This window comes from Leucoraja erinacea, chromosome 1 (genome assembly GCF_028641065.1).
Source record: "Leucoraja erinacea ecotype New England chromosome 1, Leri_hhj_1, whole genome shotgun sequence".
Taxonomy (NCBI): Eukaryota; Metazoa; Chordata; class Chondrichthyes; order Rajiformes; family Rajidae; genus Leucoraja; species Leucoraja erinaceus.
In genome coordinates, this window is record NC_073377.1 from 96829459 (window position 1) to 96901547 (window position 72089).

The 72089-nt window shown below is 43.9% G+C and overlaps 1 protein-coding gene across 1 annotated transcript; it reads left to right on the forward strand.

Annotated features, from left to right (window-relative positions):
* Positions 1 to 24827: 24827 nt before the first annotated feature.
* On the forward strand, positions 24828 to 39268 carry LOC129699840 (uncharacterized). Its single transcript, XM_055639972.1, has 4 exons — positions 24828 to 25035; positions 27939 to 28019; positions 35144 to 35356; positions 36600 to 39268. The coding sequence occupies exons 1-4, from the start codon at positions 24970 to 24972 to the stop codon at positions 38694 to 38696; spliced, it is 2457 nt and encodes an 818-aa protein (XP_055495947.1). The 5' UTR covers positions 24828 to 24969; the 3' UTR covers positions 38697 to 39268.
* The last annotated feature ends 32821 nt before the right edge of the window (positions 39269 to 72089 follow it).

The window sequence follows — 72089 nt, forward strand, 5'->3', positions numbered from 1 at the left end:
GGATTTGAAGATGGACAGTGAGGGGGCCTGTCTGATGTGCAACGGCAGGGTGTTCCAGAGTGCCGGAGCAGCAACAGAGAAGGCTCTATCCCCTCTGAGCCTCCGACTAGACCTCGGTACCTCCAGGAGCAGCTGACCAGCTGACATGAATGACCGGGCAGGAGCGTATGGGTGGAGCAGCTCAGAGAGGTAAGGCGGGGCAAGCCCATTCAGAGATTTAAAAACAAATAACAGTATCTTAAAATGAACCCGAAAGTGCACCGGGAGCCAGTGTAGGGAGGCAAGAATTGGCGATATGTGCTCCCTCTTTCGAGTCCCTGTTAAAAGGCGAGCAGCAGCATTCTGAACCAACTGGAGACGAGCCAGTGAAGAACGAGCAACACCAAAATAGAGCGCGTTACAGTAATCCAGCCTAGATGTAATAAAGGCATGGATTACTGTCTCAAAATGCTGCCGCTCGAGAATGGGCTTCACCTTCGCCAGCTTCCTTAGGTGAAAGAAGCTGGACTTAACCACCGCGCATAACCATCCATAATATATATCACTAGAATACACACACACACATACAAATACACACATACATACATACATATGTGTGTGTGTGCTCTAGTGATAGATTGCCATGTACAGTATAAAAGATTCAGAAGTGTTTATAAATAAGGTACAAAGAGTTTTGTTAAAAACAAAACTATATTTTCTCCTTACAATATGACACAGTGTAATTCCTAGTCTGATATACAATGTTAAAAGGGTATGAAATAACAAGTAATTATTCAAACAAAAACAACTGGGACAAGGTTTTCCTTCTTTGTATTTGCTGCTAAATAACTGTTAAAAGAGAAACAGATGTATTTACAGTAGAGATAAGTAATAGAGTCTCATCGCTTTATCATTCATTTACAGTAATCCATTACCCAGACTCCCCGATCATTGACTCCATCTACGCTTCCTCTGTCTCAGAAAGGCAGCCATCATTATCAAAGACTTGGCCGACCATTCCATCCTCTCCCTGCTCCCATCCGGTAGAATCAATCAATCAATCAATCAATATCAATATTTATTACATGTCATTTGAACCTCATTGAGGCTCAAACGAAACTGCGTTTCCACAGCCATACAAACAAAGACAATATCATACAGACATGCACACAATTCAATTTACAAAAACATCCATCACAGTGAACCCACTGTGATGGAAGGCAAAGTCTTTTCTCTCCCCTGTTTTCCATTTCTCTCCCGATGTCCAAGCCCCAGGCGGGCGATGATAAGTCCCACGGCCACTTTAGGCCACGTGGGGCGATGTAGGGCCCCGCTCCGGGTCGTTCAAACCCCGTGACTCGGGCTAGAGAAGACGCGTTGCGGGAGCTCCGGAAAGCGGTCTCTCCACCCGGACCCACGCGCTCCCGATGTCCCGTCAGTCCACAGGACCTGCGGCTGCAGCTGGAACCTCTGGGCTACGTGGTCGAGCCGCAGCAGCGAGTCACCACCGCTCCCCACGCTCCGATACCGGCCAGCCCCACGATGGTAAGTCCGCAGCTCCGCAGGCTCCTTGACTGGAGCCTCCAGGTCGTTCAGGCTGGAGACCGCTCCACGGCGCTAGGCCCCAACGACAACGGAGACCCGACAGGAAAAAGGTTGGGTCTCACGTACAGGGAAGAGAGTTTAAAAATGTTCCCCCTTCCCTCCCCCCGTCCCCCGCATATACACAGTTAAAAAAACTATTTAAAAAACACAAACAACTACATTTAACAAGACAAAAAATAAAAAAAGACAGACAGGCTGTAGGGGCCGCTGCAAGACAGAGTCGCGCCGACAAACGCCGATACAGAAGCTTGAACGTATTACCACAGAGGTTCTTCCCCTCCGTTATCAGGCTTTTGAATGGACTATCCATAAGCAAGTTGCTGTCTGATTCAGATCTATCCCACTCAGGACATTGGACTTTGTCTAAGGAATTGATGTGCTACAAAATGCTGCAATGCTGAGAACTATATTCTGCACTCTCTATCTTCCCATTTGCTTTATCCCAAGTACTTGAGTCAGAGTCCATTGTATTTATGTATGGTATATCTAATCTGCTTGAATGGCATTCAAAACAAACCTATTCGCTCTACCTTGGTACATGTAACAATAATAAAAAATCAAATTATTGAGGTTCTACTGGAACAAGCACCTGGCAGAAGGCAATTAAAATGGCGGGGAATGGAGGAGAAATTACGAGGCCACCACAGTGGCACAGCGATAGAGCTGCTGTCTTACAGCATCAGAAATCTGGGTTCAATCCTGACTACGGTTGCTGTCTGTACGGAGTTTGCACATTCTCCCTGTGACCGCATGGGTTTTCGCCAGGAACTCCGGTTTCCTCCCACACTCCAAAGCCATACAGGTTTGTAAGCTAATTGGCTTGGTAAAATTGTAAATTGGCCCTGGAGAGTGTTGGATAGTGTTAGAGTGTGGGGATCGCTGGCTGGTGCAAACTCAGTAGGCCAAAGGGCTTGTTTCCACACTGTATCTCTACAGTCTAATGTAAAAGTCTAATTAAATCTTCAGGCCAACATACATTCTTACCTAGACACAAGGAACTGCAGATGCTGGTTTACAAAAAAGGGCACAATGTGCTGGAAGATCTCAGTGGGTCAGGCAGCATCTCTGGAGGACATGGATGGGCGACATTTCGGGCCGGGACCCTTTTTCATAAATTCTTATGGTTCAATTTAGGATGAATGTAATAATGGAGAAATACAGGTGTTACTTAGACCCACATGAGTTCTCATGGCTGCAGCCTTGATCTGAAGAAAATTAGTTGAATTGAACGAGAAATCATTATTGGATATGAGAATGAGTTCAGCCTGGTGAATGAGTGTGTTGGTGGAGGAGAACTGGTTGAGGAAGACAAGGAGAGTTCTCAGACCATCCTGCAGTGGGTTAGAGGTATACTATGGTGAAGATGACTGGCTGGGAATTGAAAACTGAAAATGGCGGAGAGACATTAGAGGTGTTGTGGATGGAATTGGGAAGCGATTGGACTAAGGACAGAGGATGGAGTCAATGGAGCAAGAAATAGTTTCAATGGGACAGGCTGATACAATGGGTCTGCCCAGACATTTGGTCTCCAGGAGATAGGGGTTAGTTAAAAAAAATCACAGCAGCTCAATGTTCTGTTGTCTTGTTGTAATCATACGATGTTGCTCATGGAGGTCAGAAGCTATTTAGGAGTGGCACAGTGGCTACAGTTGCTGCCTTGCAGTGCCAGGTACCTGCATTTAATCCTGACTACGGGTGCTGTCTGTATGGAATTTGGACGTTCTTCCTGTGACCCTGTGGGTTTTCTCCGGGTGCTCTGGTTTCTTACCACACTCCACAGATGTACAGGTTTGTAGGTTAATTGTCTTCTGTAAATTGTAAATTGTCCCTAGCGTGTGGAGGATAGTGCTAGTGTATGGGGTGGTCATTGGTCGGTGCAGACTCAGTGGGCTGAAGCACCTGTTTCCACGCTGCATCTCTAAAGTCTAAAAGTTTAAATTATCTGATATTAAACTGAAAGGATCATGCAACTTGTGTGTTGAGTGCATGGGCAGGCTGGTGTGGGGAGAAGAGAAACAAGGAAAGGGAGCCATAAGGAACTGCAGATGCTGGAATCTTGAGTGAAACCACAAGGTTCTGGAGGAACTCAGTGGGTCAGGCAGTATCTATGTGTGGGGGAATGGACAGGCCACCTGTCGGGTCGAGATCCTTCCTCAAAATGAAAGGAATGGTTTTGAAGGAGGGGTGTGAAAGTGGAGGCGAGGATGGAGTGAATGGAACTGAAAAGCAGAATGAAGAAGCAAAGGATTGTCCAAGAGCAATTACATTGGGGAGAGGGAGGGGTGTGAGGGCTGGATGGGTGGGGGAGAAGGAGCAGCCAAGTACTGAAGCAGGCATCAGATGAGAAGAACTTTTTTCACACAGAGAGTGGCGAATCTCTGGAACTCTCTGCTACAGAGGGTAGTTGAGGCCAGTTCATTAGCTATATTTAAGAGGGAGTTAGATGTGGCCCTTCTGGCTAAGGGGATCAGGGGGTATGGAGAGAAGGCAGGTACGGGATACTGAGTTGGATGATCAGCCATGATCATATTGAATGGCGGTGCAGGCTCGAAGGGCCGAATGGCCTACTCCTGCACCTAATATGTTTCTATGTTTCTATGATTCTATGGAGAGAGAAGCACTGGTGTGCAGGGGAGCTGGTCACTTTAAAGCAAGGCTGCAGATCTCTAGGGGAAGCACTGAGCAGGCACATAATCATGGAGTCAGCAGCCATATTTGTAGCATAAACACATTGGAAACATAGAAACATAGAAAATAGGTGCAGGAGTAGGTAGGCCATTCGGCCCTTCGAGCCAGCACCGCCATTCAATATGATCATGGCTGATCATGGCTGAAAGTGGGTCAGTATGCTATCCTTATTACAAAATACATTTGTTTCAATTTACAACAGTCACAAAATAGCAGAAAGGCTCCAAGCTAAGTGGAGAACAGTCATGAACCGGGATTGTCAATTCTCCTTCCATCCCCAAGAATCCAAAATTAATCTCACAGACACAAGTGAAGAATCACAGCACTTTAACAAAGAACTCTGTTTCTTTAATTTTCTCTGAGTGTTTCTGTCGATCAGTTATAAATACGCTGGGGACGGGCTGTTTGACTGGGCAAGGCGGATGTAATGAAACCTCTGGGAACACAGCCAGTCAAAGTTGGCAACAGGATGAGCAGTTCAATAAGAAGACTCAGGAAACAAAATCCAACGTTTTACAAACATTAGTAAAGGAGAGGATACGGAAAATATCCATATCTATAACCTATAGATAGGGGAAAAAACACAATGCAAAAAACAACTGATTAAAAATTTGACCTGTAAATTTGGAACAGAAGAGTTGGCTGAAATTTGAGAACAGCCAAAGCTGCTCAGAGTGCCACCCAGTGACCATGTGGTGCAATTACAAGGTAATCTATCCTAAAAGATGGCAGAGGGCCAGATCTTGAAAGGGGAACTTGAAACCCCAGTGCCTTTGCCAGAATTCAAACCAAGACCCTCGCTTCCCCATGGTTGCATGGCTCAGATTGGGAGCTTCAATCTCTCTGGACCAAACCATCCTGAGTCCACAAACATGACCTCAGCACCAACAGAGAGGAACCTTGCCACCTAAAGCTTCTTGAATATGTTCCAGGCAGCAAAGTCATTTAACATGTAGAAAAAAGGAACTGCAGATTCTGGATTACAAAAAAAGACACAAAATGCTGGAGTCACTCAGCTGGACAGGTAGCATCTCTGGATAGAAGGAATGGGTAACATTTCAGGACAAAACCCTTCTTCAGAATCAGACATCGTTAAATACACAGCATTTTGTGTCTATATTCGGTGAAAACCAGCATCTGCAGTTCCTTCCGACACAATTGGAATTTAACAGTTCTTAAGTCTGACGTTCAGGGTCATTTCAAAACTACGAATACAAAGATAATTCAAGAATTGTTTGATAAATCATTGCCTCTGTACTGTACTCTGCACAATGACAATAAAGATTGAATCTGAATCTGAATCTGATAAAATGGATTACGTCTAAAACAGCCTTAAAGTTGTGATTAAGATTTAAAAGTATGCAAGTAAAATAATTAATAACGTTAATATTTTCTCATTTCCTTCCAAATCTACAGACGGCAACCCTTTTGATAACGAAAGGACTTGTCTAACCTGATGCAGGATTGGGAAGAAATTCCTGAATGGAAACAAAAGTCGGCAAGACTGGGCTTCACTGCTCCATGTGGAATCCAAGGGCAGAATGAATCGACAGATCTGGTGTTCCGGAACTGTAGTTTCCGGAGTTTGCACTGGCAATGCTTCTGGAAGTACAGGTTTACTCCTGCTTAAAAGACTGCTTGCAATTGGCAACGCAGAACAGCGAGATCCAGGCCTCAGGAACTGATAATATGAAACATTTAACAGAAGAAATGTAACAAAAATTTGGATAACAGAATTAACGAACATTGACAGTAAGCTTTGCAACACATCATCAGTGTATACATATGCACTCAAATGATCAGAGTAAATACAATGAAAATGTTCACATTTTTAAATTGCAAAAAATATGTTCACTCAAATAATCTGCACTTGTATTTGAAAAACATGAAACAAATTGCGTTCATGTCCCCAGGATGCCCCCAAGTCCCTTAAAGCCAACAAAGTAAATTCTAGATAGGCACAAAATGCGGGAGTAACTCAGTGTGACAGGTAGCATCTCTGGAGAGAAGGAATGGGTGAGACCTCCAGTTGCTCCAGCATTTTGTGTCTATCTTTGGTTTAAACCAGCATCTGCAGTCCCTTCCTACATAAAGTAAATTCTACATAGAGAGATACAGCGTGGCAACAGGCCCTTTGGCCTAACTTGCCCACACTGGCTAACATGTTCCAGCTATACTAGTCCCACCTGTCTATGTTTGGTCCATATCCCTCCAAACCTGTCCAATTCATGTACTTGTCTAACTTGTCTAACCAATGTCCTCTGGTCCTCGATTTACCTATTCAGGGCAAGAGACTTTGTGCATCTACCCGATCTATTCCTCTCACGATTTTATTCACCTCTATAAGAGGTGCAACTCATACAGTTAGATTAGAAATATGGTGACCAATTTGCACACAGGTCCCCATAACATTAGTGACATGGTTCAGGGTTAAATATTGACCAGGACACTAATAGAATTCCTCTGTCTTTTACAAAAGAATGGAATTGTTTAAATGGGAAAGCAGACAGAGCCTCAGTTTAAACCTCACATCCGAAAGACACTTTCAATAATGTACCACTCATTCTGAATACTGCATTCTGTGGCAGCTTGGATTGTATTCGCAAGTGCCTGGAGTTTGACTTGAACCCACTATCTGTCCAAGAGATAAGAGTGTGACGATTAAACCACAGCTTTAATCGTCATTTAAGGTAGAGCCCTCAATTAATTTTTAACCTTTCTGTAAACATCTGTGCATTTCTGAATTTTGATAGATTTGGCTAGTCAGCAAAAAAAAACATATACTTGTAAAATTAATGCTGCCATCATGCTAAAGATCGTGATTATTCATGACAAAATTGCTGAATGGTGTGTTCATTGGACGCAAGACACACTGGAATTCAGAAGATAGAGGGGGGATCTTACAGAAACTTACAACATTCTTAAAGGGTTGGACAGGCTAGATGCAGGAAGATTATTCCTGCTGTTGGGGAAGTCCAGAACTAGGGGTCACAGTTTAAGGATAAGAGGGAAGTCTTTTAGGACCGAGATGAGAAAATCATTTTTTACACAGAGAGTGGTGAATCTGTGGAATTATCGGCCACAGAAGGTAGTTGAGGCCAGTTCATTGGCTATATTTAAGAGGGAGTTAGATGTGGCACTTGTGGCTAAAGGGATCAGGGGGTATGGAGAGAAGGCAGGGATGGGATACCGAGTTGGATGATCAGCCATGATCATATCGAATGGCGGTGCAGGCTTGAAGGGCCGAATGGCCTACTCCTGCACCTATTTTCTATGTTTCTATGTTTCTAAGACCTTTTGGGGTCTTCATAAACATTGAATTAAGAACATAGCACATAGAACAGTACAATACAGGAACAGGCCATTCGGCCCACAGTGTCTGTGCTGACCATGATGCTGAAACCAACTCATCTGCCTGCACATAATTCAAATCCCTCCATTCCCTGCATATCCATATGACCATCCAAAAATCTGTTCAATGCCATTATGGTACCTGACTTAACCACCACCCCAGGCAGTGCATTCCAGGAACTCACCACTCTGTGTAAAAATCTTGTTCCACACATCTCCTTTAAAGTTTTCCCTCCTCACCTTAAAGTTATGCCATCTAGCATTTGATTTTTCAATCCTGGGGGAAGGTTCTAACTGTTTACCCTATCCAAGCTTCTCATAATTTTATATATTCCTGTCAGATCTCCCTGCAATCTCCGGCATTCCAGAGAAAACAATCTTAGTCCATCCAATCCCTCTGTATCCCCCTAATCCAAAGTATAATTCTAGCAAATCTCCTCTACACCCCTTCCAAAACTCCGTTTACATCCTTTCTGCAGTGGGTTGACCAGAACTGCATGCAACACTCCAAATGCGTCCTAACCAAAGTCCTGTAAAGTTACATCATAACTTCCCGACTCTTACACTCAATAGCCTGACCAATGAAGGCAAGCATATCGTATGCCTTTTTTTTAACGAGTCTATCTACTTGTGATGCCACTTTTAGGGACTTGGACTCCGAAATATGTCTGTATATGAATGCTGTTAAGGATCATGCCATTAATTGCATATTTTCCCTTTACATTCCAAAGTGCAACACTTGCCTGGATTAAACACTATCTGCCCATTTCTGTAGCTGATCTATATCATAATGTATACTTTGACAGCATTCCTCACAGTCCGCAACCTCAGCAATCTTGGTGTTATCTGCAAACTTACTAACCAACATATCTACGTTTATGTCCAAGTCATTTATATAAACTGTTTGACGAACAGCAGCGGACCGGCACAGCTCCCTGCAGATCTCCTCGGGTTACAGACCTCTAGCCTGAATATTGTCCTTCCATTAAAACCATCTGTCTTCTATCAGTAAACCAGTTCTGAATCCATACGACCAAGTCACTGTTAATCCCACACATTTCAATCTGCTGGAAGAGCGTATCATGGGGAACTTAATCAAATGCCTTGCTAAAAACCACGTAGACAACATCCACTACGCAACCTCATTGATCACCTTCATCACCTCCTCAAAAAACTTGATCAAGTTAGTAAGACATGACCTGTCACGTACAAAGCCATGCTGACTGTCCCTACATGAGAGTAAATCCGATCTTGAATAATTCTCTCCAATAGTTTCCCTACCACTGACGTTAGGCTCATCGGTCTACAATTCCCTGGATTCTTTCTTAAATAAAGCCACAACATTGGCCATTCACCAGGTCTCTTGGACCTCCCCTGTGGCTAGAGAATACACAAAGCTGTAACCTCATGAGCTCTTGCCTAGTTTCGTTATAATTTGCCTTACTCCAATTTAATACCTTCCTGCAACATCCAGCCTTCTCTCTATTCAAAGCAATCTAAAAATGATGGTGTTGTGATAATTATCCCCTAAAATACTCTTCCACTGTAACACTAGTCACCTGGCAAGCTCATTTCCCAACAAAAGTTCCAGTATGTTTCCTTCTTGTGTTCCACACACTGTTTGAAGAAACCGTCTTGGGTTCACCTAACCAGTTCTTTCCTTCCCGAGCCATTGACACGGAGCTAATCCCAGCCAATGTTAGGGATGTTAAAGTCACCCTCGAAGACACCGGGTGTAATCTAAGGATGACTATTCCCGGGATAGACACACAGACTGCTGGAGTAACTCAGCGGGTCAGGCAACATCTCTGGACAACAGGAATAGGCGACGTTTGATGTTGAGACCCTTTTTTAGAATGAGAGTTAGGGGAGGGAGGGAAACTGGAGGTATGAGGGGGTACAAAGAACGAAAGAATCAAAGGTATGAAAAGAACAAATCAAAGCCAGCATCGATGATCAAGGAAAGGTGGAGCCCACAATGGTCCATTCTTGGCAGTGGAAGAGATGATAACAAAGGGATACGAACAGTGAAACTAAAGGGCCTATCCCACTTACGTGTCCTTGGCACACAAATTGCGCGACCTCGTGGTATTATTCATGTACCTGTCTATAATAGCTCTTAAACATAGTAGCCATTCTGATTCCACCAGTTCTTTGGGTAGTGCATTGCAGATACCAACACTCAGTGTGAAACATGTTTCCTTCAGATCCCCTCTTTCCTCTCTTGTTTTATTGACACCCCTACCATGGGAAGAATATTTTGACTAACCTCTTGTAATTTTCTATCAGAAGTGGTCTTGGCAGGAGGCAGCCAGAGAATTCTATGAAAGGAGCAAAACTAGATAAATGCAGTGTTTGGATGACTGCACTTTGGGAAAGGCTGTAACTTAATCCTGTACCTGGCCAACCTGCTCCTTTCTGGTGAAGTAAAGGTAAATGTAATCATCTCTCCTTAAGTATACAGCTTTCGTGATCTCCTAAATGCAGCAGTGAGAGCAAACTATGACATGTGGCAGAGGTCGGCAGCCTGGAATGGTCCCCAGCCCACGAAGCTGAGAGCACCTTAGAACGTGATGTGAATAATCACAGCAGTCAGGCTGGATTTGCATATTGGTCCTTTAAACAGGATGGTTTCAGATGAAAACAGGATTGTTTTTGAGTTGGTCAGTTCCATGGGTAAATAAGTGTAACTACTCAGAGCAATGAGATTGAAAATGTTTGGTGATTGCACGTGGAAAGTTTTATTCTGAAAGAAAGGTACAAGAACAAACTAATCCCACCAAAATGTGTAGGAAGGAACTACTGATGTTGGTTTACACTGACGATAGACACAAATGCTGGAGTAACTCAGCGGCATCTCTGGAGAAAAGGAACCAAAACGAGACCCGAAATGCACCTGTTCCTTTTCTCCAGAGATGCTGCTGAGTTATATATGCCCCTGTCCCACTTAGGAAACCTGAACGGAAACCTCCTGAGACTTTGCGCCCCACCCAAGGCTTCCGTGCGGTTCCCGGAGGTTTTTGTCAGTCTCCTTACCTGCTTCCACTACCTGCAACCTCCGGCAACCACCTGCAACCTCCGGGAACCACACGGAAATCTTGGGTGGGCAAAATCTCCAGAGGTTTCCGTTCAGGTTTCCTAAGTGGGACAGGGGCATAACTCCAGCATTTTGTGTGTAATTCCATCAGAATGTCAGCAGGTGAATTTTCTGATAGAGCTAAGGCAAACAAAATGCTTGCAATTTTCCTCTGCATCACATTAAACCAATTTTCAGCTTCACCACAATTTTTTCTGAAAGTGTTGTCCAAGGAAATTTCTAATTTAGGAACTTGTTCTTTCACAGCTGTCCAGTAGTACGTGGCTAACTGACAGGAAAGACGGGGGAATAAAGCTGTGGTGAGTGGGCAATTGGGTGGAGGGAAAAGTAAAAATAAAGAGGACGAAAATTGGACTTTATTGTCTTCCGTCACAGTGAGGAATGTGGAGAATCCGTTGCGGTGGATGTTTACACTAACTTTTATGTAGTTGTGTGTCTTGTTGCTTTTTTTTAGTGTGGCTGTATGGTCATTCTAGTTTCACTGTGCCTTAATTGGCAAATGTGACAATAAACAGACCTTTGAACCTTTGAAGAGTTGCTTGGCTGCACAATCCACAACTTGTATAGCAGAAAATAATTCAGGAAGAATAGATATGACGATGCTGTTCTTAAGTTTCAGCTCCTCCCTCCCTGAGGATGGCACAGCAGGACTGTGCCTTTGCCTTCCACCACAGTGAGGAGGTGTTTGGTGAACTCACTGTGGTGGATGTTAAATTTGTGTTGATTGTGTGTTTTTGTCATTTTTTAATTATATGTATGACTGCAGGGAAACAAAATTTCATTCAGATCGAAAGGTCTGAATGACAATAAACAAATCTAATCTAATCTAATCTGTGGTAGAGTTGATGCCTTATAGTGCTAGAGACCCGAGTTCGATCCTGACTACAGGAGCTGTCTATCCGGAGTTTCTACGTTCTCCCTGGTAACGAGTGGGTTTCCTCCCACACTCCAAAGACATACAGGTTTGTACAGTTAAAAATGTAAATTGTCTCTAATGTAGGATAGTGCTAGTGTACGGGGATTGCTGGTCGGCATGTGCTCGGTAGACTGAAGGGCCTGTTTCTGCACTATCTCTAAAGTCTAAAGTAATGTCTATAGTCACTGGCAAATATCTCAGTAACGATGAGTGCTCACTCTTATTTAGGGAGTGGAAGTTGCTTATTTCCTTCCAGTTATCTGCCTCTCCTATGATTATATACCAACACCCCATCAGAAAAGTAAGTATATCAATGAATGCCATATATAATGTACTGCCATGGTCAAAGAGCTAAACATCTGTTGTGGTTGGGGACTATGGCATTGTCTCAATACTAAGCTTGCTGCAGTATTAAGTACGATAAGAATTATAAATGTCATTGATGGAGATTGTCGGTAAGTACGTGATGGGAGGCTGGAGATGGGAAGATGGGCTTAGGGCTGCGGTACATTGTGGGACACTGGCTGTCCATTCAATGAGATGTGCCATTTGAAGATGCATTACGTCTTCAACAGTGGAATTGATTGCAGACAGTGGAATTGATTGTAGACTTTAGGAGAGCTCCCCCTCCCCTCACCCCACTCACCATCAACAACACCACAGTCACATCTGTGGAGTCTTTTAAGTTCCTGGGAACCATCATCTCCAAGGACCTTAAGTGGGGGGCTACCATCGACTCCACAGTCAAAAAGGCACAACAGAGGATGTACTTCCTGTGGCAGCTGAGGAAGCACAATCTGCCACAGGCAATTATGATCCAATTCTACACGGCCATCGTAGAGTCTGTTCTCACCTTCTCCATCATGGTCTGGTTTGGCTCAGCCACCAAACACGACACCCGGAGGTAGCAGCGAATAATCCAATCAGCAGAGGCTGTAACCTTCCCTCCATTTATGAACCGTACACTGCAAGGGCCAGGAAGCGAGCGGGCAAGATCATCTCGGACCCCTCTCATCCTGGCCACAAACTCTTTGAACCACTTCCCTCTGGAAGGCAACTCTGGATTGTCAAAGCTGCCACAGCCAGATATAAAAACTGTTTTTATCCACGAGTAGTTGCTCTACTCAACATCCAAAAATCTGTAGCCTCCTGTGATCTGGTATTTTGTTGGTTCACATGCTTGATCAATGGTGTTTTATCATTAATGTTTTATTATTATTAATGTTTAGTATTTTCTGAGATTCGTAACTGTCACTGTATGTCATGTTGTTACTTGTGGGCGGAGCACCAAAGCAAATTCCTTGTATGTGAATATTTGGCCAATAAACTTACTTATTTACTTACTTATTAACCGACCTTGCCTACAATTGTACTGTCATTAAAACTCATTGCCCCAGAGGGCTGTGGAGGCCGTCAGTGGATATTTTTAAGGCAGAGATAGACAAATTCTTGATTAGAACAGGTGTCAAGTGTTATGGGGAGAAGGCAGTAAATGGGATCAGGAGGCAGAGATCAGCCATGATTGAATGGCAGAGTAGACTCCTATAACTTGTGAAAACTACATATTACTTCAGTACCCAAACATGATGGAGTTAACAAAGACACAGAATGTCCAAATGAACCCTGTAGCTAACCCCCAATGAATGAGTGCATGAGAAGAGGCTAAAGACTATTGAATGAATTCAGATGGTGTCAGCCCTCCTGCCAGGCATTTTCACTTGAACAGGAGAACACATCCATCGCTGTCTAAGGAACAACCTGTGGAACAAGATAGATTGCTGGTGTATAAGAAAAGGCAACTACTACAGGCTCCTCTGACCACCCACGATGAAGGTCATCGCCTAGCAGGGAACAAACATGCCCGACTCTCTCCGGTCTACTATCCTGAAAAAACAATGTCACCTTTTTAATCCATTTCAATGTCTAAACTGACAAGTGCATCTGATTGTTTGAATCCAAAATGAAAGGAACTTATTTGCTATTTTAAATCATGAAAGAGCCCACGCAGCATAATAAACACCGCCATGAAGTACAGAGAAAAATTCCGATTAGGTTCATGTTGTTTTAGGTGATGGCCAGTAGCCAATGATTGCTGCATTCTTTTTCATTGATGGTGGCTTCCACACTGTGTTCACCCTTGTAAAATAAAGCACACGGCATCATGGTCATATGTGAAATGTTAATGAATACCTGTTTAACACAAAACCAGTTTCTAAATTATCAGAGGATTTAGTTTAATTTACCAGATAATTAGTTCAATGGGACTTGATTATGTTGTGATTGTGAACTGAGTTATACAGAAACACTGAAGTTGTATTTGAGTGTCTTTATTCAATATCAAATTTGTACATTTAAGAACAAAAATAGAAAGATAAAAAGAGAACTTACCGTTTGAAGTTTGATCTTCTTTTAATGAGGTTATTGTGAAGAGCCCACCAGTCCGCATGCGCGTCAATCTTTAGAGTCTGCTCCGTTACCCTTCTATGTGGTTTTTTATGACTGACGGACAGCCGGTTCTCTGCCTCGAAGGTCTTTTGCAACCTTTATGTATTCATTAATATATGTAACCACACGTAATCTGCGATCTGGTGGATACGCCAAAAGCTCCAACTTAAATCCTAGCGCACCTGATCTACTTTGCTTAATTAGCTCATCTATATAAAAGGTTACCTTATTATTGGATATAACTGCCTTATCCAGCCTTAATTTCTGTAACGACTGAACTCGTTGCGTTGAAACGAGCACCATGAGCATGACCAATTTATAGGTGAGCTGGGCCAAAGATAAAGATGCAGCTGGTGCCCAACTGCAAAGCAGCCTTAATACTATATTAACGTTCCATACTTCCCGATATCTGGGCCTAGGAGCGTTATTGTTAAAAAATACCCTTCATGAATTTGGATACCAATGGGTGAGAGCCGACGGAATGGTGTCCAGAGCCCAGCAGCAAATATGACGACAAAGCACTACGAACAGTGTTAATAGCGCTATCTCATTTTTTTCTCAAAATATAAGGTTGAAAGAAATTCCAACACATTGGCTATATTTGCCGTAAAGTATCTTGTATGAGTATTGACACAAAAGTCTTCCTATTGTTTAATATATGAGACGTACTGCTTCTTAATGCCATCACGCCAAGCTGCAGTGATTCCGTCCACCGTCCGGTCAGATAATCCGAGCCCCACGAAAGGTCTTCTCAGATTCTGCAAATTAACAGGTCAATTCTGTCATGTAGAGGATGAGGTTCCCGAGAAACGGGCTGAATAAGCAAATGTTCATGTCTATGAACCACCATGGACGGTTCTTTAATACTCCTATCAGTAAAGGCCAGTTAGGCACTACTAAAATACCCGATGCAAATTCTTGCATGAGTTTTTGCAAGCAACGAGGCAGAATGGAGGGAAAGCATAGAAGAACACATTCCCCCCCCCCCCCTTATTAAATCTTCCCAGCAAGGAAGCAGCTGAGATCCAAATTCTCCCGTCTATACACCAACTCCAAACAAGATTAGCTAAAGTATCACAGGGTACCGATTTGTTTCCACCCATGTGATTAATATATGCCACTTCCGTAGTGTTATCCATTTGAAGTCTAACATGTAGCTTCCCACAGTAAGCCTTCAAGCCTTCAATTGATACCATATTTACGACTAAATGGTAACTCGTTCATGTTCCATCTGCCACCGCAACTAGAGATGGTGTTAGTAGCTCCCCATCTCAGTGCACTTGTATCACTCTGCAGTGTTGTTGTAGGTTTACTAGACAAAAAACCCTCCGGAGCAATGTTGTATATTGGCCGTCCACCATTGTAACTCCGATTTAGATTTTGGCATCAACTGCATAGGTCTGTCGAAATGACCTTTGTGGAAGCTAACTGCCTGATCATTTGCATGCTCCAGATTCCGATAATGCAAAGGCCCAAACCGTGTGGCTGGAAAGGCAGCCACTATTTTGCAAATTACTCTAGCCACCTGGCGAATAGATGGTTTTTCTGTAATCAGAAGACTATAACAAGCTTCCATTAAATCTAATTTTTCCCCGTGGGCAAGGTCACAGACATTTCCACTGAGTTGATAGTATACCCGAATTGGTATCAATCTGGATTTGGCTGGATGGATGATAAACCCCAATTTCTCAAAATTGAGCTTGGCAGCTGAAACAGCTAGTTTTGCCAAATGCAGTGTTCTCCCAATGATCAGAATATCATCTATATAGCCCATAATAATATGCTCTTTAGCTCTAAGCAAGCCGAGCACTGGTCTAAGCAGTTTGGTAAATAACCAAGGGGCTGAGCTTATACCATTAGGTAACACTTTAAACTGCCACAGCTGGCCCATCCAGCTAAACTTCAGATATCTCCGGTGATCCTTGTGAATCGGAATCGAATAATATGCATCCTTGAGATCGATGCATGCCATAAAGCAGCCCTCGGAAATTAGCTGCTTAGTAGTAAGGAAATTCTCCATTTTAAAATGTCTATACTGCACATATGAGTTGAAATTTGCCAAATCAAGGATGATACGACATCCACCATCTTTCTTCTCCCTGGAGAACATATTGGAGTAGAATATATTGATCCTTTTCATGAATTGATCTCTCAATTAGTCTTTTTTTGCGCAATGCGTGTATTTCCGCTTGCATATCTAAAGTTTCTTGTTTGGAGCAAGTATACGTCCGACTTGGCGTATCTTGTGTAGGTGGAAATGAGTTAGGCAAAAACTCAATTTTGAAACCCTTTATACTGTGCAATATAAACGGGTCTGAAGTTATCCGACGCCATTCATGCAAGAACGAACTTAACCTTCCACCGACTTGAAATTCCTCCGCACATTCCCTGTGACTGATGGAACAAGAGCCACCTACCTCAAAGGTTACAGGTGGTTTGACACCAGGGCCAGCGGACCTTAATTTTCGTTCTGTCTTTTCCCCCTCGCTCTGAAATGTTGAGCTGTTGGGACGCGAGGCTGCCGCATCTTCCAGGATGGGCGAAATGGGCCTTGGCCTAAAAAACACCCGTGACCGGGTAGGAACTGCTTGATCATGCCCGCAGCTTTTGACTCCTCATGCAAGTCCTTGACCTGCTTGCTCAAGTCTTCTCCGAAGAGGAATTTAGGAGGCTGATTATTGCTGGCCCTGCATAAATGTGCGAACTTTGGATTAAATTCTGGCTTGATGGCAGAAGCAGTTGATTTCAAAATGAGCGTTGCACAGTAGTGCCATAGCATCCTGCTGAACTTCCGATAACTGAACCTCATTGATTGACCTAACAAACGCCGTGATACCCGAGGACAATAGCCTCAGGATCCTTTGAGGCTTCAGTTCTCTGGATCTTGTACTGGACCCAATATTATCCCAAATAGTGGCGTTAACTATGGGCACATTTAAGGTTGTGCAATTCTCCGGACTGGGATATCTCGCAGCCGTTTCCACCATAGTCACTTCCTTCAGCTGGTGGGAAGTGAGGTAGCTGAGGCTGCTGGCCAACTCCCCTTGAAGTGGCTTGCCTGTCCCCAAAGGAACAGCAAATTTGGAGGCAAGAGCGGGCAACTCTTCTGTATGCGAATCATGCACGTCACGCATTACAGCATGGGCCTCCGGCACACATTCATATTCGGAGTCAGCTGCATACTGATCTCCGACACTCCCCTCGGCCGAGTGGGAGGAAAATAGCAACCCTGGACCAGGAGCTGCAGCAGGCATTTGAATTGAACTGTAGCACGGAGCATATTGTGTGCCAGCATCTTCTCCATAAGATGCTCCATCTGAGACAAACGGCCCAATGCATCAGACATGGATGTGGGAGCAGAATCCTCCTGGCCTGAATCGTCCGACAGGACTTGTCTCATTGTTTTAGCTTTGGCTTTTCCCCCCTTCGGCGCTGCCAGGCTGCTCCCTTTAGGAGCCAATTCAGAGGCAGCTGCCAGCGACTCTGGATGTAGAAATGGACAGCCGCCGGCTTCCCGCACTGCCGCGGTCTTCTGCTGCCGGTTTTACCGCGGCCCGTCTTGGTTTAGTCCTAAGCTTTTCCATAGTCACAACCTAGAGACTTGTTGAAAATAAAGTACACCAAACACACCCAGTGCAAGTTTTCACTTATCTGAGAGGTGCTTAAACTTACCGCTGGGGGAACCGACATTCTCCCCAGCAAGTCCATGCGCCATACGTTTGACGTATTGACGCGCATGCGGACTGGCGGGCTCTTCACGTAGTCACTCACGTGACTTCGATATAAAATAACAGCAGGCGATTCAACACAATTACAGGCACTCACCAACTTACACAATGGGCGACTAATGTAAACTTGCACTTAAGTAATCAATTCTTTCCCACTGATGTCCACATTGGAGAACCTGCGTGGTCTCTATGTTGGATATCCTAGGTACTCCGCTCCAGACTCACCTGATGTTTCCGCATCGGAAATCGTCCGTGGTCATCACGTCGGAGTTCCCACTTGGTCTCCGTGTGAGAACTCCTCCATGGTCTCCATGTTGGAGCTCCCCCATGGTTTCCACATCGAATAGTAAATTTACACATGCACAGTAGCACTTCCGTTTCCGACTTATGTAACATCCGACTTATGCAAGGGTATGCGGGACGTAACCTTTACGTACATTGGGGAGCATCAGTACAAGAAGCTACAATGAGTCTGTGGAATTCACTGCCTCAGAGGGCGGTGGAGGCAGGTTCTCCGGATACTTTCAAGAGAGAGAGCTAGATAGCGCTCTTAAAGAGAGCGGAGTCAGGGGGTATGGGGAGAAGGCAGGAATGGAGTACTGATTTGGGATGATCAGCCATGATCACATTGAATGGCGGTGCTGGCTCGAAGGGCCGAATGACCTACTCCTGCACCTATTGTCTACCAAGTGACAAAATGGATCTGGTTGGAAGCTTCCTTGATCTATACCACAATGGTGCAAAGTAACTAAAGGTGAAGGTACCTAGTTTAATGTAGACCAGTTGCCTACAGACAGTGCTGTCTGTATGGAATGTGTACGTTCTCCCAGTGACTGTATGGTTTTGCACCGGTTTCCTCCCATATTCGAAAGGTGCAGATTTGTAGGTTAATTGGCTTCTGCAAATTTGCCCTAGTGTGTAGGGTGCGAAACTGGGATAACATAAAACCAGTGTACGGGGAATTGTTTGTCGGAGTGGACTCGGTAGGCCGAAGGGCCTGTTTCCACACTGTATCTCGAAGCTAAATTAAACTAAACCAGTTAACGTATTGCATTATTTTACATTTGGCTGATGCACATGAGAACCTCTCACACAAACCAGCCTCCTGCCATGGGCCAGTAACCTGTGCTCTATATACAGTACTATTTGGTAACAAGACTGTCCCTTTACTTTCAAACTGATTACTGGTTGCAATGTACACTAAACAGGTATTCTGTAGACTGGTTCTCATTTGAATTTGAATTAATACCTACCACATAATTCTGTAACATCTGTATAATTCCTGACAATGTAGCAATTGAACAGTGTATTTATTTATATATATATATAAAATTGTATATTTTACATAAAATCATAAAATGAAAAGGTTCCTTTGGCTTATCATTCAAATGTTTCACTGCAGCCCTACAAATATTTCTTTTCCCAGCAAATTTCGAATTCCCTTCACAAGTTCTTCGAACCCGATTCTATTCTTTGTTTATTTATTGTCACGTGCACAGAGATACCGTGAAATGCTTGCTCCGCATGCTATCCCGTCAACTTCCACATGCTATCCCGTCAATTTCCACATGCCGACAAATCATACTGTACATGTGTACAACAGATCCTCATCTGGAACAGCAGCACAGAGAGTCGCCACTCACTGGTTCCATCTTGTAACTTCCAAGTCTCTAAAACAGACGATCGTGGCCCAGGGTGATATGCAATTTCTTGTACATTTCACTTTAAGGCCGGTGTCCTGGCAGCATTGGGCTGATCTACTCCAAAAAACACCTTGTGGCAGGTCCCAGCTATCTCAGGACCTTTAGCATTTGAGTGGATGTGTCATCTTCAGTCCTGGGTGCCAGAAAAAAAAGGATGATGCTCTATTTAATTGCTTGGTACCATGATTATTTTTCTCCCCCTTTCACTGCTTTTGATAATTGCATTGTGAATTTATGTATAATTTATGTTTTTGTGTGTTGTACTATGTACCTGGATTTTCATTCTACTTGTACCTTACTGTAATTTTACACATGAGAATAAATTTGACTCGACTGGCTGCATAGATCCTCCCAATTAAACTGATTCCAACTTACATAGAAACATAGAAACAGAGAAACATAGAAAATAGGTGCAGGGAGTAGGCCATTCGGCCCTTCGAGCCTGCACCGCCATTCAATATGACCATGGCTGATCATCCAACTCAGTATCCTGTACCTGCCTTCTCTCCATACCCCCTGATCCCTTTAGCCACAAGGGCCACATCTAACTCCGTCTTAAATATAGCCAATGAACTGGCCTCAACTACCTTCTGTGGTAGAGAGTTCCAGAGATTCACCCTTGTGTGAAAAATGTTTTTCTCATCTTGGTCCTAAAAGATTTCCCCCTTATCCTTCAACTGTGACCCCTTGTTCTGGACTTCCCCAACATCGGGAACAATCTTCCTGCATCTAGCCTGTCCAACCCCTTAAGAATTTTGTAAGTTTCTATAAGATCCCCCCTCAATCTTCTAAATTCTAGTGAGTACAAGCCGAGTCTATCCAGTCTTTCTTCATATGAATGTCCAGACATCCCAGGAATCAGTCTGGTGAACCTTCTCTGTACTCCATCTATGGCAAAAATGTCTTTCCTCAGATTAGGTGACCAAAACTGTACGAAATACTCCAGGTGTGGTCTCACCAAGACCCTGTACAACTGCAGTAGAACCTCCCTGCTCCTATACTCAAATCCTTTTGCTATGAATGCTAACATACCATTCGCTTTCTTCACTGCCTGCTGCACCTGCATGCCTACTTTCAATAACTGGTGTACCATGACACCCAGGTCTCTTTGCATCTCCCCTTTTCCTAATCGGCCACCATTCAGATAATAGTCTACTTTCCTGTTTTTGTCACCAAAGTGGATAACCTCATATTTATCCACATTATACTGCATCTGCCATGCATTTGCCCATTCACCCAGCCTATCCAAGTCACCTTGCAGCCTCCTAGCATCCTCCTCACAGCTAACATTGCCCCCCGGCTTCGTGTTATCCATAAACTTGGAGATGTTGCATTCAATTCCCTCGTCCAAATCATTAACATATATTGTAAATAGCTGGGGTCCCAGCACTGAGCCATGCTGTACCCCACTAGTCACTGCCTGCCATTCTGAAAAGGACCCGTTTACTCCTACTCTTTGCTTCCTGTCTGCCAGCCAGTTCTCTAACCACATTAATACTGAACCCCCAATACCGTGTGCTTTAAGTTTGTATACTAATCTTTTATGTGGGACCTTGTCGAAAGCCTTCTGAAAGTCCATATATAACACATCCCTTATCCACTCTACTAGTTACATCCACTCTACTAGTTACACTGTTCTCCCAGGTAAGATTGTTTGACCTGGTTAGATTGTAGCTCCGGCTCCTCTGTTGTTCCTAGTTCCATTGTTCTCCCTGGTTACACACAGTTACACCCCCCCCCCCTGTTGTCACGGTTTTCCTTGGCTGTGTTTTTGACACCCCACACCTCCCCCCAACACACAGATTTCACCACTCCACCTGGCATTACACTTCTTCATAATTATACAGTTCCTGCCAGTTAACCTGTTTTTCGTATTATAAAGTTCTTCCTCTTTCCATTGTTCTCCTGGCACCCCGTTTCCTCTGGTTACTGTGTTCCTCCACTTACCCTTGCTTATGTTGTTGACCATGTCCTCATAGTTCCCCTCATTACATTATGTCCCTTAATAATAATAATAATACATTTTATTTGTGGGCGCCTTTCAAAAGTCTCAAGGACACCTTACAAGAGTAAAAAACATATAATCGGAGTAAAATAAATAATAAAGGCATCACCAATACACAAATTAAAGACAGAATTCGATCCAAAGACAAAAAAAAAAATCAAAAACACAATGTGAAGAGAGAGCAGCGGCAGCTAAACCGCGCTAGCGTACACTCTCCCTTCCAACAGCCATCTTGGACACAAACTAAAATAATCACTTACACACAAAAATCATCCCCCCACAATGGTTACCACTTCCGTTTCCTTACCGGAGACCGCGGCTTCCAAAGCCGACAAGGCCGCGCCGGTTTGGAGCTCCCAGGCTCCCGATGTTGAAGTCGGTGCCGCCCGCTCCGCTCCGCAGACCCGCAGCCCGGAGGTGTTGATCTCGGCGGTCACAGCTCACCGGAGCTCCAGCGCATCAATCCAGCGCGGCGACCCAGGCAAGGCATCGCCCGCTCCGCTCCGCGATAGCGCTCCAGCGCTGTGCCGCCACCGAAGGCGGGGTGCTGGGCGGTCCCCGCCAGGAAACGGCGCTCCACGCCCACTCGTAGGCCACGAGGATGGGTCGACGGGGCAGCCCGGAGAAAAAGCTGCCTCACCGACCAGGTAGGGACCTAGAAATATAGTCACCCCCTTCCCCCCACATTAAAAAGTCTATTTCTCCCACATATAAAACACAGGACTCACTAGAACTACAAAAAAAAAAGTGAATTAAACGGACGGCTGCTGGTTAGCAGCCGTTCCCCAAGATGGCTTCTCCTCGATTCCTTCTCCCTTGTTACATTGATGCCCTGGTTCAATTGTTTCAGTGTGCCCCGGAACTGTAGGTCCCCTGAGATTATGTGTAGGAAGTAACTGCAGATGCTGGTTTAAACCGAAGCTAGGCACATAAACCTGGAGTAACTCAATGGGTCAGACAGCATATCTGGAGAAAAGGACTGAAGAAGGGTCTCAGCCCGAAATGTCACCTATTCCTTTTCTTCAGAGATGCTGCCTGACTCGCTGAGTTACTCCAGCTTTTTGTGCTTATCCTCTGACATTACATTGCTTCACCTGACCTTGTTTTGATCACACTATATCAGGTCTCTTTTTAAAACAGTTTGTGTGTCCCTTTGGCTGCTGTACATTAATCTTTTAGAGGCATGGTGTGCCATGCTGATGTGTATCATCATAGTAAAAGCACTGCGCTTTATCTAGTTATAGATTATGCCAAGCATTGGTCCATCTGATTTATTTAAAATTTCAAAATACTTTATTTAAGTAAATAAATATATACATAAACCTTGCAAAAAAAATTCATCCGACATTCTCTGAGACTCTACATACATTCAATACTGTTTACCCAAATTTTACCCCACATCCTTGCCACTCATTTGGCTCCCTGCCGTGAAATCACTTCCCTTATTTGAGGGGCGTCTCCACCATGCCCTGCCCCCCAATGTCCAGCAGCGGAAGGACCCTAGACTGTTGCCCTCCCCCACAGTGCCTTGGCGTTGGCTGCACCGGGCTTCAGTGCATCCCTCAGCACGTACTCCTGCAGTCTGCAGCGGGCCAGTCGGCAACATTCCCTGATGGATTACTCGCACTGCTGGGAAGGTCCAACAAAGTCCGGGCAGAACATAGAGCGTCTTTCACCGAGTTAACGACTTTCCAGTAGCACTCGATGTCTATCTCTGAATGTGTCTCTGGGACAGTCCGTAAATCACAGTTCTTTGTTATGGAGCTGTTCGGAATAAACTGTGACAGGGACCCTTGCAAGTCTCTCCAGACTCTTTTTGCAAATCCACACTCTGCGAAGAGGTAGGCAACCATCTCCTCTCCATAGCAGCCGTCTTGAGGGCAGAGTGCGCTGGTAGTGAGGTTCTGACGGTGCAGGAAGGATCTGACTAGGAGGGCTCTCCTCACCGCCAGCCAAATCTTGGTGCTTGTTGGTGAGTTTTGGCAAGAAGCTATTTTGCCAGACAAGCTGGGCAGTCTGCTCTGGGAACCACGCCACCGGATCCATGGCGTCATTTCCCTGCAGTGCCTGCAGGACGTTCCATGCTGACCACTACCTGATGGACCTAGTCAAAGGCATTGGTCCATCTGATTACACTGTCGTGTATACCACTGATCCACATCTTTGCACTGGATTAAACTGAGCATTGGTTATAGCTGTTCCTCCCAGTTGCACTGTTGATCTTGGTTCCGTTGTCCCCTGGCTGCAGTTCTGCTCTTGATTCCATCACCATTCATCACACTGTGAATAGAAAGTAACTGCAGATACTGGTTTATACCACAGATAGGCACAAAGTGCTGGAGTAACTTAGCAGGCCAAGCAGCACTCATCACACTGTTGCAATGACCCTATTCCTCCAAGCCCCCATCCCCTGACATACACTCACCTTGGTTCTATTGTTTCCCTGAACTTCTGTTGCCTTCGTTACATTGTTTCCACGGTTATTCCAGGGCTTCATTCTTCCCGGTTATGCTGTCACACAGATTAGGTTATTCAGCCTGTTACACTTTTGCCCTGGTACCGTTATTCCCCCAATAATAGTCACCCAGGTTCTATTCTAACCCTCGGTTCATTGTCACCCTGCTTCCATTTCAACCTTCGGCTTCACTGTCATCTTGTTATATTGCTCTTCCTTTTCCCGGCTACACTATCACCCTATTTATATTGTTCCTCTGGTTATAGTTATCTTGTTATATTATTCCCCTGGTTATACTGTTAATTTTGTTACATTGTTCTACCTGTTATACGTTTGCCCTGGTTCTGCTATTTAACAATACTGTCACCATGGTTTCCTGGTTAAACAGTTGCCTTGTTACAATGTCACCCTGGTTCCATTGTTTCCTGGTTACTGTGTAACAGTTGCCCTAGTTATACCATTGCCTCAAAAGGTATACTGTTGTCCTGGTTACATTATTCAACCTGGATATTGTTGCCGGGTTACACTTTTCCCTGGGTTACACTGTTGTCCTTGTTACACTGTACCTCCAGTATACTCCTGCCTGGTTGCACTGTTCTCCCTGTGTACACCATTGTTACACCATTATATACCCTTGTTACACCATTACCATGGGTGCGCTGTACCCCCTGTATACTGTCCCTCTTGTTACACTGTTCCCACGGTATACTGTCGCCCCATGTAACACTGTTGCCCTTGTTCCACTGTTGCCATGGCCAGGCCAGGCCAGTGCTCCGGGTTACACCCTGCGCGCTCCGGTTGTGAACAGCCGGCTCCGCCCGGGAACAGGCGGACGCATGTGCAGCGTTGGGGTTGAGCTGAGCTGAGTTGAGCTGCGGGAGGAGGCGGCCACATTGTGTGAAGCTGCAATAATGGGGCGTGACTCCGGGACGCCGTGAGTGAAGGAGGTGAAGCGAAGCCTTGAGTTGCCACAGGTGGGAATGCAGAAGGAAAGGTGATGTCCCGGCGTTCTCGGAAACGGTGTACCTGGTGCCTCCTTCTGTGCTGCGTCTTTCTCGCCTTGGTAGGTGAAGTTGACAGCAGCCGCTACTGCTCTTTGTGGGACCTTTCCTGCAAAGCCTGAGCTAGAAACAGTGTGGTGATCATTTCCTGCAATATAGAACCGTCATTGGAAAGAAAGACTCTGACCTGTGCCACATCTCATCTCATTAAATCTCTCATCGTGATTAGGCTATAGTTTAAGGTTCAAGGATTGTCTTAAAGAACCAGCAAAGGGTTAAATGTGCCGAAAAGCACTTCCTTGTAAAAAGGTTCTAGAGTGTTTTGAGCAGGGCCGGCCTTGGGAGGTGCGGGGCCCAATTAGGAACAACTTTGGTGAGCCGCAGGTTCCCAGCCAAGGTCTGTAGAATCATAGAAATATCTCTATGGTAGAATGGAAAGTAATCAAAATGTGCGCTTAAAAAGTGCCTGCGAGTTAATGGACCAAACAGATCTAAGCTACATTTTAATATAACATTGCATACATGTAGCCTACAAGTAACAAACACAATGTGTAGATCATCTCTGAAAAGTACATAGTTACAATACCACTTGTTTTAGTGACTGTGAAATGAAAAAAAAAGTTATTTAATTAACTAGATCCTGGCAAACCAATTAAAGAATTGGCGAAAAACCAGTCCAGGCATTACATTTTGGGCTTCAGCCCCATCCTACCCTTTGGGCTTCTACCCCATCCTGACTTAGAGCTGTGTGTGTGTGTGTGAATGTGAGGGAGAAAGGAGTGAGGGAAGTAGAGAAGGGAGGGAGGGAAGGAGAGAACGAGGGAGGGAGGGAAGGAGAGAAGGGAAAAGAGAGAGAGGAGGGAGAGAAGGGAGGGAGAGAGGGAAGGAGAGAAGGGAGAGAAGGAAGGAGAGAAGGGAGGGAGGAGAGAAGGGAGAGAAGGGAGGAGAGAGGAGGGAGGAGAGAAGGGGGAAGGGAGAAAGGAGGGGGAAGGGAGAGAGAAGGGCAAAGAGAGAAGGGAGGGAGGGAAGGAGAGAGGGAGGGAGGGAAGGAGAGAAGGGAGGGAGGGAAGGAGAGAAGGGAGGGAGGGAAGGAGAGAAGTGAAGGAGAGGGCCGGCGGCAGGAGGTCCGGGCGAACAGGTGTGAGCTGAGGCCGAGGTTTGTAAACGTTGCTCCAAACCCTGGCCGGGCCCTCCCTGTATTGTTCACCGGGTGACCCCGGGGAAAGAGAGCGGTGGAGACGGGGCTGTGTGCGTGAAGCATGGCGACTGGAGGGGCAGGAGCTCTGCCCTGGGACCATGAGCTAACGACCCACCTCCCCCTCTCCCTCTCCCCTTCTCCATTTCCCTTCACACCCCCTCCCCCCCGTTCCAGCTACCACTTTCTTCCCCCTCCACCCTTCTCTCTACTCTCCACCCTTCTCTCTACTCTCTCTTCACCCTTCTCCCTCCCCTCCACCCGGGGTAGATCTACCCGAGCCAAGAGTAGATTACTTCAAAGATCCTAGAGCGGAGCTTTTGATTACTCTAGTGCTGGGGCTCCCCTTAGGCGCGGGGCCCAATTAGGAGCAATCGGTCCAATCGGCTTAAGGCCGGCCCTGGTTTTGAGGAAGTAAAATTCCTGTATAAATGCAAGTCATTTGCAATTAATTACATACAAATAAACACTGAAGGCCAATTCGAAATGACTGGGAACTTCCTGTGCTCATTTATAGATACAGCTAAAACAGGATCCACACATTTCTTTAATAAAGTACATTTTTAACCAACACTTTAGCCAGCATTAACATACCAATGAAATTCTATGGTTAGTATTAGCATTGCAGCTGACCTTGCTATGCAACCTGATGGTTTATTTTTATCATATGGTTATAAGAGATAGTAGTAGAATTAGGCCATTCAGCCCATCAAGTCTATTCCGCCATTCAATCATGGCTGATCTATCTCTCCCTCCTAACCCTATTCTCCTGCCTTCTCCTCATAAGCTCTGACACCTGTACATGGACTGTAATGAATTAGTCTGAAGAAGGGTCACGACCTAAAAAGTCACCCATTCCTTCTCTCCAGCGATGCTACATGACCCGCTGAGTTACTCCAGTATTTTATCTATCTTCGACTGTAATTAATCCTTTGGCAAAAATTAAGGTGGCATCTTCTGCTTTGTGGGATACCAATATAATGATCTTGGCTCAATTATACTCCTTTGACCTGGATCGCTTCATCATAAAATGCCTTCCGTTTTATCTAGCAAAGGAATTCACCTCTTCCATCTTGTCGGCAATCTATTCACCACTCCAAGCCAATTCAAAGTTGCACTGGATGGTTTTAACTCGGTCATCAATTCTCTCGTGAAATCTTCTTGTCGTGTTCACACACAAGATTAGAAGTTGTTCAGTCAGAGCTGAACACACTCTCGACATCCGCATACAATGATGTCTGCCTTGCGCTTCTTGTGTTTCTTGTGCGTGGTGGTGGAAAGATTGGTGGGGACAGGGCCACGACGCAAATGTTCTTTCCTTGACCCCTCTCATGAAATCAACCCCTTATACCCTAATCGCCATTGCTGGTGACTTCAAACAAACTCAGGACCGTTCTCCCCAGTGACCATCAGCATGTCACCTGTCCCACTGGCGGTGTTAATATTCGAAATCACTCTAGATCACATAATAGATGAATGGCTGGATTTGAAAAGAAACAATGAGAAAAGTTTAATGAGCAAGTACAAAGATGTGAATTAGATTGAAAACAATTGTGACATCAGTAAGGCTAGTGAATATTTTCTAATACATGGGTCTATAAGAATGATTAAAGCAGCTTCACTTAAGGATTTGGATTATGTTCAGCATCTTGTATGAAATGTTATAAATACATTCTTGATTTGTAGTTGTTCCACTGTATGTCATAGAACTTTAATATTCCATGGATATTGTTACTTTTAACATTTGTGCAATCTTACTCTTTTCTGCAGGCTTATTTGCAGTTTTGTTTACTTGAGGTGCCCACTCAAACTTACCATTCATTGGATCAATCAAACAAGGACAAGATAACCGTGAGTACTTGTCTGCCTGTGATATGCTGTGCATTAATCAAGAGTTCTTCATTTATGAATATCTTTAAGCAACTATTTCCAGTTATTATGAACTACTTTACAGATTTCTGCGACATTTAATTACATCAAAATATAACTATTCATTTATTTTCTATTTCTAAGGGATTTGCTATGCAACATTGATGTTTTACTAAGTTCACAAAGACCAATCCATACATTCTTCAACAAATAGTTATTTCCTAGGAATAATCTACTATTAACATTTGTTTTATGTTCAAGTCAGTCATGAATATTTCCGGTTTGGGGTGTATATGTTCCCTGGGTGGTGTAAACATCTTACTTTTAATGGGTAAAACAGTGAAATTTTACTATCAATTTTACTATAAAATCCAATTCCAATTTGGACTTGGAGATCCCTTTCATCTTTAATTCGTCAGTTGAGGTGAGTTCACTACCTGGCTTCACTGCTGTCTCTGCAGTAAAAGTGCTTTTGCAATTCATTGGAATTGCAGTATATTTCCAACTCGGGATGGATTGTGATTTGGAGGAGTTCAGTGTTTTACCCATGTGGCTGAAATCTTTGTTGAATTGGATGACAAAAATTGCATGATGGTGAGGCTTTGTGGGAGGCTATTGCATCAGTCTCCATGACAGTGGCCTATGTATAACAGAAAGGGTCTGGGAATATAGGAGCTAGACTCATTTTTAATTACTCAGCCTCTTCCAGGTTATTTTTTTAGTTAATAGTATCCCAGACAGTTGATGAAACCTTTGGTGATGGTGATGGCATTGAATATGAAAGGTGACTGTTGGATTCTCTTCTGGAGTTGGTCATAATCTAGAATTTTATGTTGTTTCTTTTATAAGCAGAATCCTGAACATTGTTCACGTTTTATGAAGTACTTGGTTGTCAGCCTTGAGAGGATTGAACATAATGCATATAAACATTCACACTTCCCAAGTTATGGTGGAGGGAAGGTCATTGATGAAATTGGTCAAAATGTTAGTGAACTGTCCTGAAAAATTCCAACAGTGATATTCTGGGACTGAGAGGATTTCCCTCCAATACCACAACCATATTCCTTTGTGTAAATATAATTCAAGCCAGTCACGTGTTTTCCCCTTGATTCTGATTAAATCCATGCAGAGTGCATCTTGTACCAAGTATAGATAGCAGGAATTTGTTAAAGCAAAGCGTAACCTAAAACAATACAGCATTGTTAATAAGAAAATAACAGTTGTTTAATCACCAACTTAAATATATAGATTACACCATGAAACTGGAGTAAAAACAATATTCAGATTAAAACAATAAAATAGCAAGACTAAAGATGGAACAGAGAAGAAATAATAGGTTGTTCTTGATTGTAATTTCTGAAACGTGCAAAATTCAGAATGCCTTGCGTTACTTGGGGGAATGCCTCCAAACGATTGCGCTTAAGTTGGAGATTTCCAATAATGAAGGCAGCTCAAGAAAATGAGGCTAAGGGGAGGGGGAGGGGAGGAGGATGTGCCCCCCTCCCATTAGTACGGAGCTTTTGCATTTTTCAGCTTGAAATTGTTCAATATGGTGCATACTGTAGCGAGACTAAATTACATTCCTAATTACATTCCACAGTAGAGCATGTGTGGAAATCAGATTATAATCAAGCACTTGGCCCATGTTGACCAACCTGGTTCTCACTGCACACCTGGTACTACTCCTGACCCTGACTCCAGTTGGATACCTTCTCTCATTCCTGACCCAGAGTCCAGCCTTACACCTGGCCCCCTATTCTACCCTGATCATAGCTGCTTACCTGCTTAGGTTCCCAGTGCTGAACACTCCCCTGGTCCCAGCTTTGACTGCACACCTAGTATTATTCCAGACCTTGACTCTGGATGCACACTTGGCCTTGCTCCTAACCCCTCTGCACTGACAATATATCTGGCCCACACATAAAGCCCCATATCTGACCCCCTGGACGTAACCTATTACGTTCAAGTCCACAGGTGCTTATTTAATGCAGTAATCTTTTATGGGGAACTTCACAGACCAAATTATGTTTTTAAAAAAAGTTGCTATATACATTGGCTTCCTTGTTATCTAACATGCTAGTTACTTTGTCAAAGAAGTAATCAATTGGTTGAACACAATTTCTCATCCATAAAATTATACTCACTCAGCTGTATATGTATTCTGTTACCATTTCTTTAATTTTCCTAATAAACTGTCCTGAAGTCTTTTTCTTTTTTTTAATTTTTTTTTTTTTTAAGAAGTAATTGTACAAAGATAAACCATTCGGCATCTAAAATTATACAATTATTGTACAGCTTCATTTTTAACCTTATAACCTGAAAATTAAAAAAAAGAAAAGAAAAAGAGAACAAGAAAGGGAAAAAGTGAAAAGATAGATCGAAAAAGAACAAAAGAAAGACCCCTAAACTACCAAAGTAGTGTGGCCGAAAGATATAGAAATAAGATAAAAGGAAAAGAAAGGTGGAGATATACTTTGCCCCTCACTTTGCCCCTCATCCCCCTCCCCTCCCCCCGCCCACCACACCCAACCCGGCATCGGTTATAAATTTAAATTTGTGTTGCACCATGCTATTCTTGTAAGAATTTGGTGAAGGGTGTCCATGTCTTGAGAAATTGATCTGGTTTTTCCGCCAAGACAAGCCTAATGTTTTCCAAATGTAGTGCCTCGGACATGTTTGTGATCCACATCTTCACTGTTGTCTGTTTCCAAAATGTAAGTATTCGTTTTTTCGCTGTTATCAGGCCATAATTAAGAAAACGTCTTTGAAATAATGTTAGCTCAGAACAGGCCTCTGACATACCTAGTGTGATCAATTTTATGTCGGGATCCAATTTTATTTTAAGTATTTTGAAAAAGATATCAAAAATTCCCCTCCAGAAGTTTTGTAATTTTGTACAGGAAGCAAAGGAATGGGTTATGGTTGCTTCCAGAGACATTTGGGAAGATTCTATTCAATTTAGACTTTGAATAATAAAGTCTATGCAGTATTTTGAATTGTATTAGCGAGTGCCTAACATTAGGAGAACAGTAGTGTATATATAGAAGACTTTCCTCCCAACTATCCTTTGAAATTGTTAAACCCAATTCGTCTTTCCAAGCTCGCCTAATTATTTTCGACGGTAGGATGTGTAAATTTAAAAGTGTATTATAGAGGTATGATATTAACATTTGAATCCGACTTTCTATTCTTGCATTCATCTAGTACATCTGGACTCGTAGAGTGACAATCGTGGGTGTGTATTTTCACATAGTCTTGTATTTGAAGATATCTGAAGTATTGACTACCTTTCAAATGATATTTCGACTGTAACTCTTGAAACGAGAGGAGGGTCCCCATCTCATAAAGGTCTCCCAGCATTTTAATTCCTAAGCTTTCCCATTGTACAGCCACCTTGTCTAAAGTAGGTTTAAACGAGGGATTATTGGCGATTGGTAAGAGGAGCAATAAATTTCTCAATTTAAGGGTTGATCAGCTGTTTCCAGATTCGTAAGGTGCTATGGATTATCATATTTTTCTCAAACTTTGATTTCTTCAGATTTATTGGAGAGAGAAGAATCGCGCCTATATTGAAAGGCAAACAATCTTCCCTCTCCATTTTTAACCAGTTTACCTGTTGGCATGTATCGTCCATCCAATAAATTAAATTTTTAATATTATTTGCCCAGTAATAGAGAAGAAAATTAGGGAAAGCCAGTCCGCCTATTGCTTTATGTTTACATAAATGTCGTTTGTGAATTCTGTGAGTTTTGTGATCCCAGAAAAAGTTTGTAATCGCAGTCGAGTTTTGATCAGTATTGATTGAAATAAGTACAGGATTTGTGGAAGGAAAATCATCTTTATGGCATTTAGTCTACCTATGAGGGAAATCGGAAGTGTTTTCCAAAATTGAATTGCATTTAATTTAATGATTAATGGAGGAAAATTTGCTTGAAATAAGGAATAATATTTTCTAGTCACGTAAACTCCAAGATATTTAAATTTTTCTGTAGCAATTCTAAAGGGAAATTTTAGAAGGTGTGACGGGTCTTGAGGTTTTATCGGCATAATTGCACTTTTGTTCCAGTTTATTCTATACCCTGAAAAGGATGTACTCTTATACTTTCAGCTAAGGGTTCTATCGCAAGGGCAAATAACAGTGGTGATAATGCACACCCTTGTCTATTGTCCCTGGATAATTGAAATTTAGGTGAGAGTGTTTGATTAGTCAGTATTCCCTGAAGTCATTTTCACCCCCAATATTTTCAGTATTTTGCTGTCTTCCTCTCAACTGGGACTTTTCTGAAATGCAAAGTCCAATAACTATATATTTTTTGTTTTTGTGTGTTTTTTTTTTGTTTTTGTTTATTTTATTAGAAGTTAATACAGTACAAAACAGTACAGTGGAACCTAATTTTAGGTGCCAACTATGTCATACCATAATCCATTCTATGTACAACCTCTAGTTTTATGTTTTGAGAAGGAAGTAAGCAAGACAAGAAAAAGAAAACAATAGAAAGGGGAAAAAGAGGAAAAATAGATAGTAGAGAATAGAAAAACGTGAAGTGTGTATATATTAAAAAAAAAGAAAAAGTGGAAAGTAGAAATAGCAGAGAAGGCCCCTTAAAAGAGAAATTTTCAAATCTTTATTCGGAGATGTAGATCTATCCAACGGCATGAACTGAAATCAGCAATCTTTACGGTACCGCTGCATCACATGATTCCAAAAAGTCAATGAAAAGAGACCAACTCCTTAAGAATTGGTCATTTTTATCTATTAGTCGGAGTCTCATTTCTTCAAGGCTTGCTATGTCCATCATATTCCTAATCCACATTTTAACAGTTGGTATGACTGTAATTTTCCAAAATTTAAGTATCAATTTCTTTCCAATTATTAACACATAATTAAAAAAAACGTTTTGGTCTTTATTTAAATTGATATCTTCTACTATTATTCTCAATATAATCCATTCCGTTTTAGGTTCTATTCTTGACTTGAAAAGCTTTGTAAATATATCAAATATATCGCTCCAAAATTTATTCAACTTTGTACATCCTACAAATGAATGTGTTATATTAGCGTTTTGAAACAAACATTTATCGCATCTGGGAGAGACGTTTGGATAAAATTTATTCAACCTCGTTTTTGAATAATATAGTCTATGTAATAATTTGAATTGAATTAAATTATGTCTTGCATTAATAGAACAATTATGTGTGTTCATCAGATACTTTTCCCATCTATCCTTCGAGATCTTTATCATTAGCTCATGTTCCCAATCTTCAAAGAGAAAAACAAATTTACGCAGCACCTTTTGCTTTTGAAATGGCCTGACAAGGGAATTAGTGGAGGTGGTTGTTATTGTGGCATTCAAAATGGAACTGGATATTTTTGTGAAAGGGAGAAAAAAAACTTGGGGTTTTGAGGGGAGGACAGAGAAGTAAGACTAGTTGGATTGCACTCAATCAGCTGACTGGCCTACTGAAATCTGCAGCCCCTGTGTAATTACTTATGCCCCTGTCCCACTTAGGAAACCTGAACGGAAACCTCTGGTGACCTTGAGCCCCACCCAAGGTTTCCATGAGTTGCCAGAGGTTTTGGTCACTTGCCTGGAAAGCCTCGACCAAAGCGTGAGCTGCATCTACACACACACACACACACACACACACACACACACACACACACACACCGCGAAGGTGGGGGCCAGGGACAGTGCAGGAGCGCTGTCTGCGCGATGAAGAGGAAGGTAAACGGCTGCCACAGAGCACGGTAAGTCGTTTAGAGAGGGAGAGAGGGAGGGAGAGAAGGGGAGAGAGAAGGGGGAGAAGAAGGTGTGGAGACAGTTTTAAGAAGTTTAATAAAGTTAGCGGGCATTTTACCTTCCGGCGGATCTTCCAGATCCTGAAAACCAAAGATCCTATAGGATCTGTGCTGAAATCTCCAATGAGCCAATCAAAATGGCTGGTCAGCGAAGGAGGTTGTCTTAGACTGCCTGTAAGTAAATAGCAACCCCACTGGCTTCTACAAAACGGCAACCTATTTTTAGTCAAGGCCGGTTTTGTTTTGTTTTTTAAATAATCGCAGGAACATAGAAGAAGCCTCGACTACGCCGAAACCACTTTCCACCATTAGGGAGAGTGACCGGAACCTCCGAGAACCTGGCACGGCAACCTCTGGGTGGGGCGTTTTATTAGATCGCCAGTTTTTATGTAGTTTCCGTTCAGGTTTCCTGTGTGTGGGGGGGGTGGGGGTGGGGTGGGAGGGGGGGGGGGGGAAACTTTGAATCTCTCCCTGCACTGGGGACAGGTGTGTTGAGGCTGCAACGAGGAGCGGCCTCCAACAAGCCGGGGACGACTCACCGTTTGCCGTCGCGATCGCGGCTGGCCGAGACCGGAGCAGGTGGAGCGGTGGAGGAGCGCTGCTGCTGCTGCTGCCGCTGCTGCTGCTGACAGGGACATTACATGATGCTCAATGATTTCAAAAATATTGCCCTTTCTAGCAACATCTCAGTAAAATTAATGACAGTTGCTGACACAGCCAAGATTTTTCTTGTAATATTATTATGAAGCAGCAGAGGGAGAAAGTTACCACCAAATTCTCTTTCTGGATGATCAGCTCACATTTGGAATTTAATTTTTAATAATATTTATTTTACATTCAGTTTTTATTACACTATGGAACAGTACAGCACAAGATTAGTCTCTCAAGCCCACAATGTCTGTTCCAATTATGATGCCAAGACCATCACTTATCTGCACATACATTAATTTGGAGGTGTATTAATCTGTTATCTGCTTTGCCTTCTACTGTTAGGGTTGTTTCAAGTTTCACATGATGGGATTCTGAATCTAATCTGTGCCATAGTTAATACTGGGTATAAAAACAAATTCCACCAAATTTTTAAATGACATTTCACCAACCCAAGAAAACTACCAACATTAATAAACATGTTTTTAAAACATGCTACATAAAACTAAGGTTATGTAAATTGATTGTTTTTGGAACATTGGCTGCTGAGCTTGTCTGGGGCTTGGAGAGCTTTTAATGGTTGCTGTGATTTTTATGAATCAATGATGAAACATGAAGTTGTACCAATTCTTTGCTTGGTATTCCGTGTCCTTCACAGCATAAACAGAATCGTGGCACCATCATCACCAGGCATAATGACATCTGCCCAGTTTTCAGGCTGCAGTCAGAGAAAGAGGGACCACAGGAGGAGGTGGCTTGCAGCCGAGCAGACTTTGTACCAGGCTCTTGTCGCATCATGAAAGAGTTGTTTGCTGATAAAATACCTGCCAACTGTTCCCACCAGTCATCAGACGTGATTTGTACAATTACGGTAGGAATTTAAATTTAAATAGTTTAACTCCCTTTAGTCACCTCTGCAAAAAATATTGATTACAAAGATGAACTCCATAAAAACTGTTGGAATGAATTGGGGTAGAATTTAAAAAAAATTGCGAAGCCAAGTTAAATGGCTTTTAGTTATCTGTTGTATAAAGAGCTAAGATTGAAAGGAAGAAAAGAGACGAATTAGTGATAAATACTCGGCATCTATAGAGAGAGATTAGACAGCCATAAGAGGGGACTGTATAATATATTTTTAAATAGCCCTCGGCAGTGGCGGACTGGCCAGGGTGTCAGCTTGCCCGATGGCAAGTGGGCCCCCTTTGTCTCCTGGCAACCAATATTTTTAGACCCAGTCCGCCACTGCCCCTTGGTGTTTGCTTTTGACTTTGTGCACACCTTTTGATTGAATGCTGCATGGACATTTGATATGACTGCCTTTTGGCTGTAAAATATCTCTTCAACCATCCACCATATTTAGTTAAAAGTCTAAAATCCCTTTATGTAGCTTTTCCAAAAGTGAAGGACCACACGACTACATAGAAACATAGAAACATAGAAATTAGGTGCAGGAGTAGGCCATTCAGCCCTTCGAGCCTGCACCGCCATTCAATATGATCATGGCTGATCATCCAACTCAGTATCCCGTACCTGCCTTCTCTCCATACCCTCTGATCCCTTTAGCCACAAGGGCCACATCTAACTCCCTCTTAAATATAGCCAATGAACTGGCCTCAACTACCCTCTGTGGCAGAGAGTTCCAGAGATTCGCCACTCTCTGTGTGAAAAAAGTTCTCCTCATCTCGGTTTTAAAGGATTTCCTCCTTATCCTTAAGCTGTGACCCCTTGTCCTGGAATGTTGACATTGTATGCACCAAGTTGCTGAAAGTTCCAGGCGCTATAATTAATCCTTGACATGTTGACATTAGCCAGGCTGTTGATTAAGGTCCATAAAAATGTCATCCTCCTTTTTCAGGCTAAAAGGGGGTGGGGTGGAGCTTTGTTTTATTAGACTTCATGACCAGTCTTGGACGTGATGACATTCAGGTAATGAAAAGGCAGTTCTGCTTTTGCTGGCTAAGACTACTTGTTGCATCTTAACTATTAACCACCTTAAATTTGGAATGTTTCTAGTCTGGGCTTCTGTTGCTCATTGACTGATCCTTCACACGGGGAAATCTTGCAGTGGAAATTTGTATACTTACAATTAACTTTTTTCCTTGTTTTCCCCAAAGGAATACAATCCTCAAAAGCCTCAAGCAAGCTGTCACCATGATGTGTGCAGTGAATCATCTTCTGTTGTGATAGGATTGTACAATGAAGAGGTGGGCGTTAATCAGTGGCTGAAGTTTAAATCCACAATGGAAGCAATGACGTTTATTAATCAAGAGCTGCTAGTGGATTGGAGGACTTATCACCATGGTTACTGTTTTATCCGTTGCTTTAGCCGTGATGCAAGGAAGGTGTCACAACTTCTAATTCTGCCTCCAGTGTTGCGGACATATCAGAGATCCGCGAATAAACTTACAAATGAACCTGCACTGAATGTAAATATTTTACTCCTGGATTCTGTGTCCAGGCACCATTTTTATCGAAGTCTGCCAAAAACCATTGACACATTCAGAAAGTTGAACACTAATGTGTTCAAAACTGGACAAGTATTTGACTTTGAACTGGTTCAAGGTATAAAAAGTAGGACATTTGAGTCTCTTCAGGCTCTTTTTGGAGGCGAGTCATTCAATCCACTTAAACCATTCAGTTCATTTGAGCTGCCACCAAAAGCTGTGGATCTCAACAAAACCCTTGGAAGCTTTAAAAGATTTGGATATGAGACTTTATATTTGGAAGACATGTGCTGGAAGTGGGATTGGGGTTTGGTGAAAGAACTGAGAGCTCTTAAGAAAAATGCATCATTTCCTGAAAGATCACAGCTACTCCTGGAAGCAGCCAGGAGAAGCGGAATTGATAGAATGGATGTTTCATACTCTAGCTGTGATATTCTTCAGGAAAATGGGGTGAAGGATATGTTCCATGGACCTGCTGCTCTATGTTACAATGGTATCCATCAACACACCTACCTCCTACAGTATATTGAGTACTTTATCACTCGTTTCACATTTCTACAAAAGCCTTTTTTCAGCTTTCTTATGCTGGATTCCAATCATGAAGATACGGGTCTCAGGTTAAAACAGGTAGATGAAGACCTGGCCAAACATGTTACTTTCTTAGCTGATCAACAAAACACTCTGACCTTTATTCTTTCAGACCATGGGAATAATTATGGGCAGTTTGTTTCAAAGACCACAGAATCTCAAGTAGAATTGTTTCATACCACACTTTTTGTCATTGTCCCAGACAGAGCAGCTGCCTTACTGGGTGATGACAAGATTCGGTCCTTGTATACAAACCAACACAGGTTGATCAGCCTTCTTGATGTTCATCGTACCTTACAAGGTCTATTGCCAAATACTGGGATCATGAAAGAGAATGATGTGAAATACGGAGTACATGCGGACGGATTGCTGAGTCCCGTCTCTGCAAGTAGGACCTGTGACAGTATTCCAAGGATTCCTCCAAACATTTGCATTTGCCAAGACTTTGAAAAAACAGTGGCGAGTGATTCTAGTTTTGGCCTGTTTGCTGAATTTGCACTCGCTCAAATGAACCGTGAAATCCTTCAACAGCAGGTAAATGCAAAAAGAGCCCTTGCAGGGAACCGGGCTTGTCAAAAATTAATTGGTGTCAGATTTGACAATGTCAAAATACGTGAAGAACACATAAATGAGACTGTTATGAAACTGGACCTTTATGTAAAGGGGTCAGAAAGTACAGGGCGCCAGGAAGAAAAGTACTTGGTGGTTGTGGACTTCAATTTTGAGATGGATGCTTCAATGACTTTCCTGGGATTTGATCGTTTGTCTCCGTACAGCCCTTATGAGATTTGTGCTAATCATGATGTTGATTTAAGGTTGTGCATTTGTGATGTAGAAGATGTCGATGAGGTATCCATTCCATATTGGAAGAATATTTTGACCTCATCTGTGTCCTGGATTGAGACTAATTTCAGTTCCGTTCATGAGAGTTGTCTGTACCTCGCCAAAAGGCAATATAGTTCCGGTGTAGTTCTGGCAGTGGTTAACATCTGCCCACATTTACACTATGTCATTGAATTTGACTTCCTTACTGTAAATATGTACTCTTCATCTGTGATGCCTGTAAATATGACACTTTTGTCAAGATCAGAGGAGCTCCTGACCATTGGATTTCAGAAGAATAAGGGAAAACCTTGGAAGTATAAATATTATTTGAATTACAGAGCATTCACTTTGTAGATGAAACCATTCACATTGAAGTTAACACTATTTTTCTGTTAAGGGAATTATCTTCAGTTCATTGCAGAGGAGGATGACTGAATTTTAGAGTCTTCCCTCACAGTGGGAAAATTTGATTCTGCTCTGTGGGGATGTCTGTTAAAGACTATCGTGTTCTGTGCTCTTTATTATTCGTATGGCTGTATGGTGACCACACATTTCACTGTACCAATTGGTACATGTGTCAAATAAATCTATTTTGTATCTTGTATCTTGGTTTGCTGCAATGACTATTCCAATGTCAATTCAGATAACCTATAGTTAGGTTTACAGTTGTAGCCATTATATTGTGTGTTACATACCCAGGAATTGAATTTGGGAGCAAAGAATGGAATCCGATCTCCAGGACATTGCAGCCAAAACTATAACTAATTCTGTTCAAGAGCAGAAACACAGGTACCGCGCCCTCCATAATATTTGGGACAAAGGCCCATCATTTATTTATTTGCCCCTGTACTCCACAATTTTGATTTGTAATAGAAAAAAATCACATGTGGTTAAAGTGCACATTGTCAGATTTTAATAAAGGCGTTATTTAGACATTTTGGTTTCACCATGTAGAAATTACAGCTATGTTTATACATTGTCGCCCCATTTCAGAAAACCTGGATGACAAGGCACCTGAATTAGATTCTAATTTAGTGATTATAGCTATGCCTTCAATGCCATGACACCAATGGGGAAAAAGCAGGAACGGGGTACTGATTTTACTTCGGAGTCAAGTGAGTGATTCCGTGAAGAACCCGCTCAGCTCGCATGCGCGGCATTACGTCCAGCAAAGCAACAGCGGCACAGTGGGAGTCAGGCGCTCCCACTATGGAGGTGAAAGAACGGACCGTCGGGTAAGCTGACGTCGGGGTTTTTCTTTCACTGGGAGCTTTCTGCTTCCCGGCAGAGAAGAAAGGCTCTAAAACAAACCTGTCCCCCACTCGACTCCACGGAGGAGCGTTCCATCTGGGGGGGGGGGGGGGGGGCAGCATCAAGGCGGTAGGACCGCTTACCCGGCGCTCCGCTATCCCGACACCGTGCCGAGCCCAGCCCCGCTAGCGCCTGAGCAGCGGGCTGGAAGTACCGCCACAGAAGAGGCGTCCGGCTTGTGACTCCGACTTATCGGACGGCACGTCTTTCCACCCGCACGGGGGGAAAGACAGCCGCCTGAACAGACCTGCCCCCCTGCTCGACTCCACGGAGGAGCGTTCCATCTCGCGGGGGCAGCAACAAGGCGGTAGGACCGCTTACCGGGCAGTCCGCTACCCTGACACCGCGTCCGAGCCCAGCCCCGCTAGCGCCTGAGCAGTGGGCTGGATGTAAAGCCATGGAAGAGGCGTCCGGCCGGTGGCTCCGACTTGTCGGATGGGGATGTCTCTCCACCCAGGCATGGAGCGTGCAGGAGGTGGGCAAAAGCCTGACATCAGCCATCACATCGTTTTTCCTCGTTCCATGGACAAATATGGAGATGACCACAACCTTCGTAAACAAGTCATAAGACCTGCCATAAAATCCTACATTGCGGGGTTGTGCATACCCCAGCCACTGAGCCAGACCCACTGCTCTGTGGCAAAAACCTCACAAAGCATATGAAGGACATGCAAGAGGTTTTACAAAACTTTCGGCTCATGAGGGCAGGGCCGGGACGAGTAACCAAAAACAGTAATTCCTACGCAGCAGCACCCCATCGCGTCCATCAGTCAACGTCTACCATATCGGACTGATGAAAGCTCGGGGTCCACATTTTATCACCGAAAGTCTTCTTTAGACCAGGGCCCAGAGCGGACCCCATGGAAAATGTGCCACCCCCCAACGTCACCGCCACGTCAGACGATGTGCAACACTCGTTGGACCAGCAGGAAACAGAAGAATACCCATAACCATGGAGGTAGGTGGGTCTGGTTCCTACCAGCATATAGAGTAATACTAACACATGGGAGTCTATCACGAGTGATCAGTATATACTCAATGGCATTAGTGAATACAAATACAATTCATACTAGAAAAATTGCCACCAGGTCAACATTCACCCCAGAGGGTATTTTTCCCCTCTCCGTTAAAGAAACAAGAGGGACAAGCTGAACTGGTGAGACTAATTACAAAGGGTATCATGGGAAAACCTGAACCCTTGCAATTCGTATCAAATATATTCACTAAACCCAAAAAAGATGGTGGATGTCGCATCATCATTGACTTAACTTCACTAAATATGTTTGTTAAGTATATACATTTCAAAATGGAACCGGTTGTTACTGCCAAACAACTAAATTACAAAGGATACTTCATTGCAAGCATTCATCTTAAAGATGTTTACTATTTAGTACCATTCAAAAGGATCATCGCAGATACCTGAAATTTATCTGGATGGGGCAGCTATAGCAGTTTAAAGCGTTACCCAATGGGTTCACATTAGCCCAAGACTGTCACCAAGACACTAAAACCAGCTCTGGCAATATTCAGAAGACAAAAACATATTGTCATGGCATAGCTTGATGATATCCTAAATGGTAGGCAAGACCATGAATTTGACTATGTTAGCTGTTCAGCTACCAAACAGTTATTTAAAACCCTGGGGTTGTCTTACATCCAGATAAATCTAAGTTGAAGCCATCCACTATCATGGACTACTTGGGCTTCACAATTAATTCAGTCTACGTGGCTGTAACATTGCCAAGAGACAAAATAGTTGAATTGGCACAAGCATGCAACAATTTAATGGTCAACAAACTACCAACTACTCGACAAGTAACAGAGTAATTGGGAAAATGGTAGCAGCATTTCCGGCTACATAATTCGGACCTTTGTACCAAAAACGACATACAGGTCATTATGATCGTTTCATGAAGTTACCCACTGAAGTAATATCAGAACTACAGTGGTGGGCAAAAAACATTTAACATAGTTTCAGCCTATTATCATCACTAACCCTACATCAGTTATCCAAACAGATGCCAGTGCTCAAGGCTGGGGAGCAACTAACTCTATATCCAGCACAAGTAGTAGATGGACTAACCCAGAATCATCGTTACCACTTACACTGGGCATTAATTATCTAGAGATGTTGGGTGGCTTTTATGGTTTAAAAGCATATGCATAAATATGCATCACTTGCATGTACGGTTATAAATAGATAATACTACGGTGGTGGCCTACATTAACCATATGGGCGGCATATCATCGGTATTGACAAGTTGGTCAACACAATTTGGCAATGGTGTGTCCAAAGACATATTTGGCTATCAGTAACTTACCTGCCAGGTAAGCTAAAATACAGTGGCTGACACGAGGTCACGTAAATTTAATGACAACATTGAATGGATGTTAAAACCCCCAAAACTTTTTTCACAAAAGTTAGCAAGCAATATGGCACGCCAGATATCGATTTATTTGCATCAAGGCTAAATCACCAGGTACCTATGTATGTCGCTTGGGAACCAGACCCTGAGGCAGCAGTGGTAGATGCGTTCGCGCTGGATTGGAGAAATTCCTCTTCTATTTATTTCCTCCCTTCTGCCTCATCAGTTGGAGACTACGCGCAATACAAATGGACTCTGCTTCAGGTATTTTGATAGTACCCGACTGGCCTACACAGCCATGGTTCCCAATACTCCATGACATGGTTGTTGAAACTCCAATGGTATTCCCCAGTGACCCAGAGTTATTAACACCCAGTGTTGGGCACAAGCCACCCGTGCCATGAAAAAAATCAAACTCCTGGGTTGCAGATTCTGCACAAACCACTTCTGGGACTGGGATTATCATAACATACCTTCGACACCATGTCAGCATCCCTTCAAACATCCACTAAAAAACAACACTTGTCCAGCATCAAAAAATGGGAGAAGTACTGCTTGGATACAGGGACCACCTACTCACCCGCTACAGTTACCAACGTACTGGAATTCCTGGCGAACCTTCACCACGACGATGGACTCAGCTACAGAGCCATCAACACAGCTAGAATTGCCCTGCCTGTCTATTTAAAACCAGCTCCAGGACAACAGGCCATGGGGTCCCACCAGCTGGTGGTCAAACTAATGAGGGTATTTACAACTCTAACCCCCTAGACCAAGGTACACCCATATATGGGATGTCAGTGTGGTCCTGACATACCTCGGGGGATGGCCACCAGCCAGATCCCTCAACCTGGAACCATCTATGCTCAAAACACTCATGTTGATGGCACTTGTATCTGCACAGAGGGTCCAGTCACTACACCTTTTGTGACTGGACACCATGCACACAGCTCCAGACCAGATCTCTGTCGTTATCCAGGGAATGATCAAACAGAGCAGACCAGGAACATCTAATCCAGTCGTGGAATTCCGGGCTTAACCGCCAGAAATACGGTTATGTGCCATGACCCTACTATCCTACATAGACACAACCAAAATACTCGAGGGAGATGAAAAGCCTTGTGGGTCAGTCATAAAAAAACCTTATGGTCTGGTGACGAGCCATTTGGAGATGGCTCAAGTAGGTGCTAAAAGCTGCTGGGATAAAAACTAACATGTACAAATTTCATTCCACCAGGGCAGCATCCACGTTGACGGCTAAAAGAATGGACGTGCCTATGAACCACATCCTGGCTACAGCAGGATGGTGGAAAGACATTCAGAAATTTTATAATAAGCCATTGGCAAAACCTGTTTTATTTGCAGGAAAGATTTTACAGACTGCAAATATTTAATTTAAGCCCAGGGGAGCAATTTAATTTCTTTGTTGTTATTGTTAAAAAATACCATTGTGTTTTTCTACAAACAGATTCATTGGTTGGTTACGATAACACACTTCCTCCCTCAAAGACTTCGGCAGTGATGTAGTAATAACTGTTACACGGTTTGAAATCACAGAGCTTTGAAATCTTCACGGAATCACTCATGTGACTCCGAAGTAAAATAGTAAGATTAAACGAGAACTTACCAGTTTGAAGTTTGATCTGTATTTTATGAGGAGTTACAATGAGGGATTACGTGCCCTCCGCTCCCACCCTCAATAATATGGGTAAAATTCATAAACTGATGTCTCCTTATCTTTACTATGTTTACTTCAATAACTGTGTCTATCTGTGATTCCACACCGCTGCTTTGAAGTATGCCGCGCATGCGTGCTGAGCGGGTTCTTCACGTAATCCCTCATCGTAACTCCTCATAAAATACAGATCAAACTTCAAACTGGTAAGTTCTCATTTAATCCTGCTATTTTAGATGATCAGCCATGATCATATTGAAAGGCGGTGCTGGCTCGAAGGGGCGAATGGCCTACTCCTGCACCTATTTTTCTATGTTTCTAAACAAATTCATCTCCAAATTCCTAGACCCAGGACTCGACTCCCTTCTATGCACCAGGGTCCTTGACTTTCTGACCTAAAGACCGCAATCAGCATAAGGTATTTATCGCTTATCAGGATAAGCGATAAATACCGTTTATGATAAATCTCAACACTGTTCACCCCCGAGGCTTCATTCTCAGTCCTTTACTATACTCCTGCATCTATCGCGACTGTGAGGCCAAGTCCAGGCCGCCTTTAACATTTCAGATTTTATTTTTTCAGTCTCCAAACTTCCCATTCATCTTCTATTAGCAGGATACAGCCTCTGAAGTAGATCTGCAGGCCTACACAGACAGGGAGACCAAGGAGTTGGAATCTGGTTCTTGCTGGTCTCAGAACTTTTAAGTGAACTGATGTAACCCAAGCAAGCTGTAGGCAAGGCATTCACCCATCACCCTCCTGACTAGGCAACAACATGATGTATATGTTTGTATTGTGTACGTGGTCCAGTGCAGTGTGGAGAGGCAGCGAGGTTGATCTAAGGAGGCATTAGGCTAACTGTAGTGGGTCCGGATCCTTAATAAGTCAGGAGTTAATGTGCCATAACCAATCTCTCAAGCACTTCTTCACCTCTGTTGTTATTCCACTGATCATCGAGGCATGTCACCCTGCATATTCATGTCTTCATCGATTCATCGATTGATTCAGCGATCATTTCACTGAACATCTCTGCTCAGTCCGCCTTAACCAACCTGATCTCCCGGTTGCTCAGCACTTTAACTCCCCCTCCCATTCCAAATCTGACCTTTCTGTCCTGGGCCTCCTCCATTGTCAGAGTGAGGCCCAGCGTAAATTGAACAACACTTCATATTTTGCTTGGGTAGCTTACACCCCAGCGATATGAACATTGACTTATCTAACTACAACTAGCCCTTGCTTTCCCTCTCATTTCATCCCGTCTCCCTTCCCAGTTCTCTCACCAGTCTTCACTGTCTCTGACTACATTCTATCTTTGTCCCGCCCACTACCCTGACATCAGTCTGAAGAAAGGTCTCGACCCGAAACATCACCCAATCCTTTTCTCCAGAGATGCTGCCTGTCCCGCTGAGTTACTCCAGCACATTGTGTCTACCTTCGATTTAAACCAGAATCTGCAGTTCTTTCCTACATATTCATTTATTCATACCTACCATAGAAACGAAAGCATTTGTAAATGATTTGTAAATGATTTGTAGAGTATTTTGGAGAGCATTTTTGTCCACAGCCAATGGACTCTCATGAGAGACTACCCAATTCTGAAGAAGGATCCTGACTTGAAATTATCAACATCCTACAGATGTTGCCAGACCCAGCGAGTTCGTCCAGCACTTTGTTTTTCATGCCAGGTTCCACATAGATTACTTTCCTCCACAGCATATTGAAAAATAATGGTTTACAGCTGGATAAGTGCAAAAATATTGGTAACATAAAATCTGGACCAAAATCAAAAGAGAGGTACAGAATAGTATCTGCAAGTTCTTTATAACCAACTAAGGTGGACTCCATTCAATATCTGATAACATTCACAGGAAATAATTTGGGAGGTAGGATAAGAAAAATAATCGTGAATCAGAGTGTTTGAAGTGAAGCTAGTTCAAATAATTTGTGCAGATCTTTCTGTTTCCTTGCCTCCTGTGAGTCATTTGACTTTTCATTCACATGAAATCCAATGTACAAATGTAATTTGATATATAAACAGATGAAAACATTATTCTGTAGATCAGGTAAAAACAATTGATATTTCAGTTCAATAACCCTTTGGTACAGGAAAATTAGAAATTGTTATTGCAGACAAAGTGAGGAAGGGAACTCAAAGAAAGGTTACAGATTTACAGCATCTACAGTTTGATGACAGATGCTGATGTAGTCATTAACCTAAAACAAATGCTGCCAGCATTGGTTTTTATTTTGGATTTGTATGTTTTATTTTGATGTTCAAATTAGGAAAACTATTCAAAACTTTTTGCAACTATGATTTATAAAACCAGACCAATTTTCAGAAGTTAGACACAAAGTGCTGGAGTAACTCAGCAGAACAGAATGTAAATAATCCAGAGAAACTGCAGAAGGAACACATTTATGCCAGAACAGATCTTTCTGTTTCCTTGCCTCCTGTGAGTCATTTGACTTTTCATCCACATGAAATCCAATGTACAAATGTAATTTGATATATAAATATTGGGAAGGGGGGAGATGCAGCGAGACCTGGGTGTCATGGTACACCAGTCATTGAAGGTAGGCATGCAGGTGCAGCAGGCAGTAAAGAAAGCGAATGGTATGTTAGCTTTCATTGCAAAAGGATTTGAGTATAGGAGCAGGGAGGTTCTACTGCAGTTGTACAGGGTCTTGGTGAGACCACACCTGGAGTATTGCGTACAGTTTTTGGTCTCCAAATCTGAGGAAGGACATTATTGCCATAGAGGGAGTGCAGAGAAGGTTCACCAGACTGATTCCTGGGATGTCAGGACTGTCTTATGAAGAAAGACTGGATAGACTTGGTTTATACTCTCTAGAATTTAGGAGATTGAGAGGGGATCTTATAGAAACTTACAAAATTCTTAAGGGGTTGGACAGGCTAGATGCAGGAAGATTGTTCCCCATGTTGGGGAAGTCCAGTACAAGGGGGTCACAACTTAAAGATAAGGGGGAAATCTTTTAAAACCGAGATGAGAAGAACTTTTTTCACACAGAGAGTGGTGAATCTCTGGAACTCTCTGCCACAGAGGGTAGTTGAGGCCAGTTCATTGGCTATATTTAAGAGGGAGTTAGATGTGGCCCTTGTGGCTAAGGGGATCAGGGGGTATGGAGAGAAGGCAGGTACGGGATACTGAGTTGGATGATCAGCCATGATCATATTGAATGGCGGTGCAGGCTCAAAGGGCCGAATGGCCTACTCCTGCACCTAATTTCTATGTTTCTAACACTAACCCTAAATTTGCAAAGGAATAGCTCTTGACATTGACCTCAAAGAAAACTGCCCACGATGGTCGACCATTGTTTTTTTGTGTGGATTTCCCATTTTCCTTATTAGTCCACACAAACTTTGGCATTCAACAGCAGTGAAGGCTTATAGATGGGTAGGCAGACAGGGAGTTCTTGTAGACAGCAAAACAAATGACCAGAGCTAGAATTGTTAACTGATTTTTAGGCATATTTATATGATAAAATAAAGATTGGAATGTACATGCAAATTTGTTATAATCCAGAATTATCTATGAAGAAAAAATAGTGGTTAATATTTAAATATTCTCAAAAGATTAATTAAACTCCACACATAGAATTGTTTTTTTCAGCTTAAGTTTACAATGAGGCATAACATTTAAAGGATTTTATGCTGAGAATAAAACAGCAAAACATAAGTTTTTGATAATAGTTTTTATGATCTAGCGAAGCTCCCACCAACAGCAGAGGGCGCTGGGCCTCACTCTGACAGTGGAAGAGGCCCAGGACAGACAGGTCAGATTGGGAATGGGAGGGGGAGTTAAAGTGCTGAGCAACTGGCAGATCAGGTTGAAAAGCTGGAGTTAAGGCGGACTGAGCGGAGGTGTTCAGCGAAACGATCGCTGAGCCTGTGCTTGGTCTCGCCGATGTATTTCAGCGAAACGACTGCCAAGCCAATGTTTGCTGAAATACAACGGAGAGACCAAGCGCAGGCTCAGCAATCATTTCACTGAAATACATCGGCGAGACCATGTGTTTGTGTCTACCTTCGATTTAAACCAACATCTGCTGTTCTTTTCTACACATTAAGGGTGTAGTGTGTTATTGTCTTATTACAACCACAAGACCATTCAGCACATTGTGTTTATGCCAGCTCCCAACAGAGCAGTTTAATCAGTCCAACTCTCTATTCCCTCCATATTTTCTCTATCACCCTTTTCTTCTTGTGTTCTCTCTTGTATGTAAATCAACCTCTTTGGTTCTTTTATCACCTACCTAGAGGCATTCCACTCTGGCGTGTGGAAGGAAACCTGAACATCCGATGGAAACCTCATGTGGTCCCGGTGAGACTGTGCAGTGTGGACAGAGACAGCACCCAATGTCAGGTCACTACCTGATCCCTGGACATGTGAGGCAGCAACATTAACTGCTGCACCACCAGGTCATTCCATTGTTGTTGAACACCCTAACTTCTGTATGATTCCAGAATAACATAGAACATAGACCCGCACAAAAACAGGCTCTTTGGCTCACAATGTCTGTACCAAAGTTGATGCCAACTCTACTCTTCTGTGCTTGCACATGATAACTATCCCTCCATTTCCTATCCATCTGCCTTTCCAAAAGTCTCTTAAATATCACTATCTTACCTGCCTCCTCCATCACACCCTGCATCCTGAACCAGGCACTTAACACCCAACGTGTAAAAACACTCGCCCCTCTCGTCTGAGAGCTATGCTCACTAGTATTTGATATTTCCACCATGGGGAACGATTTTCTAACTGTCTACCAAGGTATGCCTTTCTTAATTGCATATATTCTATCGGATCTCCTCTCAACCTCAGGCATTCCAGGGAAAACAATCCAATCTGTTCAATCTCTCCATGTAGCTAATAACCTCTAATCCAGCACCATTCCAGTAAACCTCTTCTGCATCATTATTCAAAGTCTCCACACCCTTTCTGTAATGGGGTGACCAGAACTGCGTGTAATACTCCAAATGCACCATTACCAAAGCCCTATAAAGCTGCATCATGACTTCCTGACCCGTATATTCAAACGCTTGTTCAATGCTGATCTATATCCCACTGTATACTTTGGCAGCCTTCCTCACAATCCGTGACCCCAGCAATCTTGGTGTCATCTGCAAATTTAATTATTTATAAATTATTAACCCATTTATATTTACATCCAATTCATTTATATATTTCATAAACATCAGAAGTCTCATCACAGATCCCTGCGGAACTCCACTGGTCAGATCTACAACCTGCATATTGTCCTTCCACCACAACCCTCCGTCTTCTATCAGTAAACCAATACTTAATCTAGCAATGTTACAAAATGTTGAGATTTAAAAAATCAAGTCTGTAATTTATCCCATCAGATAAAGCATAAAAAGAAGTTTAATTTGACACCTAATTCACTTTCATATCTCAAGTATTTAAAAAGTTATGGCCATTTTCATACTCGGAAATTAGCATCTTGTTCCCTATTGATTTTCTATGGACATAACAAAAAAGCTGTGATCGTGTGCTGTCAAAAGGCCATAACCTTCTTAAAAATTAAGAGAACTGAATGAAAGTTTCAGTTATCGTAGATTGAAGCATTCTGAAACAAATATAAAATAATCTTACTTGGATGACCTGAAATTAAAACATATAAGGGCCGAATGGCCTACTCCTGCACCTAATTTCTATGTACCTAATTTCTATAATTAGTTAGTTACCCAAGTGTAGCTAATTTCAAACTTCAATTACTAGATCTAAACATCTATCCATTTCTTAATAAATGATTAACATTTTTAAATAGCCCAAGTGTCCAAATAATATTCATAAATAATTCACAATAAAACATGATTTTGAAATCTCATTTACATTAATTTATAGGCCAAATGGAAGGAATTTAGTGTTCAATTGCTGTAAATTAAAGTCCATTTTAAATCGGCTTTCTAGTGGGTTCCTGTGAACGCGCTGGTTTAGAATGTTCACATTGTGCTAGATTTGTGCCCTCAAATGCCCTGAAAAATACTGCAGGATATAAAGAGCCCAAAATGAACTACTCGCTATAGTAAACTTTGTATAAAGGGTTCTTAAGAAGCCCTTTTTAATGTAAAAATAAGCTACATACCTTCTGTATACAGCTCCATGCGGCCCTGTGGTTGCGTGAGGTCGCGGGTTTAGAGAGTGATTTTTAAACTATTATAACTATTATACAAGGCCATAAAAACTAATAATACCTTTTGCGACGGGGTCTTTCAGCGATTTTTCGTTAATGATTTACTAGGCTGAACATCTTCGATTGGAACAGCCTAGTGAAAATCGCGTTTTAAACCCGCCCCCTCTAAACAGCGCCAAAATCGCGCACACGGGCTGGGACAGATTTTCAGCGACGCTTCAGGTACGTTTTGTAACATACCTACTTAATCTATATGACAAAAGTGACTATTAATCTTCTGGATTAGCCTGCTATGGGAACTTTCTCAATTGAATGTCTAAAATCCATGTGGACAACATCCACCGCCCTACCCTCACTGATCACCTTCGTTATCTCTTCAAAAAGTTTGATCAAGTTAGTACGGGACGATCTGTCATGAACAGCCATATTGACCATTGTACAAAGCCATAGTGACTGTTGTACAAAGCCATACTGACTGCTGCGCGATCTGAGACATTTCTGTTCAGATGGACTATTTTGAAGTTGATTAGGGAATTCTTGTGGTGAACTGTTTTGATAGCTGTAGGTCTTTGATCACTTCGGTTTTGGACCCCAATACAAGGCTGCATGCCAATTCAAGTACAGCCCCGATGTTAAATATTAGAGACATTTATCCCAACGTCCATGACTACCTGTGCTAGTCCCAATTGCTTGCTAAATCCTGTATAAATCGCATCTACCATCCTGCCCTTGTCAGTCCTCTTGGTTATCTCTTCAAAACCTCAGTCAAATTAATGACACTTGATTTCCTATGCACAAAACCATGTTCACTATCTCTAATCAGTCCTAGCCTTTCCAAATGCAGAAAGATCCTGTTTTTCAGAATCTCCTACAAGTAACTTTCTCACCACTGATGCGCAGTTCGCCGGCCATAGTTCCTGGCCTTATCCTTGCATTCTTTATTAAATAAAGGCACCACATTAGTGATCCTCCACTCTTCCGGTACCTCACTGTGACTAAGGAAGCTACAACAATCTGCCAAAGTCCAAGCAACTTATTCCCTTACTTTACAAACTATCCAGGGGTCAGATCTTGGACAGATCTTTGGGATTTACCAATGTCCTAGGGAATATCCTGTCAGGACCTGGAGACTTATCCACTTTTATATTTTTCAAAAGTGTCAGTACTTCTTTTACTTTGAAACTCATAGTATCCATAGCTACTCTACTCGTTTCCCTTACCTCACATAATTTAATATCCATCTCCTTGGTGAATACTGAAGAAAATAAATTGTTCAATATCTCCCCCATCTCTTTTGGCTCTGCAGATAGCTGTTTCTTATTCTGCTTTCCCTCTTGGGTGCATTCCTACATCCATTATAGTCCTCAAGGGACTTACTTGAAACCAGCAGCATATACCTAACATGCCCCTTTCTTTTTCTTGACCTGTCTCAATATCCTTCATCAATCAGGGTTCCAGATCCTACCAGCTCTCCTTTCACTTGTGCAGGAATATGTAGGCCCTGAGTTGCCCCTATCTCACTTCCAAAATCTTCTCAATTGCCAGACATCCTGTTACCTGTCAATAGTCTCTCCCAATCAAGCTTTGCAAGTTCCTGCCTAATGCATTAAAAATGAGCCTTGCACCGACCTACAAAGCAATATCACCTCAGGGAGGCACATTAATGGCAAGGGTGTCTTGTTGAAGATAGGTGCAAATATCACTGAGTATTCCAGTATTGAATGTATAGAGATTGTATGAAGAGATTAGACAGGTTTTGTTTTGTGTCAGAAAAGACATAATGCATGGAAGTAACCCAGTGGGACAGGCATCATCACTGGAGAACATGGAGGTGATTTTTCGGATCGGATCACATCTCCGTGGATCCAGTGGGGGTTAAAGTTGAGGTTTATTGCAGGTGTGATTGAGTGAGGCCCGGAGCTGTGGGAGAGACAGAGTAAGGGCCTCCTGGTGCCGGCACCAGCGCACGGCAGCCAGTATGCACCGCAGGTCACGGACGGTGAACTGTTGCGAGAACTGGTGGATTGAGTGTAAGTACCTGAAGTCCTGGTTGGTCTGAACTGGGAGGCCTGGAAGTGGAGCTGGAAGCCACGTGGCGGAAGATGGCAGCGCAGGCAAATGCTGGGGAAACACATGTGGCTGTGTCGGCAGGTCCAGGTTAGAACCTGGTCATAGAGCAGGAGATCAGCAGGGATCACAGAAGGGGAATAGTGAGAGAGTCTCACAGATCTCTGGGCAGAGAGAGAACTTCAAAGTAGGGTTAGCTTGAGGAAAGTTTGCAGTGGAGCGGTAAAATGTAAACATAAGGAAGGGCAGTTGATGGTTTACCCCCAAAACAAAATCACAAAGTGATGGACATTGGTGGAACAGGTTAGAGGGATATGGGCCAAACGCAGGCAAGTGGGACTAGCGTAGATGGGCCATATTGACGGGTGTGGGCAATTTGGAACCAAGGGCCTGCTTCCGCACTGTAGGACTGTGATACTATGAATCTAAGTACCAGGTGGCGCCAGCAATGGCTGCCTCGCCAACAGTCTGCCTGTCCCTTCCTTCTTTTGTTGTGCGTTTGTATGTGTTAAATGTACGTTTTTATTGTTCTTTAGCTTGTCCTATGTGGAGGGGTGGTTGGGGGAAACTTTTTCTAATCCCTTACCTTGATGGAGATGCAATATTTTTCCATATCGTATCTCTGTTCGCACTGCGGCCTAACATCGAGGAGTTAGCGGCCTTTGCTTCAGACCGACTTCGAGAGCTCCACTGTGCAGGGCCTCTTAGAGGAATTTTATCAGTGGGTACAAAGTTTCTTTTGGGCCCCCTTCCCTTCTCCATTAGTCATCCTGTTTTTATCCACTATGGTTTTATGCCATGAGCAGTACCCTGTAAGGCCAAAAGGGTATGGAAGGAGAGAAAGATGGAATGGAGCGCTCTGTTGATTTTTTGCATTTGAGGCCTTATGCTCCTATAATCCCTCCATGATAAATAGAAACAGTGATGGAAATGGATTTTAGGAACTAGGGGTACTCTAAGGAAGGAAGGAGGGGGGGGATTTTTTTTATGTGTGGTCATATCCATGTAAGAGTACAAGAATGCATAACTTGTTTATTGGAATGGAATGCTATTTATTGTCATTCAAATCTAGGTATGCACGAAATTTCATTTCTACAGTTTTTTACATTACAAAAAAATCCAAGTCCAACACTGAACACAGTTTACATAAGCATCCATCACAGTGAATCTCCAACACCTCCTCACTGTGATGGAAGGTAAAGTCTTTATCTCTTCCCTTTGTTCTTCTCCAACTGCAGCGTCGAGTCGAACTGGGGCTCCCGATGTTAAAGCCCCCGGCGGGCGATGGTAAGTCCTGTGACCGTTTAAACCACGCCGGGCGATGTTAGGCCCCGGCTCCGAGTCCTTTAAACCCCGCCGTTCCAGAGGGAGAAGTTGCCGTTGCGGAGCTCGGAAAAGCGGTCTCCCACCACGGTCCTGCGAGCTCCAATGTTACTGGCCTTGCGGCCGGTGCCTCCGAACTCGAAAGACGTGTCTCAGCCATGCGCCACCACAGCTCTTCCCGTGCCGATGATGGCCAGCTCCGCGATGTCAGCTCTGCAGGCTCCGCGACTGGAGCCCATAGGTTAGTCCCAGCCGTGGACTGGAGCCCATAGGTTAGTCGCTTTCTTTCTGCATGCCGTTTCTTTTACACACCTTCTGCCACTAAGAAGCCATGTCCTGACATATTCTTCGGGGGTTGAATTTTGACAGAGGAGGTCCCACCAACTTAATAAATAGAAGTTGAGAGATGATCAGTTTGAAGTCGTGCACGTTGTGGTACATGCAGAAATTCATGCCACTGAAGCTTCTTTCTTTTATTTTTCACTTAAATTTTTATTGATTTTTAAGAGATATTTTCAAAACCGTGCAACACCATCACCATAAATAAAACAAAGTAAGAAAAATAGCAATCAAAATTAAAAAAAAGTAGATGGGGAAAAAAAAAAAAGAAGTAAATAAATAAAAAAATTGGAATAAGACTGTGTGGTTCACTTGCCAAATTAAAAAAAGAAAAAAACATTACATTGATTAGTTATCTGGAGATAATTCAACATTCATACAAACATACCATCTAGTTCTATATAACGCAATCTTCCCATATCTAGCTCGGCATTTATCTAATTGGTGTCATGGCTCAAATAAACAGTCCATTTTTCCCATATCTTCTCAAATGAATTCTCCTTGACTCTCAAGGAATATGTCAATTTCTCCATAATAAAGATGTCTCGCACAATTTCTAACCACTGTTCCTGTTTTGGACTTTTTTCATTAAGCCACTGCCTGGTAATGGCCTCCTTACTTGCTGCAAGCAAAACTTTAATCAAATATGTATCTTCTATTTTTACACTATCTTTAATACGCCCCAGATACATCACAGGGCAGGTATTTGGGATTTTATAACCCAAGATATTATTTACAGCTGCATTAACTTTTTCCCAGTATGGCCTTATCTTTCCACAGTTCCAGAAAATATGCGAGTGGTCTGCCTCCGTACTCCCACACAGCCTCCAACAGTGTTGTTGGACAGCAAGTTGTCTGCTTTTTATTTTGGGTGTTATAAAAAAGCGAGATAGATTCTTCCAGCAAAATTCTCTCCATACTAGTGAGCTTGTGGATGAACATTGTGTTTCACACATTTGATACCATTCTTCTTCTGTTATTTGAATCTTTAATTCTGCTTCCCATTTTGTTTTTATGTAGAGCGTTGATTCTCCCCCGCTTTCCACCAGAGCTTGGTAGAAAGCAGAGATGACCCGAAACCCCTTCTGTTTGTATGCATCCACAATCACCTTGATCACATTATTTGAAGTTTCATCTAGTTCTGGCCTTATCTCTTTTATAAAGTAGTCTCTTAATTGCAAGTATCTAAAATAATCTTTGTTTTCAAGACCATACTTTGACTTTAAATCTTGGAAGCTCATAAACTCGCCATTTTCTGAAACTGTATACATTGCCGTTATGCCTTTTTGTGCCCATTCTTTGAATTTTGAATCATACACCCCTGGCTTAAACTTTGAGTCATATGCGAACCACTTCAATGCGTGAACCCCTCTTTTTAATTTGTATTTTTCCACTATAACATTTCATATTTCTAACGTAAATGCTACTATTGGATTCCTAGCATGTCTCAAAGCCCCTCTCAGATATTTGTCTCCCACCAAAATGTGGGTCTGGTAACCCTGTATCTCCCTTTCTCCCAGATGAGATTGAAAGAATATTTGAAGAAGACTATAAGAAACTCTATTCTAAACCACCATCAGCTGACGAAAGGACAATGAGAAGTTTTCTTAACTCACTTGATCTGCCACCCATTGGTGAGACACAAAATAATACCATTACGTCACAATTTACGGTTAAGGAGCTGGAAGCTGCAATCAGTAGACTTAAGGCTAGTAAATCACCAGGCAGCGATGGGTTTCCACCAGAATGGTACAAGACCTTTAAGAAAGAGCTAACACGTCTGCTCCTGTCTTGCTTTAACTGGACCCTTAAAGAGGGCAGGGCTCCCACCTCATGGAAGGAAGCAATTATTACCATTTTACCCAAGGAAGGCAAAGACAAAGAGCAATGTAAACATTTCAGGCCAATCTCAATTTTAAATGTAGACTACAAACTATTTACCCCAATCATTTGCAAAAGACTCGAGACTTTTGTACCAGATCTGATTAATGAAGACCAAACTGGATTTATTCGGGGGCATCAAACACAGGATAATATTAGAAGGAAGAACCCTCCACATTGTGGATAATGCTCAAAAAAAGGATACAAATATGGTCCTGGTCAGTTTAGATGCAGAAAAAGCCTTTGATAGTGTTAGTTGGGTATTCTTATATGAAGTACTGAGGAGATTTGGTTTCAATGAAGAAGCAATTCGGTGTATTAAAACAATATATCAGGAGCCTACAGCTAGGATTAAGGTAAATGGAAACATATCAAAATGGATCCAGTTAGAGAGGGGCACAAGACAAGGATGCTGTCTTTCTCCTACTCTCTTTGTTTTGTATATTGAACCCTTAGCACAAGCAATAAGGCAGAGAGAAGACCTGCAGGGGGTCAAAATAGGGGGTAAAGAACATATAATTGGTCTTTTCGCTGATGATACATTATTTTTCTTGAACGACCAGATATATGTCTCCCAAATCTAATGAACCTATTTGAAACATATGGATACTACTCGGGGTATAAATTGAATATAACAAAAACACAAATTCTTTCATTCAATTATTCTCCATCCCAACAAATCAGAGATGCATATAATCTGAAATGGAACTCTAAAACGATGCAGTATCTTGGTGTAACTATAACCAAAACACTTTCCAACTTGTTTGAAACTAATTATAACAAAATTGAAGAAAACTTCGAGCCTGCACCGCCATTCAATATGATCATGGCTGATCATCCAACTCAGTATCCCGTACCTGCCTTCTCTCCATACCCTCTGATCCCCTTGGCCACAAGGGCCACATCTAACTCCCTCTTAAATATAGCCAATGAACTGGCCTCAACTACCCTCTGTGGCAGAGAGTTCCAGAGATTCACCACTCTCTGTGTGAAAAACGTTCTCCTCATCTCGGTTTTAAAGGATTTCCCCCTTATCCTTAAGCTGTGACCCCTTGTCCTGGACTTCCCCAACATCGGGAACAATCTTCCTGCATCTAGCCTGTCCAACCCCTTAAGAATTTTGTAAGTTTCTATAAGATCCCCTCTCAATCTCCTAAATTCTAGAGAGTATAAACCAAGTATATCCAGTCTTTCTTCATAAGACAGACCTGACATCCCAGGAATCAGTCTGGTGAACCTTCTCTGCACTCCCTCTATGGCAATAATGTCCTTCCTCAGATTTGGAGACCAAAACTGCACGCAATACTCCAGGTGTGGTCTCACCAAGACCCTGTACAACTGCAGTAGAACCTCCCTGCTCCTATACTCAAATCCTCTTGCTATGAAAGCCAACATACCATTCGCTTTCTTTACTGCCTGCTGCACCTGCATGCCTACTTTCAATGACTGGTGTACCATGACACCCAGGTCTCGCTGCATCTCCCCCTTTCCCAATCGGCCACCATTTAGATAATAGTCTGCTTTCCCGTTTTTGCCACCAAAATGGATAACCTCACATTTATCCACATTATACTGCATCTGCCAAACATTTGCCCACTCACCCAGCCTATCCAAGTCACCTTGCAGTCTCCTAGCATCCTCCTCAGACCTAACACTGCCCCCCAGCTTAGTGTCATCTGCAAACTTGGAGATATTGCAAACTTGGAGATATTGGCTTCAATTCCCTCATCCAGATCATTAATATATATTGTAAATAGCTGGGGTCCCAGTACTGAGCCTTGCGGTACCCCACTAGTCACTGCCTGCCATTGTGAAAAGGACCCGTTTACTCCTACTGTTTGCCAGCCAGTTCTCTATCCACATCAATACTGAGGGTATTTAGGGTCAGGTCCCTTCTTCAGGCATTTTATAAGGGGCTGGGCAAGATCGAACATTTCATGTATTTAAATATGTTTACGAATATTACTAGTAGTGTGGGAGAAAATTCCATGAGCCATACCCAAAAGTAGAAATGTAGAAAGTTACAGTGCGTTAAAAACATAAATATTACGAGCTTTGTAGTCTCCTTGTACCAATCAAATGCCAAATTCAAAATTCTGTATTTTGAAAATGTGCAAAGCAAAAAGTAGCATGTTCTCTAGAAAGGCTTACCCTAAAATAATTGATCGGAATGGTGTGATTTTCAGTCAGGACGTCTGTTTCATTTAGTCAGTGAGCTCGTGGTCCGGAGTTCTTCTCCATTACCCCTCTGCACAAAAACAAAGAGAGCAGCAGAGAGAGGGGCCGAGCGGCACAGCAGCACAGAGGGAGAGAGGGGGGTGCAGAAGGGTGCAGAGGCACAGCGGCACAGAGGGAGAGAGGGGCACAGAGGGGCAGAGGGGGGTGCAGAAGGGCAGAAGGGTGCAGAGGCACGGAGGCAGGGAGGCAGAGAGGCACAGCGGCAAATAAAATAATGTAGAATAATAAAATAACGTGACTCTCTTGAATTGTATTCAAAGCAACGCGGTGTCATTAATAATTGGTCTGAGTAATACATTTACTGAGGAATGTGTATCGATTACATTTTTACATATTCTGATTCACATTTTTCCCCTCTAGGCAGAGAACATCTTCACTGAACATTTTATGTTTTATTTCTCGACTTATTACTGATTAAAGTTTAAAAAATCAAAAGACTTTGAATTAAAAATGACCAGCTTCAACTGATGACATCACAATGGCTTGGCTAGCAGTGATCAGCTTCACTGAAGATTTCATCCTATATTTCACAAATTCGCAATTAAAGTTTTAAAAATGCCAACTTTAACAAGATTTTTACTGTTAAAATCCTTTCTCACAGCTTCCAACACACTTTGATACAATGTTGCAACACAGAAACACTCTGAACATTTCACCTCACAGGAGGGGGAGGGTGAATTGCTATTGCAACATGCAGGAGATGTGCAATTGGATTTTTTTTAAGCCCACTGCTGAGGTAGGCAGGGGAGTGCTGGAACCTTACGTTAGGGGACGGCTTGAGTCGGAAGACCACGGCTCCACACCTCCCGTAGGAGCTACGGGTAGGGAACGGGTACATGGGGCAGCAGATCCATTGGCTCTGCACTTGATCTAGTTATTAATAAAAAGTTAAAAAAGATAGATAGGCTTAGTAATTACTTTAAATGAAAAGCTTTCCTGGCCTTTTTTTGTGAAAAAAAATCGAATCACAGCTTGAAAATGTATTGTTCTGGCAATGTTTGATTCAATACTAAGCATGGCCAAATCCACAAGACATTCCACAGACATTGTAGACCTTAAATAATTCTTATTCAGCTTGAGTTTGATAAATGACCTCTCTGCAGAAGCTACAGTTACTGGAATTGTTAATAGTATTCTTAGGCTAACACAAACATCTGGAAACTGGTCACCGAGTCTATTCACAAGTTCAACAGATCTAATGGCTTTAACTGTGCATTTACAAACTTTGCTTTATGTGCTGGGGGTAAATGTTTCATTTATTTTCCAAAATGACCACCGTTAAGGTCAGCAGGATATTGCTCTAATAAAGATAAAGCTTTTCTCTCCACATCACTTTCAGACATGGTGAGCTATTTCCACAAGAAATCAACATTTTCTTCCAACTGCTTAACAGCATTGAAGTACACAGTCAATCCTGCTATAACATTGTCTCACAAAATGTAAAACACACAATTTCTGAAGTAGGCCTATTCTGGCGTATCACACCCACTCACACACACCCACCCACATACACCTACCCACCCACACTGACCCACACACACTCACACCCACCCACACACACCTACCCACACACACCTACCCCCCCCCACTGACCCACACCCACACACCCACCACACACACACCCACCTACCCACTGACCCCACACACCACCCCACACACACACACACACACTACCACCCACTCACACACACACACCTACCCACCCACACCTACCACACCCACACTTACACCCACACACCCACACACACACACCACACCCACACACACACCTACCCACCCACCCACACACAACCACACACACACACACACACTCACACCCACTCCATACACCCACCCACTCATACACACACCCACCCACCCACTCCAGACCGGACACTCGACTCGACTGCCCGTAGGCCTGGAGCTCCTCCGCAGCCTCCCTGACCACCATGAGGCCAAGATGGCCACCACGAGGAGCAGCAACAACATCCACCCTTCTCTGACCCACACCGCCTTCCCAGCCAAACCGAGGCCCGGACCACCGAAACTGCCGCCCGCGGCTGCCGACTCCCACCACCTCCCCGGGCGGGGCCACCGCTGTTACTGTCGCCGACCATCACTGTCTTCAGAAAGCCACCGATGCTGCTGCCCGTATCTCTACTCCAGCTCCCAGCTCCCCACGGGCCTCCACCAGCGACTCCGCCGACCCACGCCTCTCCACCGGCCACCAGCGGGCCAGAGCCATCACCTCATCAGAGTTCCTGATCACCTCATCAGAGTCCCACAACCTCCACGATGCAGACAGCACGTGGCCTGACTGCTGGGTCCTAGTGCTCCCCCCTTTCCTACAGGGAAAATCCACTTCCCTCTCTTTTAATCAGGTTACCCTGACGACACGCCAGCTAGTTAAAATTCCCCGCTTTATTATGGATCATAATGTCTACGAATTACGATATATAATACTACTATAATGTTCACATGGGAGGGCTGGTCCCCCAACGCAATATTCCACCTCTCCACCAATTCCAATATTGCTGGCTGGGAGGGGGCTTTCTGGAGCACTAGTATGGGTGTTGTAGGCCAAAGGGACTGGTTTCCAGAGCACTAGTATGGACATTGTGAGAGACTTTGTGAGAGAGAAGGGGGAGAGGGAGGTGAATCAATTTTAGACATTTTTCATCTTTTTTTGCAGATCACAGCAATGAAGGAGGGAAGACTAACCTGGCCTGGATCTCACATGGAGCAAATGAGGCGAGGGAGAAAATACTGTGGTTTAATGCTTGCAGGGGGAATACTTACTGATGGGCCGAAGGGACTCATGGGCTAGTACAGGCCTGTTGGGCCGAGGGGCTATTTAAAAACAATCAGAGTGAAATGCACGTTTTCTGGACTTTTCCTGACCTGGCACGGGCCTTTTGGGCTAAAATGCTCCTCCTGGGCTAATAAGGCATTTTGGGCAAAAGGGACTGGTTTTTCGGCTAATAGGGGCCTTGTAGGTCAAAATTAGTGGTTTCAGACCGGCCAAACAATTCATTTCGTTTCATTTCCGATTGCGTTGCAGTTTCAAGCACAGGGCAGGCCGAATAGCCAATTGCATTTTCATTTCACTTCCATTGCCATTGCAGTTTTCAAGCACAGGGCATTGACATTGCACTTTCAAGCACAGGGCAGGCCTAAGCCAAACAGCTGATTGCAATTTCACTTCATTTGCATTGCCATTCCAGTTTCAAGCACAGGGCAGGCCCAAGGCAAACAGCTGATTGCATTTTCACTTCATTTCCATTGCCAATGCACTTTCAAGCACAGGGCAGGCTCAAGCCAAACAGCTCATTGCATTTTCACTTCATTTCCATTGCCATTGCACTTTCAAGCACAGGGCAGGCTCAAGCCAAACAGCTGATTGCATTTTTACTTCATTTCCATTGACAATGCACTTTCAAGCACAGGGCAGGCCCAAGCAATTCATTTCATTTTCATTAAGGGTGAACAAATTATGCCCTATAAAATGGCGTCGACAATCACACAGTTCATACTATGCTTTTTTCGAGGAGTGGTCTATCTTGCTCCTCTATAATCTTTGATGGTCACTCTTGCCCAAGGAGTCATGCACAACAAGACTGCTAGCTAACCCTTCCTCATTACTCAATACCCAGTCTAGAATAGCCTGCTCTATCGTTGGTTCCTCTACATGTTGGTTTAGAATACTATCCTGCACACATTCCAAGAAATCCTCTTCCTCAGTACCCCTGCCAATTTGATTCACCCAATCTATATGTAGATTGAAGTCACCCATTATAATTGTTTTACCTTTGTTGCACATTTCTAATTTCCTGTTTGATGCCATCCCCAACTCCACTACTATTGTTAGGTGGCCTGTACACAACTCCCACTAGCACTTTCTGCCCCAGTGTTTCGCAGCTCTACCCATATAAATTCCTCATCCTCCAGGCTAATGTCCTTCCTTTCTATTGCGTTAATCTCCTCTCTGACCAGCAACGCTACCGCTCCTCCTTTTCCTTTCTGTCTATCCCTCCTGAATGTTGAATATCCCTGGATGTTCAGCTCCCAGCCTTGGTCACCCTGGAGCCATGTGATCCCAACTATATCACATTCATTAATCTGCCCATTCAACTCATCCACCTTATTATGAATGCTCTTGCATTGAGACATAAAGCCTTCAGGCTTGTTTTTACAACACTCTTACCCCTTATACAATTATGTTGAAAAGTGACCCTCAGTGGGTCAAGCAGCACCTTTGGAGAACATGGATAGGTGATGTTTCGTGTCAGGACCCTTCTTCGGACTAATTTTGTGTATATTTTTAAAGTTTATTATTGAGATAAAAATCTTCCCTCCGCAGACGCTGCCTGTTCCGCTGAGTTACTCCAGCACTATATGTTTTGTTCTGGATCATTTATCGTTTGACATCACAACGGGAGCCTGCCTCCCTGCCCAGCGGAGACCACATGATAGCAGTAGTCCAAGGGGGCAGCGCCGCGTCCAGCAGCAGCGGGCAGGGCAGGGGAGGAGAGGGGAGGAGAGGGGAGGGGAGGAGAGGGGAGGGGAGGGGAGGGCAGGGCAGGGCAGGAGAGAGGGCAGGGCAGGGGAGGGGAGGGCAGGGCAGGGGAGAGGGCAGGGCAGGGGAGGGGAGGAGAGGGCAGGGCAGGGGAGGTCAGGGCAGGGGAAGGCAGGACAGGGCAGGGGAGGAGAGGGCAGGGCAGGGGGCAGGGGAGGGGGGAGGGCAGGGAGAGGGAGGGGAGGGCAGGGGCAGAGGAGAGCAGGGCAGGGCAGGGGAGGAGAGGGCAAGGCAGGGCAAGGCAGGGCAGGGCAGGGGAGGGGCAGGGCAGGGGGCAGGGGGGGGCAGCAGGGCAGGGCAGGGGAGGGGAGGTCAGGGCAGGGGGAGGGGGCAGGGGGAGGGGAGGGCAGGGCAGGGGAGGGAGGGCAGGGCAGGGCAGGGGGGAAGGCAGGACAGGGCAGGGGAGGAGAGGGGCAGGGCAGGGCAGGGAGGGGAGGGCAGGGCAGGGCAGGGCAGGGAAGGCAGGGACAGGGCAGGGGAGGGAGGGCAGGGCAGGGCAGGGGAGGGCAGGGCAGGGCAGGGGAGGGGAGGGCAGGGCAGGGCAGGGCAGGGGAAGGCAGGACAGGGCAGGGGAGGAGAGGTTGGTGTCACAGACGCCGATTGTCACGCCGGCGGGTGCGGCCCCGGGAGCCGCTCAGTGGCGGGGGGGGGGAGGGGGGTAGAGCAACATGTTGCGGCTGCTCCTCACGTTGCTCAGATACAGGAACAAAAGCAGTTGCATCTTCCAGCGTCGCCGGAACACGCTGAGGCGGTCGGGCAGGAGACCCAAAGGGCACTTCGCGCCTCGGGAGAGTTGGACGGAAATCCGCGTGTGACCGGCTCCCCGGGACGAGCAGAGGACGGGCGGGGATGTCGCCACACCCCGACCCCTGGAGAAGGTAGAGATCGGGGCCGGCCCGGCCCGACCCGGCTTCCTGCCGTCTAAGCCTAGTCTCTCCACGCTAATCTCCCAAAGAGTTGCGCTGGTCTTCCAGCTAGAGAGAGGAAAAAGGACACAAAGTGCTGGAGTAGCTCAGCGGGTCAGGCAGCATCTCTGGAGAAGTAGTTGTGGCTGATGGTGGGGGTGGGTGGGGAGAGGAGGAGCAAGACAACGCCTGGCGACTGGTAGGTGGATAAAGGGGAGGGGGTTTGGAAGGCAGATGGTTCCGTTTAGATATACAGCATGGAAACAGAGTCCATGCCGGCTGCCGATCACCCATTCACACTAGTTGTTGTGTTATCCCACTTTCTCACCCATTCTCTACACATTGGGTACAGATTACAGAGGCCGACTAACCGACACACGCTACAATGTATTTGCGATGTGGGAGGAAATCCACATGACAACTGAACTCCACATAGACAGAAGCCCAGGTTAGGATGAACCGGGTGCCGGGCATTGTGAGGCAGCAGTTCCACCAGCTGCACCACTATGCTACTCTGCTTGGATTTCTTCTCCTTGCCTATGGTGTGCACAGCCTAAAGTTGCAGGACAATTTGTTCTATTTGATCTTATTTGATTGTGCACGCCGGGTTGATTGCATTCGGCGAAACAGGACGGACAACGTGAAGGTTGCAAAGGCCAGAGATTAAAACACAAAAGGTGTAAGATAAAGTTGTGAATTGTGAAGCTACAGGGGGAAGGGGAGAAATGGGTGTGAGTCCAGGTGGGGTACAGAAGGGAGGGGGGAGCGGTAAGAAAGGGGGAGCCGGGGAAAGTGGGGGAGGGGGGGGGGGGGGGGGGGGGGGTTACAAGAAAGGGGAGGGGGGTTGTTTCTAGTTTAGTTACCTAAAATTGGAGAATTCAGTGTTCATACGGTTTGGTTGTAGCGGAATAGGAGGTACTGCTCCTCCAGTTTGCGTTTGGCCTCACTCTGACAATGGAGAGAGGCCCAGGACAGAAAGATGAGTATGGGAATGGGTAGGAGAGTTAATAGTTAGCAACTGGGAGATCCAACAGGCGTTGACAGGCCCAGCACAAGTGTTTGATGAAACGGTCGTTGAGTCAATGCTTGTTCTTGCGGTAGCACTGTAACGATGTAGCATTGTAACGATGTAGCATTCAGATTCAGATTCAGATTCAGATTCAATTTTAATTGTCATTGTCAGTGTACAGTACAGAGACAACGAAATGCATTTAGCATCTTCCTTGAAGAGCGACATAGCAAACGATTTGAATAAAAAAATAATAAGTGTGGGGGGGGGGGGGGGGGGGGGTGGGGGGGGGGGGGGGGGGGGGGGTGGGGGGGGGGGGGGGGGGGGGGGGGGGGGGGGGGGGGGGGGGGGGGGGGGGTTGGTGATTGGCAGTCACCGAGGTACGTTGTTGAGTAGAGTTACAGCCGCCGGAAAGAAGCTGTTCCTCGACCTGCTGGTTCGGCAACGGAGAGACCTGTAGCGCCTCCCGGATGGTAGGAGGGTAAACAGTCCATGGTTGGGGTGAGAGCAGTCCTTGGCGATGCTGAGCGTCCTCCGCAGACAGCGCTTGCTTTGGACAGACTCAATGGAGGGGAGCGTGGAACCGGTGATGCGTTGGGCAATTTTCACCACCCTCTGCAATGCCTTCCGGTCGGAGACAGAGCAGTTGCCATACCATACTGTGATGCAGTTGGTAAGGATGCTCTCGATGGTGCAGCGGTAGAAGTTCACCAGATCTGAGGAGACAGATGGACCTTCTTCAGTCTCCTCAGGAAGAAGAGACGCTGATGAGCCTTCTTGATCAGAGTAGAGGTATTGTGGGTCCAAGAGAGGTCATCGGAGATGTTGACTCCCAGGAACCTGAAGCTAGAAACACGTTCCACCTCCGTCCCGTTAATGTGGATGGGGGTGTGCGTGCCGCCTCTGGACTTCCTGAAGTCTGCAATGAGCTCCTTGGTCTTCTTGGAGTTAAGGGCCAGGTTGTTGTCAGCGCACCATGCTGCTAAGTGCTGGACCTCCTCCCTGTAGGCCAGCTCATCGTTGTTGCTGATGAGGCCAATCACCGTTGTATCATCTGCATACTTGATGATGGTGTTAGTACCATGTACAGGTGTGCAGTCATAGGTGAAGAGGGAGTAGAGGAGGGGGCTCAGCACACAGCCCTGAGGAACGCCGGTGTTCAGGGTGAGGGTTGAAGAGGTGAGCTTGTCTAACCACACAGACTGGGGTCTGTTGGTTAGAAAGTCCAGTATCCAGTTGCAGAGGGAGGGGTCGATGCCCAGGTTACCGAGTTTGGTGATCAGTTTTGATGGAATAATGGTGTTGAATGCTGAGCTGTAATCGATGAACAGCATTCTTACATAGGTGTCTCTGTTGTCGAGGTGGGAGAGCATTGTAACGATGTAACGTAACGATGTAACGTTGTAACGATGTAACGTTGTAACGATGTAGCGTTGTAACGAAGTAACATTGTAACAATCTAACAACAGAACATCAGAACATTGAATTCTCCGATTTTAAGTAACTAACCTACAAACAAACCCCCCCCTTTCCCCCCCCTTCCCCCCCTTTCCCCCCTTTTCCCCCCCCCTTCCCCTCTCTTCCCTGTGCTGCAACTGGACTTGCACCCACTTATCCCATTGCTCCTTCCCTTCCACCTATATTCCTTTCTCTAGCTTCACTATTTTCTCCTCTTCCATCCTTATCGCACACTTTTTAGCTGTTCACCTCAGGACTTTTGTGCAACAATCTGCATATAGCTCCCCACCCCCTCACCTGTATCCCCCTACCACTTGCCAGACTGTGTCCTGGCCCTCCTCTCTTCCAGCTTTCCCTCCCCCCCCCCCTCAACAATCAGTCTGAAGCAAGGTCCCAACCCGAAACATCACCATTCCATGTTCTCCAGAGATGATGTCTGCTGAGTTACTCCAGCACCTTGTGCTTTTTCTTGTAAACCAGCATCTGCAGTTCCTTGTGTCAACAGCCGCGAGGATGGGGGAGGGTTGCAAGGGGTGTTAGTCTTTGATCCTTTTCTGTAATTCAGTCAGAAGAAAGTCGAATTTTAAGATTCGAGGGCAATAATTTGAATCTTGTTTTCTTACCGTTTTTATGTGCATCCATCCCATTTCCCTTTTATGAATGTATAGATTTAAATGTCCTAATGATCTCTACATTATCTGACCATCAAATCTGAGAAATTTATAGAGTATTACACCTGTCTATTTGTGGGACACCCCCCTCTACTATTCACCCCTTCAGCATAGTCAAGTAGTTCTTACTTAGAATTGGACAGAATTGATAATGAGGGAGCTGAGTTTTCTATGCAACTGGTCTTCCTTTTTGTTCACCTTCAACACTCCAGGTCCCATTTGACCAGCTTGAACACTGATTTCCGGCACCCTCGGTTCCAGAGCCTTTCTGGATTATATGTTTTTTTCCAGACTAAGAGAGGTCATGTGATAATGAAACGACAATACACCTCTGGCCCGCTAATAACACCCCTCCCTGGTCTTTACAGCACCATGGAGTGCCAGAAACTTAAATAAAACACATATAAAATGTAAACTGAACGTGAGTGACCTGCTGACCCATCCCCAGCTCCTACCTTCTCCCCAGCCATTTAGAACCCCAGCTTCCGACCTCAATCTTAATTCACAAAATGCACCAGCAAGCGTGTCTTCATGCACGGTCCAGTGCGCTTTCTTCAGGCATCACCATGGACAGGACATACTTGGTCACCGTGGGGCTCCCTCCCCTCTCACATGCTGCTGTTTCATGCTGTGGTTGGTGCCTTTGTCCAGCACTTTGTCTCCTTTTGTCTATTAACCATCATCTGCAGTTGTTTGTTTCAAATACATACAATGGTAGTTCCTTACTCGATTATCATGTGGTCATAAAGAATAGGAGTAGAATTAGGCCATTTGGCCCATCAAGTCTACTCCGCCATTTAATCATGGCTGATCTATCTCTCCTAACCCCATTCTCCTGCCTTCTCCCCATAACATCTGACGCCCATACTAATCAAGAATCTATCTATCTGCCTTAACAATATCCACTGATTTGACATGCACAGCCTTTTGTGGCAAAGAATTCCACAGATTCACCACCCTCTAACTAAATACATTTCTCCTCATATCCTTCCTAAAAGAACATTCTTTAATTCTAAGGCTATGACCTTGAGTCCCAGATGCTCCCACTAGTGGAAACATCCTCTCCACATCCACTCTATCCAAGTGTAGTGGAGAGAGACAAAAACTTCAAATTCCTGGGCGTGCATATTTCCGAAGATCTTTCCTGATGCAATTATAAAGAAAGAACATCAATGCCTCTATTTCCTGAGAAGATTATGGAAGTTTGGTATGTCAGAGAGGATTCTCTTGAACTTCTGCAGTTATATAGTAGAGAGCATATTGACTGATTGCATCATGTCCTGGTTCGGCAACTTGAATGCCCAAGAGCGAAGAAGACTGCAAAAAGTTGTAAACACTGCCCAGTCCATCACCAGCTCTGACCTCCCCACCATCCAAGGGATTTACCTGAATCGCTGCCTCAAAAAGGCAGCCAGCATAATCAGAACCACACCACCCTGGACACACACTTATTTCACCCCTGTCATCGTGAAGAAGGTACAGGAGCCTGAAAACCGTAATGTCCAGGTTCAGGAACAGCTTTGTCCCTACAGCCAATCGGCTATTAAACACTTCAACGTCAATTAGGCTCTGAACTACCAACTATTATTGTCATTATTGCACTATTATTGTTTGTTTTTTTGTGCGTATGTATGTGTGTGTGTGTGTATATATAGATGATCCATACATGTATGTGTATTTTTATGTGTATATATACACACATTGACCGTTTTTTTCCTCTCTTGTTAAGAAGGAACTGCAGATGCTGGTTTAAACTGAAGATATACACAAAAAGCTGGAGTAACTCAGCAGGACTTGACTCTTGACTCATTCTTCAGCGAACTCAAGTGAATACAGACCCAGTGCCGACAAATGCTCATCATAGAAGGTTCACCAGATTGATTCCTGGGACTTTCATATGAAGAAAGACTGGATAGACTCGGCTTGTACTCGCTAGAATTTAGAAGATTGAGGGGGGATCTTATTGAAACTTACAAAATTCTTAAGGGGTTGGACAGGTTGATGCAGGAAGATTGTTCCCGATGTTGGGGAAGTCCAGAACAAGGGGTCACAGTTTAAGGATAAGGGGAAAATCCTTTAGGACTGAGATGAGAAAAACATTTTTCACACAGAGAGTGGTGAATCTCTGGAATTCTCTGCCACAGAAGGTAGTTGAGGCCAGTTCATTGGCTATATTTAAGAGGGAGTTAGATGTGGCCCTTGTGGCTAAAGGGATCAGGGTGTATGGAGAGAAGGCAGGTACAGGATACTGAGTTGGATGATCAGCCATGATCATATTGAATGGCGGTGCAAGCTCTAAGGGCCGAATGGCCTACTCCTGCACCTATTTTCTATGTTTCAATGTTTCTATAGTTTAACCTAATATTTCCTGAGATCATTCTTGTTAACCTCCTCTGGTCCCTCTCCAGAGCTAGCACATCCTTCCTCAGATATGGTGCCCAGAATTGCTCACAATATTCCAATTGCGGCCTTATGGACCTCTCCCACTTTGGCGATTTTTTCAGCGGACTGCCGGCGACTGTCAAGTTGCCAGCGGTTGCCTGAAAAACTGGCAACTGGAACGGCGACTGTCAGAGTGGACACACACACACACACACACACACACACACACACACACACACACACACACACACACACACACACACACACACACACACACACACACACACACACACACACACACACAAACATATCACTTCCTTCACTAGCCCATGATGCAGGTGGGGGACAGGGCAAGCGGGAGGAGCGCTGTCTAAAAAATTCACACGGTGCAAAGCCAACGTGATACAGACACATACCGAGACGAACAGGAAGATTGGCGCTGTAATTAAGACAGCTAAAGCACAGTGTACAGTAAGTCCTTTAAAATAGGGAGGGAAAGGGGGGAGAAGGAATGAAGACACCATTTAAGAAGCCAGAGATACACGGCTGTGAAGCTCGGCCGGACATAAACATTACCGATCAGTTACTTGGTTCTGAAAACTACTGCTTACCTTTCTTTTTCCCAATGAGCAAATGAAATTCACCGGTCAGCACTGACTGCAACCTCCGAGAACCTCCAAAAACCGCCCTCCTGGCGACCCATTAGGACCTCCTGGCGACCCACCTACGGCACGAGAATTCTGGTTACTCCATGGCGGCTTCATTCTAGTCACCGCTATATTTTCAACATGTTGAAAAATTCGCGGCCACCATAATGAGGCCACGACTAGTTTCCAGAATGCGGGAATTCCTCACGACAATGAAGGCGACTCCCCGGCAATCACACGCGAACATGTGTCGACCGCATAGTCTCCTGCAGTCGCCTAAGTGGGATAGGCCCATTTCCTGCACCTTATAGAGCCTCAACATCACATCACAGTTTTTGTATACAAGCCCTCTTGACATAAATTGGTTAAAGTGGCCAATTGGCAATAACAGACACCACTCTCTCCACTAGGGTCTGTTATATGGACTGCAAATGGACTATAGCGGATGGCAACAGAATAAACTTATCAGGAAGGTACACAAAAATGCTCCCCTTCAGGGTTTCAGCCCGAAACGTCACCTATTTCCTTCGCTCCATAGATGCTGCTGCACCCGCTGAGTATCTCCAGCACTTTTGTGTACCTTCGATCTTCCAGCATCTGCAGTTCCTTCTTGAACACGCAAACTTATCAGGAAGGCTGGCTCCATCCTGTGGGTGGAGTTTGATTCATTGGAGGTGGTCTTGAAGAGGAGGATGCTTCTCAAACTGTGAAGCATCTAGGACAATACAGCTCACCCCCTCCATGACTCACTGGTCAACCTGAGGCGAGCTTTCAACAACCGACTGGTTCCACCAAGATGCAGCACAAAATGCCACAGGAGATCCTTTTACCATGCGACTATCAAACTACAACTCCTCCCCCTTCTGACGAGGGGTAGGCTGACTCCCCCCCCCCCCCCCAATCTTTGCATATCCCCAATCCTGGACTTTCTACTCATCACTGTAATGTCACGATTCATGTATCTTCTTGTGTTTTTATAACTGTTGGTAGACCAATATCCCTCCTGGGATAAATAAAATTCTATCGTATTGAGGTGTCCATTACTGCCGATGACTGCAGATTGTGGTTAATAGACAAAAGGAGATAAAGTGCTGGAGTAATTCAGCGTTCAGGATCTCTGGAGATCTCCATTGATGACTACTTTATTTGTTTCTATAAATAGTTTGTGTGGTTCATATTTGGCTCATTAGGAAAAGAGACCAGCCTTGTATGGAGAAGTACAAGTCATTTTGTACTTGGCAATGGATACTTTTTAAATTCTTTATGTAATTAATTATGAAATCTGTGTGTCAATAATTTATCACTTTTTACAAAGCAGGTGTCTGAGGAAGGGCAGAACCGTGTTGCATCGTAGCTTTATGGTGAGAAAGAAATTCCCTGCTACAACCTCACAATGAACAGTGCACCTTATTTGCCATCGACTTGGGCAAAAAGATCCCTTGCTGTATCTGACCAGTTCAAATTGTAAGTGCTAATAGCTACACATATGTGATAAATATATATATATATGTATATATACAGAATAAAGAGCATTCTCCTTGATCAGAGTGGCACATGCAAGGTGTTAAGAAATCACTATGTTAGATATAAAAATTATAATATTTTACAATTAAAACATCAAAAAACAAATTAATGTGAAATTTCTTGTGTGGTTAGGATTACATCAAATTTCCATGACTTTTCCATTGACCAGCAATCAAAAATGTCTAAACGTTTGTGCTGGTTGTAGCTCTACTGTGGCATTTGTTAAACAGTGTGAGGTGGCCTCACACTACCACTTGTTGAATAAGTCGTAATATTATAGTTTGTGTCAAGATGAAATCAAAGCTATTTTGGATCAATGGAATCTGATATCATTGATACCAACATGGGATTTAGGAGCAAGTACCACTCGAGCTTCCTCTGGCATTCTATCAGATAAACCATTGCTAATTCCCACCTTCCTCTGGAAAGCATCTAACTCTTTGCCTGTTAAGAATGGCTCTAACTCTTAAAAATATTCAAAAACTCTGCTTCCAACGCACATGAAAGGAGAGATTTCTAAAGATTCACTGCCCTCAGAGATGAAATCTCACCACATATTTTTTTAAACAAGAGAAATTCAGATATTTTGCACATATTTCTTTTGGCCAGGTTGTTGCCAAGACCTGGGATCATATATTGGGTCCCTGGGTTACAGACCCAATATCAAAATCCAACTTGACGCACATTCTCCCAGACTCTGCTCTCAGGTATAGTACTCGAAGCTCTTCATCTGGATACATTGCAAAGATCACCCATAGAAAAAGCCAGTGCTTTCTTCAAAGTCTTCAGATCAAGAGTTTCCTGACTTCCTCCTCTGTTTGGACCCATGGTTGGTGCATAGCATTTGAATGGCCCAGTGGGAAACCTGTCTTGTGTATCTATAAATATAATTTGAAATCATTCTGTTAGCTTGCCCCTTTATCCGAAACCTCCCCCTTAACCCAAAACCTCTCCCTTAACCTTAACCTCCAGATTTTTGGATGTCAAATTTGAAAATAAACTGCATTGTAAAACTGGATCAGCAATACCTGAAATTGTAATTTGGACTCTCCAATTTTATTGCAGTCAGGATCCTCAGAATTTGGTGATGGTGACAAAGGAATTGAAAGAAGCACAGAAAGCAAGGATGGGAGAATCAAAATTCCTAAATCAGATCAAATCTTTCAATTATTGCTTACTTAAGCACGTGGAGAGTGTGGAGAAAACGGGAATTTCTTT

Excerpts from the sequence above, each read along its gene's own strand:
- LOC129699840 (XM_055639972.1), top strand. The coding sequence starts at position 24,970 with ATGTCCCGGCGTTCTCGGAAACGGTGTACCTGGTGCCTCCTTCTGTGC. Across the intron at positions 25,036-27,938 it reads GCTGCGTCTTTCTCGCCTTG|GCTTATTTGCAGTTTTGTTT; the intron begins GTAGGTGAAGTT and ends TCTTTTCTGCAG. Across the intron at positions 28,020-35,143 it reads CAAACAAGGACAAGATAACC|CATAAACAGAATCGTGGCAC; the intron begins GTGAGTACTTGT and ends TGTCCTTCACAG.